This window comes from Microchirus variegatus (genome assembly GCF_963457635.1).
Source record: "Microchirus variegatus genome assembly, chromosome: 15".
Classification (NCBI taxonomy): Eukaryota; Metazoa; Chordata; class Actinopteri; order Pleuronectiformes; family Soleidae; genus Microchirus; species Microchirus variegatus.
Genome location: NC_139816.1, coordinates 5,714,186 through 5,782,149, shown reverse-complemented (window position 1 = coordinate 5,782,149; position 67,964 = coordinate 5,714,186). Strand labels below are relative to the sequence as shown.

The 67,964-nt window shown below is 41.2% G+C and overlaps 6 protein-coding genes across 6 annotated transcripts; 2 read left to right on the top strand and 4 right to left on the bottom strand.

Moving 5' to 3' along the window:
- Positions 1–8,069: 8,069 nt before the first annotated feature.
- chrnd (cholinergic receptor, nicotinic, delta (muscle)) lies at positions 8,070–14,532 on the bottom strand. The gene is made up of 13 exons (XM_083901996.1): positions 14,413–14,532; positions 13,868–14,025; positions 12,593–12,738; positions 12,131–12,175; positions 11,934–12,043; positions 11,606–11,761; positions 11,418–11,527; positions 10,441–10,641; positions 9,828–9,939; positions 9,600–9,714; positions 9,285–9,495; positions 9,078–9,196; positions 8,070–8,418 (listed from the first exon to the last, which is right to left on the bottom strand). Exons 2-13 carry the CDS (start codon positions 13,926–13,928, stop codon positions 8,236–8,238), a joined length of 1,569 nt encoding a protein of 522 aa, XP_083758122.1. The 5' UTR covers positions 13,929–14,025; positions 14,413–14,532; the 3' UTR covers positions 8,070–8,235.
- Positions 14,533–15,067: 535 nt separating this feature from the next.
- On the bottom strand, positions 15,068–22,429 carry cip2a (cellular inhibitor of PP2A; the record flags this gene model as incomplete). Its single annotated transcript, XM_083901566.1, has 21 exons — positions 15,068–15,214; positions 15,290–15,429; positions 16,095–16,177; positions 16,299–16,412; positions 16,643–16,839; positions 16,931–17,041; positions 17,458–17,532; positions 17,666–17,849; positions 17,970–18,088; positions 18,228–18,327; positions 18,660–18,819; positions 18,908–19,058; positions 19,220–19,465; positions 19,828–19,903; positions 19,998–20,143; positions 20,389–20,511; positions 20,627–20,723; positions 20,813–20,907; positions 21,066–21,178; positions 21,596–21,743; positions 22,328–22,429. 21 exons carry the CDS (start codon positions 22,427–22,429, stop codon positions 15,068–15,070), a joined length of 2,727 nt encoding a protein of 908 aa, XP_083757692.1.
- A 1,722-nt stretch (positions 22,430–24,151) lies between these two features.
- Positions 24,152–26,665, bottom strand: LOC310937253 (SH2 domain-containing protein 1B2; the record flags this gene model as incomplete). Its single annotated transcript, XM_083901483.1, has 4 exons — positions 24,152–24,192; positions 24,356–24,548; positions 26,047–26,110; positions 26,514–26,665. 4 exons carry the CDS (start codon positions 26,663–26,665, stop codon positions 24,152–24,154), a joined length of 450 nt encoding a protein of 149 aa, XP_083757609.1.
- A 1,352-nt stretch (positions 26,666–28,017) lies between these two features.
- On the top strand, positions 28,018–42,016 carry avl9 (AVL9 homolog (S. cerevisiase)). Its single transcript, XM_083901323.1, has 16 exons — positions 28,018–28,189; positions 30,839–30,959; positions 32,921–33,006; positions 33,261–33,332; positions 33,800–33,889; positions 34,483–34,549; positions 34,731–34,771; positions 34,856–34,894; positions 34,977–35,046; positions 35,555–36,036; positions 36,715–36,849; positions 36,940–37,159; positions 37,640–37,757; positions 38,217–38,270; positions 39,689–39,777; positions 40,067–42,016. Exons 1-16 carry the CDS (start codon positions 28,106–28,108, stop codon positions 40,195–40,197), a joined length of 1,899 nt encoding a protein of 632 aa, XP_083757449.1. The 5' UTR covers positions 28,018–28,105; the 3' UTR covers positions 40,198–42,016.
- A 4,138-nt stretch (positions 42,017–46,154) lies between these two features.
- On the bottom strand, positions 46,155–54,682 carry kbtbd2 (kelch repeat and BTB (POZ) domain containing 2). Its single transcript, XM_083901738.1, has 4 exons — positions 54,547–54,682; positions 51,953–52,546; positions 48,416–48,581; positions 46,155–47,949 (listed from the first exon to the last, which is right to left on the bottom strand). Exons 2-4 carry the CDS (start codon positions 52,123–52,125, stop codon positions 46,390–46,392), a joined length of 1,899 nt encoding a protein of 632 aa, XP_083757864.1. The 5' UTR covers positions 52,126–52,546; positions 54,547–54,682; the 3' UTR covers positions 46,155–46,389.
- Positions 54,683–55,519: 837 nt separating this feature from the next.
- buc (bucky ball) lies at positions 55,520–59,105 on the top strand (the record flags this gene model as incomplete). Its single annotated transcript, XM_083901481.1, has 5 exons — positions 55,520–55,526; positions 55,617–55,769; positions 56,747–58,201; positions 58,471–58,572; positions 58,996–59,105. 5 exons carry the CDS (start codon positions 55,520–55,522, stop codon positions 59,103–59,105), a joined length of 1,827 nt encoding a protein of 608 aa, XP_083757607.1.
- Between the last annotated feature and the right edge of the window lie 8,859 nt (positions 59,106–67,964).

The window sequence follows — 67,964 nt, the reverse complement described above, 5'->3', positions numbered from 1 at the left end:
CACATAGTCAGTGTTGCGAATTCAAGAAAAGGTCTTCTCTTCGCATAGAACTTCACCTGAAACCATAACGCGATAACATAGTTATCATTGGCTCTTTACTTTTTTTGTAGGTCCGGTGGGAGAGGTAGACATCGGGTTCAGCGGCGACGTGGTCACCTGTGCAGCTAAAGGCATCTACCCACCTCCTACACTCACCTGGTCTACAGATCCTCCAACTGACGCTCAACTCCTCAAGAGCAAAACAAACACGCAAAAAAACAAACTGGGATTCTACAGTATTCAGAGTTCCCTGAAGCTAAAGAGAAACATCAGAGGTCATACTTATATCTGTAGTGTAGCCAATGACATCAACATCAAAACAGCTTTTCTAAAACATGAAGGTAATTCAGGTCATAATCTTTGGTGTGAAGTTTTCTTTTTGGTAAGAATTAAAAAAACTTACTCTGTGTTTGCAGACTCAATTGTTGCACCTGGATATGGCAGTGTGACGATTTTCTGCAGTTTGCCTTACACCACTCTTCAGAGATATAATCTCACATGGACGTTCGGACGTTCAGAGGCAATTGCATCCATGAGAGTCGTGGATCAGAATTGGCAGGTGGACATCTGGGACCAGTGGAGGCCATATATCGCCGGCAACTTCTCGTTTTCGAAGGGCCTGCAGCTGCAGAGCCTGATGTCAGAGCACCAGGGAAACTACACCTGTGTGGTCAGCACAACCAAGGAGATGTACATCACCTGGACCGACGTCATGATCTTTGAAGGTAACTATGCCAAAGATACTGCAAACATGTAACAGTTTCTGTTCTGGTTCACAGAGCTGATTTTGAAATGTTCCAAAAAGTCGTTCAAGCTATTTGTTCACAGCTGACATCAGTAAAACCATGTTTTCATAAAGTTCAGTTGCACTTGGGCGATTCTTCCAGTGACAACGCTCTCTGACCAATCAGTGGCCGACGTCACATTTCAGTTTCAGCTCAGCTCTCTTGGAACCTTGCCAAAGCAGGTACCAAAAAGAGAAACAGGTACTATCCCTAATGGACAAGCACAAAAATGAGTCGAGTCGCGCTAGAACTGTACAACGGAAAAATAAAGCCTGCTTTGATTTTACTGTTGTTTATAGTCATGCATGCAAATTTTCATAACATTAACATTTGGTGTCAAATGTGTGCTTTTATTTCACATTTCAGAGTTCGACCATAACAAGTACATCTACATCTACATCATCGCTGGACTGGCATGCCTGTTATGTGTGTCGTATGGAGCGATGGCAATTCTCCTCTGTAAACGTGAGTTTTTTTCCAACCAGTCACAATACAAAAAATAATATATGAATAAATACTAACCTACAACTTGTATACTCACTGTAGCTGAGAATATATCTCCATCAAGTAAATCAAGTCTTGTTATAACATGTAACTCTCTATTATTACATGACACGGATTAATTTCTTTGTTTTTCCTGGTCTGGGAGAATAAGATTTTGACTCATAATATACTTTTTGTTTTAATCTTTTTAAAGTCAGAAAATCAAACGCAAGACAACAAGGGGAAAGCACAGACACAATCATGGTGGAAGAAATTTCGACCTCCGATACCAATGATACCGCTGATACCGCCGATGCCAACAACGACAAAGATGAAGGATATGAGTGCAAATAAACAGAAATCCTTTTCTTGATATAAAAAAAATTAAATAAAAAATAGTATCAGAAATTAGTCATTTATTAGGGATGAGTATTTGAGTCATACTCCAGCATGAGAGCTAGAGAAAGAAATGCTGGGTTCACAGCACATTGAGCTACCAAGATGCATTCAAGAAACCTCGTAAATGCCACCACTTCTGCAAACACACATGAAGTCCGCAAATGAAATGCTTGCTGCCACCTTGTAGTAATAGATGCACCACAAATAAAGGTTGTCACTGTAGTAAAAATATTTGTTTTGTATCACAGTAACAGATGGGCGTTTTATGATCAAATACCCATGCTTATTACCAGTTATTTTACTTAATATCATGTTTAAGCTACTGTATTTCCTGATGATAATGAAGGTGAATGTGTCATAATTATCATTATTCATACTGTGACTGTGTGTATCTGTTCTTATATGCCGGGAATTGCCTTTTTTTGTTTGTTTGTTTGTATTTTTGGTGTTTGTTAAAAAGCCAAATCATGAGTAACATTGGATTCAGTTTTACACCTGATTTGAAAATGACAAAGACAAAAAAATGTCTACATATATTGTGTATAGAGGGAATTTTAAACAAGCCTGGGGGGGGGGTTGGGTTTGATTTGTAGATAAATTATTTTTTAGATGAAATGCAAATATATATATTTTCTTACACACTTTAATAATCCTGTCATTTTGTATTAAATAATAATAATAAAAGTTTAACTGTTAAATGCTATGTTTTGTTGATTTTATATTTTGCCTTTGTGGTTTGTGTGTGCCTGCAATAAAAAAAAAATCTCCTGATTTATCAACTAAATACACAAACTTAAATGCATTCATCTTGTTTTCTCAATGTAAACTTTGTTTAACCAGTGAGTAGAAGTGAGTCAACTGAAACCTCATGTATTGTTTTAAAGTTAACACTCATGGAATTTATGTCACATTCATGCTGTAACAATCTGCTCCGACCAGTCGGGCGACTCGTGATGCCAACATGCCAACACTGTAAACACTTTCATTTCATTTTACTACGGACTTAAGTGTTTATGATGACTGCAGCTTTAAGACAACAACAAAGGTTCAAAACCGTCACTAATAACAATAACAATGTATTTGAAATGTGATTCTAGGAATAAATAAATAATACATCTTTAGGTTACTGACAGATATGCTTTTTTCCAACAGGAAACTGGAGTTTGTAAACCACTCACTCTCCCACACCAAACCCCATAGAGAAAATCAGTGAATTAATGCATAGTTTGCATGTCTGTTCAAAAATAAGGACATTTCTAAGTGACCCCAAACTTTTGAACAGTAGTGTATTTGTTTTTTAAATTTGTTTTTACTGAGTAGATGTCACAGCATGTCTTTAGAAAAAACCTCTGAAACAGAGAGGCGTGTCTTTATAAGGGAGCTGGAGATTTCGGGGAAATTAAAAAACTGCTCGAACCTGTTGTACCAGGCTGTCGTCACGCTGAGCTTGACCATGGCAGCACATACCAGTCTTCTCCTCTGTTCCGTCCTGCTGATCGCCTCTGCAAAAGAAAAAAACGGTAGGACATCCAGCATATTCCGAATATGTGGACAGAGTCTGTGTTAAATTAAGATTATTAACCATGAATGGCATTTATACATGACAAGCGCAGTGTTTAGGTGTTTGTAGTGTAAACTAGTGACGGGAATTCCGGCTCCTTGTCCAGAGCCGGTTCTTTTGGCTCGGCTCACTAAAAAAAGAGCCGGCTCTTTCCGCTCCCAAGTGGCTCCTCAGGTTTTTTGTTGCTTAAATTAATTTATTACCAAATTAATTGTAAAATTAATAACTAATTTTTAAAAAAACAACAACAACAATATAGCATGTATATGATTTTATTAATAAGGGTTAGGGTTTTTGACGTGGAGGCTCATCATCACATCATATGCATAACTGCATTGTTATTAAAGAAATACTTTGTTGCATAAGAGTTAGCATTTGTTGTTCTTTTGACAGCATATACATAAATCATTTTATAATAAAGACCCATTTTAATTACACAAAAAGATCCAATCATTAACAGCAGGTTCATTGCTTGTCTTTTCTCCACTAATTGCACTGTTGGAGGAACAGTTCTTGTGTGCCTGTGCAGGTTGTTTGTGGAGCCTGCTCGATAAGAAATCTTTACTTTGCAAAGTGTACACTCTGCCTTTGACGAGTCTGACATGTTAAAATGTGTCCAAACTTTACTCTTAACTTTCCTGTCACTCATCTTCATAGGAAGTCTCAGAAGAAAAATCGCAAGAGGATTTTAATCAGTGTAGCGGCCATTCAAGAAAAGGTCGTCTCATCGCATAGAACTTCACCTCCAACTATAACACGTTCAAAACTTAACGTTATCATTGGCTCTTGACTTTTTTTTGTAGGTCCGGTGGGAGAGGTAGACATCGGGTTCAGCGGCGACGTGGTCACCTGTGCAGCTAAAGGCATCTACCCACCTCCTACACTCACCTGGTCTACAGATCCCCCAACTGACGCTCAACTCCTCAAGAGCAAAACGAACACGCAAAAAAACAAACTGGGATTCTACAGTATTCAGAGTTCCCTGAAGTTAAATAGAAACATCAGAGGTCGTACTTATATCTGCAGTGTAGCCAATGACGTCAACATCAAAACAGCTTTTCTGAAACATGGAGGTAATTCAGGTCATAATATTTGGTGTGAAGTTTTCTTTTTGGTAAGAATTAAAAAAACTTACTCCGTGTTTGCAGACTCAGTCGGTGCACGTGGATATGGCAGTGTGACGATTTTCTGCAGTTTGCCTTACACCACTCTTCAGAGATATAATCTCACATGGACGTTCGGATGTTCAGAGGCAATTGCAACCATGAGATTCGTGGATCGGAATTGGCAGGTGGAGATCTGGGACCAGTGGAGGCCATATATCGCCGGCAACTTCTCGTTTTCGAAGGGCCTGCAGCTGCAGAGCCTGCCATCAGAGCACCAGGGAAACTACACCTGTGTGGTCAGCACAACCAAGGAGATGTACATCACCTGGACCGACGTCATGATCTTTGAAGGTTACTATGCCAAAGATACTGCAAACATGTAACAGGTTCTGTTCTGGTTCACAGAGCTGATTTTGAAATGTTCCAAAAAGGTGTTCAAAACGTTTGTTCACAGCTGACATCAGTAAAACCATGTTTTCATAAAGTTCAGTTGCACTTGGGCGATTCTTCCAGTGACAACGCTCTCTGACCAATCAGTGGCCGACGTCACATTCCAGTTTCAGTTTCAGCTTTTTGGTACCTTGCCAAAGCAGGTACCAAAAAGAGCAACAGGTACTATCTCTAATGGACAAGCACAAAAATGAGTCCAGTCGCGCTAGAACTGTACAACGGAAAAAGTCTGCTTTGATTTTACTGTTGTTTAAAGTCATGCATGCAAATTTTCATAATATTAACATTTGGTGTCAAATGTGTGCTTTTATTTCACATTTCAGAGTTCGACGATTACAAGTACATCTACATCATCATCATCGTTGTAATGGCATGCATGTTATGTGTGTCGTATGTAGCAGTGGCAATTCTCATTTATGAATGTGAGTTTTTTCCAACCAGGTTTGCCTCGAATTAAGTGTCACAATATTGAAAAAAAAGAATATATAAATACTTACCTACAACTTGCATACTCACTGTAGCTGTAGAGATTATGTCACAATCAAGTGAAAATGTCTTGTTATAACATGAAACCTTGCATTATTACGTGACATGGATTCATTTCTTTGTTTTTCCTGGTCTGGGAGAATAAGATTTTGACTCATAATATTATACTTTCTGTTTTAATCTTTTCAGGTAGAAAATCAAGTAAAGAGAGAAAACAAAATGAAAGCACAGAAGGAATCACGGCGAATTTAAACAATGGGGAAGAGAACATTTCAGCCACCCATACCACCGATGCCGCCCATACCACCGAAGTCGCCCATACCACCGATGCCGCCCATACCACCGAAGTCGCCCATACCACCGATGCCGCCCATACCACCGATACCGCCAATACCAGCGTTACCACCAAAGCCGCCGTTGCTGATGATGTCGCCAATATCGCAGATGCCACTGAACCCACAGAAACGAGTAAATTATTAGAGATGAGTGTCATACTCCAGTGTGGGCATGATAGCTAGAGAAAGAAATGCTGGGTTTGGGGCGCTGCTGAGCTTTAATGGAGTAGAATGTGAATTTGGAAGCTCCTGTCGATTTCGATTAAAATTGTAATTCATATGTGCTTTTTGGTCACATATTCAGCCTCGTCTTACTCCGCAGTTCTTTTTGTTGAGAAGTTTTATATTGGACTGATTTGGAGAGATGGAAAACGATGACATTGACGAATTTAAAACTACTATCCAGTCCCTCACAGCTAATGTAGCCAAGGTGGAAAATAAATGTGAAGACTTGGAGTCCAGATCAGGCGCCAACTTCGTGGCATTGACGTGCTCGGTATGGTCCGTTTCGTCCTGCGCGACTTCCCATCACATACAACGGTGTTGAGAAGGACTTTGTTTCAGCGTCTATGTCAAAACCTTCATTTTCGGGTGAGCTCCAATAGTTTTTCAGATCTGTGCTATAATACTGCTTAGAGTTTGTGGACACACTAGCTTTAATTTGTTACCTGTGCAGTGTTAGGTGGTTTTTTGATTTGTTGTACTAACTGGGTTTGTATCATATACCGTAATAGGGCTGGATCACACTCAGATCAGATCAGCACTACCTCATTTCCTGCTCTCTGCATTCATTTGTACAGGACTTGATGCCTGCTGTTATTTGTTTATTTGTATTATCTCATGCTTTACTGTATCCATAGGATCTGTCAGTCAGGCGGTCATCTTTATTGTTTTGTTGGAACGTTCACCTTTTTAGATGAAACAATATTTCGTGAGTTGTTTTTTTTCAATATTTCGTGTTTATTAATGCATGCATACTGTTAAAAAGTGTTGACGTCGGCGCAAGTTTTTTTTCTCTCTCTTACTTTAGTTTGTTTTGCGTCGTCTCCGGGTTGTTCCAATATTATTGTGGACAATTTTAATTTAAATGTATATGCCCCGAACTTTGAAGACGTTAACTTCGCTAACAGATTTCTTGAACACTCACCTGCTGATCCTTGGAGGGGATCTAAATTGTGTTTTGATCCAATATTGGATCAGTCAAATCCTCGTAAATCTGACCCCCTCTATTAAAAATGTTTTTAAATTTTTTCTCCCAAGTACACCATTCATATTCTAGGATTGATAATTTTTTATCGACAGTCCTCTTAATCCATGTGTAAATTAATGGGTGGATTATTACGCTATTGTGTCCACTGTTCTTGGGGTAAATCTCCAACCTTGTCCTTTGATTGCTATATTTGGGATTCCTAACCCCTCATTTGCACTTAACTCTACACAAAAGGACATTATAGCATTCACATCCTTACTATGAAGACATTCCTTATTGTTGCATTGGAAGTCTGCTAAATATCCTTCTATCTGTAAATATACGATGAGAGGATGTACAGTCAAATTTTTCTACAAGTTGCAACCTTTTATTTCTTATTTTGCTAATTTAGAGGCATTAGCCGATTAAATGTGTGCCTGTTATTGTTTGTACCAGTAATATTTGCGCTGGTCATGTTGGGGGAGGGGGGGGGTTATTCATTGTTTGTTACTCTGTATTCTGTCATTTCATTTCATTATTTTCTCCTACATTCTTTTCACAGTGTTTTTGTTTTGTGTTATTTTTATTTTGTATGTGTATATGTGAGAGTGTACATATACATATGTTTATTAAAAAAAAGTTTAACTGTTAAATATGCTATGTTTTGTTGATATTATATTTTGTGATCGATGTGTGCTTGCAATAAAAAAATATATATATTTCTCTCCTGATTTATCAACTAAAGACACACATTTAAATGCATAAATCTAGTTTTCTCACTGTAAACTTTGTTGAGTGAGTCGAAGTGAGTCAACTGAAACCTCTATTGTTTTAAAGTAAACACTGGAGGAATTTATGTCGCATTCTTGTTTGTAATAATCTGCTCAGAACAGTTTACAAACTTCAGTCTCCTCCTGATAAAAGTCTGTCTAACAGTAAGATAAAGACGTGAACTTACAACATATGTGTTTTCCCTGGTGTCTAATCTAGATATGATACTTTTGATGTCCTGTTTTATCTGACTAACAGATTAAAACCTAGACATATTCCTGTTTACAATGAATAAACAATTATATATATATAAAAAAAACTAAAACTGATGCTAATTATATTTATATTTATATTTATATATATATATATATATATATATATATATATATATATATATATACCCATACACACACACACACATATATATATATATACACGTTTGATAAATAAAAATTTTACAATATCTACTGATTGTATGTTTATTTAAATCGCACTAATAAAATTAAAATAGTGTTAAACGTCACACAGCTATACAGCAAAAAAAAGAGGTTAATCTAATGTAATAAAGAAGCAACAAGTCACATGTCCAGTGATGTGTTAGTGTGTTAGTGTGTTAGTGTGCGATTCCCTGTTAGAGCAGACGGGGGTTCTCCTCTCTGTAGTCGTGTTTGTCTCCTTGGAAAGGCAGATGCGGTGGGTGGTTACAGATTCCCATCAGGAAAATGATGATGGTGCCGAGCGTCATGACTGGAGTGACCAGGAAGAGACAGAGGCGATCCACGGTGCGAGCGATGCCGCTCCAGTTATCCTTCTCCTGATGATTCAGAAAGGATGTATTTGTAATTCATATACACTGGGAAAAGTCTGAGGAAACTGTGTGAATGATTGGATATCACTTATTTAATGTCCGATATCACAACGTCGACAATCTACTGCTACAGATATCACACCCTTGAAGAATTACAGCTACCAATATCATAACTGAAAGTATCTATATGGGCTGATATCAGAACTTTGATTATCTGTCGTTACTGATATCACAAACTCAGGTCGCTACCGACACCAATATTACAACCTTGAGTATCTACCGATATCACAGCCTTGAGTATCTATTGAGACCGATATTACAACCTTGAGTATTGACTGAGGCCAATATCAAAACCTCGAGTATCTATCAATACCAATATCACAACCCTTTGTCTAGTTAAAGGCACTCCCTCCATTGACAGATTATTTTTTCTTAACAGAAGAAAAAATTTCTAAATTTAAGAATATTTGTCTTATTTCTAGTCGGGCTGTTTTTGCAGTGTTGCTCTGTGTTCGTGTTTGCAGAGAAACTGTGAGAGAAGCTGTGAAATATGTCCCTTTTCTATATCTACTATTGTTAAATAAGTACAGAGAAGATCGCAGACTTTGGTCCTCACATCAGTGTGTAAGGGAGTGTGTGTGTGTGTGTGTGAGTGTGTGTGTGACCTCGTTGTAGTCGTTCTTGTTTCGCATGTGTTTGATGATGTAATTCGCTCCGTCCACCGCAGGTTTGATCTCTCCGTACAGCTGGTCTGTCAAATCTCCATCTGTCTGTGGATTCACCACTACACACACACACACACACACACACACACGTTTTAGTATCTACCTTTAGAACCTCATGTGTGTGTCCTCAGATACGACTGCTCGTACCTGCAGCAGGTGTGGTCCGTGTCCTCAGTCCGTGCCTCAGCGACTGTTTCTCGAACATCAGCTCGCTGCGGGACTTGACCGTGTAGTATTCCTCTGCCTTTGCGATGTAACCCACAGAGCTGGATCGCCGCGGCAACGCCCCATCCCAGTGCGGCTCCGCGTCCTCAGGGTGGGACATGCGCAGGATCCGAGGCAAGCGCTCCAGGAAGATCTGAAGTGACAAAAATGTAGATAAAGCGTATTTACTTTATCGGAAAATATTTGGAACCACACAGAAAACACGCGTAATGTATTTACAGCAGTTAATCATTTTACCCTCTTGGTCCACTCCGACATGACGTGTGTGCTCGGCGTCCTGAAGTGCAGGTTGAGAACGACCACACAGTTCAGCACGACCACCGTGACCAACACCATGATGAACATCAAATACCTGTAAACACATCAAATAAATAAAACCTAATGAAGTACTTTCCTGTATCGCTTTCAACGACAAAGTGTTAGGAGAAAAAGCTCAGTATCAGTATCAGACTTGGTGTTACTTACTTAACAATAAGTGGCACAGACATGGACGTTTCTGGAAGTCTTTGAGAAATCAGCAGCAGGAAGACAGACTGAGCCAAGAGAACTGAGATGGACAAGGTCATCTTCTCACCGCCTTTAGATAAATATATTTACATCGTCATGTGGCTGCCAGCAAAACAAACAATATCTGAACTTGCTTAAGTCTAGGTCATCTTAAAAATAACTTAGGGATAGGGTTTGACTTGTGAACCACTCACTCTCCCACACCAAACTCCATTGAGAAAGTCAGGACCTGCTGGTCTACTGCTGCCTCTTGTGGTCAGTTTGTGTCACCGAGTTAAATCTGAACAAAGGAATTCAAATATGGAATTCACAAAATAACAAATTTGAACTGACTGATGAAGGCAGCAGTGGATCAAAAACTCCTGTGGGCTGTGATGTAAAATCACTGATTTTCTCTATGGAGTTTGGTGTGGGAGTGTGAGTGGTTTATAAACCTTAGTTTAATGTTGGTATAATGGCACAAAAGATTTCTTCCACTTAAAATGGCATAGATTCATTAAGTGACTTAAATCAGTCATTCCTGGCAAACCCAAACTTTCCCTTAAATACTGTATGAAGACACTATACTGACTGTCAGCAGGCAGGTAGTAGACGAGCGAGGCCAGAAAGGAGATGAGGACACAGGGGATGATGATGTTGACGATGTAGAAGAGAGGTTTGCGTTTGATGACCAGGTAAAAGGTGATGTCCTGGTGCTTGTTGCTCTCCATGGGGATGTGTTTGTACGTGTTCCTCTTGGCCGGTCGGTGGTTGATCTCCCACTCGCCGTTTTCTGTGTGGAGCAACGTCAGAGACACCAAAACACGGCGTGAGTGAGAATGAGAGAATGAGTCCAACGTGAGCGCTGAGAGTGATGAGCTATTTCCCAGATTAATTGATTCCAAAATAAATAAACTCACCGTCATTAAGCTGACATTGGGCAGCATTTGCTGCACAATAAGTGCATTATAATAGAACGTTTATTTTTAGTTATATTTATTGGCATAAAACTCTTAATAAGCAAATATTTCTTGACCTGTTCATGTTAACTTTATCTTAAAAATGTATTTATTTTCTTTCATTTCTATTTTATGATGACCCGTTTCATCTATTTAGTGTTTAGTTTTTTTATATATATTATTTGTTATCATAAAAAACTTATATTTCATTAGATGGAAGAAGGAAAATCATCTAAATTTATGGGCCAAAAACTGCTGATTTCTCTCTGATTTCGAAAAATCAGCATCAGCCAAAAACAAAATGGGATAAAAACCACTTGGTCGATCTCTCGATACAACAAAAACTCATGGCTGCATGTCATTTTATTCACTTATTCATTAATTTTTCATATAAAAAGCAGACTGTTGACTCAGAGTAGCAGTGTTAGAACTGTACGATGAAAAAACGCCATTCGTCATTCAACCACGCTTGATAAATGATAGATATTAAGACATTAAGCAACAAGTGTGTGTAGTAAAAGACGTGGTTTTCTCGATGAATATTACACACTGAACCTTTAAGTTCAGGGTTAATGTGGATGTCAAATCCCCTTAAAGATAAGTGTGTCACCTGTAAAACTGGCAGGGTCAATGATGATCCACTCCACCGTCCATTTACTGGTCTCGTCCGCCTCTTCCTTCAGCAACATTCTGATCTCCTTTGCGTTGTAGGTCAAAGAGCTGCAAAGCAACATGGGACATGAAGCTTCTCTATCGTCTCATTTGCCACCAATCCTGTGCGATCGTGCGTTTGTTTACGTGAATTTGAGCGTGCAGTTCTGCCAGTCGAAGGGGAAGTAGTTGACGTTGATGGAGCAGGAGGAGCGGAAGATGGCGGGAGGAAGCCAATAACAGAGACCAGAGGGGTCCACCAGCACGTTGGAGTAATATGCCACCTGGAACTGAGCGTCGTTACTGACACGAGACACGGGGAAGAGAAAATAAAAAAATAAAAAAAACTACCCTCTCAGCACCTTAAGGACAAAACTGTCACATCTGTAAAAACTATTAAATAAATTAAAAATCAAACTAAAATAATATAAATAATAATAATAATAATAATAATAATAATAAAAGAGAATCTCACTTGTTTTCCAGAACTATCTCCGGCAGCCAAACCATACTGGGCGGCAGACGCAGCATTTCAATCCCATCAAACTCTGACGAGTTCCACGACAGTCGGTAATCAGTCCACGTCTAAAACACACACACAGTTATTCTCATTTGAACACCGATGGGGTCGATTCAATACGGAGGAAACATCATGTCAATATTTTCACGTACATGATCGATCCATACGTTCGTCAGCAGCGTCTCGTCCACTTCTTTCTGCACGTGAACGACAACAAACGGAAAGATTTTATCGATTTCATTTACAAGAAAATACACAAAAATACAAAAGAAAAATAAATCTGTACTTAAAGAGAGAGAGAGACAGGGAGGAAAAAAGAGAGAATCAAATAGAATGGAACAAGCCAACAGTGACAATTTATTTTGGTGTGAATCTTAACACACACAGTCCAGGAACGTTTACCAGTTAGCTCCTTTAGCGCCGTTAGAGCGCCTACAGTCGAACTGGAGCGGTCTGTTTATTAAAGGAAAAGAGCAGCGCCACAAATAACCAGCGTACCTGTGTACTGCGTATGCGTGCCTCTGTTTTTAAAGTTTAGCGTTACTTTAGAGACTAATTTTAACAATCCGGAGTCATGTGCCCAGCACTATTTTTCTGTATGTAGATGTATGTACCAGAGAGATGAGGTTGGAGAGCGTGAGGGCGAGGTAAACGTCGACAGCTTCCTGCTGTGTCTCCACTGGACGCAGCTCCTTGTTGTATCCCCGCTCTTTGAACAGGTGGTGGATGAGACGCTCCTCCTCGTTCCTGCACCAGCACTCTGACACACACACACACACACACATGGGTTAGCTACACTCAGGACTTCAACCAGTTCCTTTAAAAACACTCAAAGTCACTTTGCATCTTAAATAAGAAGTTAAATCAAACAAAAAAGTTAATATTATAAAATTAAATGGACATATTCAACATTTGATTTGTTTGGGGACCCAGAAAAACCCACACACAGTTTGTTTCCATGACTTCAGAGGACATTACATTGACCTACATTCATTTTCTGGAGATTTAAGCTAACCTAACTACCACTAACTTAACCATAACACGGGAGCGTGTGTGTGTGTGTGTGAATACTTTCTTGCTGCTCATATTTCAGACGCTCATAGCAGCTGCTCAGCTTCAGACTGGCAGTGACAGACATTTCCCTTCTATGTGCAGCCATGTTTGTTTCTTTATGTACATTATATTCTCATCAGATCACCTAATTCTGTCACAACGGCCCCGTTTCTCATCCTCGTCATTTTAATTCTGACAACGAAAGCATTGGAAATGAACGAATGCATCATGTGCATAAACTGAACTGACAATTGTTTCTGTCACGGGTTGCACCAAATTGTCTCAAAGAATAATAATAAAGAAAGATAAGTTAAATTGAGTGCTTTTTAAACAAAATTGTTCACAAAAAGGTCAAGTTTCTGCAATTTATTAAGGTTGTTTGGTTCATAAAATGTCAGAAAACTGTCGATCAGGGTTTCCTTAACCTTGAAAGTATTCACATTTAACAAGCTGAAAAATCAGGAAAACATGTATTTATGTACAGTAATTACTTTAAGTGCTTAATTGTCGACTTTCATGTCAGAAAAATGGCTTTCACACATGTAAACAACAACAAAAATCTGATCAGATTAAATACTAATTTTTGTTATTTTACCTACAACAGGCATACAGTATATCTCACAGAATGTAAATAATGCAGAATAAATGTGTTCAAAGGCAAATGCTGTAAGAACAATGTATTGCAACTTAAATGAATTTTAAAAAAGTGGCTTTATTATACACATTAAAAACTAAAGTGATACAAGTGTTAATTTTTAATTAAAAACGGTATAAAATAACAATGTTTTCTCAGCGATGTGATCACTTTTGATAAAAAAAAAACAATTCAAACTCACCAGATGAGAAGAGAGTGAGGAGGAGGGCAGTAGAGGACAGAAGTGCTCGCTGGAGCGCCATGGCCTAACGACAATGACGACTGTGGCTGCTGCTGCTGCCAAGGAGCGAAGAGCGTCAACGTCCAGAGACCTCAGAGAGAGTGAGTGACAGTAGGCAGCTGCAGAAACACAGAGGAGAAAATAGAAAAGAGGCAGAGCAGGCGGCTACTGTCACCTCCACTCTGTGGACACGAACACACACACACACCAGCTGTGAGCTGAGAAAACAAGGATTTGGTTTCACGCTTTATTACTAATGCACCAAAAACTAACAATTTACTACTTTGCTATCAATAAATAAATAACTTTGTTTGTAGAAGTTGACTGATATAGGTTTTTCCCTATGGCAACAAAAGATTTAGTAGTTTTTCACCTCGACTCTGGGAGTCAGGAATTGAACCCACAACCTTCTACCACTGAGCTGCAGCAGTAAATTACAGCCTACTGTAAATTGCACTTATTGTTATTCAATATTATTATTATTAGAAGAAAAAGAAGTTACTCACCCAGAGAAAGTGAACCTTCAGATGACGAACACAACTTCTAAATCAAATGAATGAACGTTTCAGTCCACTAGATGGCACCAAATGTGAGTACATGCCAGTACATGATGTCACAAATTGTATTCAAATTCTGTCAATTTTTTTAACTGAGGTTACAAATATACAAACTGTTTGTGGATGTCGTCATGTAGAAAAATTGGGAAACAGAGGTTTAAAGAGGAACAAAAGTCTAATTCTCTCTCAAATCACTGATTAACATTTTCATTATTTACCCATTCTGGAATATTTGGACAATAATAAATAATAAATATGCATTTTTTTGCTAAATTAAATATTTTGTACCTGTCCTAAAATATCCACAAAGAGTTTTTTTGTTAGTGGAAATATGAATCCAAAATCATTTATTAAACAAAAAAATAAAAACACACAAACACAGTAGTTTTTAATCTGACTTTTTTTTTTAAAAATACCATTATTTATTGAACAGTGGGGTCCAGAAGTCTCCGCACACAAACGTGTGTCTCAGACGTATGGACTTGACTGTAGTTATTTACATGTTTTATTTGGTATAAAGGGCTTAAAATAATTAAGATAACAGTTCATAAAAAGTGTTTATTTTTGTTCCCCTCCCCCACTCATCTGCTGCAGCCGCGGCTCCTCACAGCGACAGGTTGACGTCGCTCTTCATTTTGCCGCTGCTGAGGCTGTGGATCATCGCGATCATGGACGAGTGTTTGCTCAGCTCGTCCTCTTTCTGCTTCAGCTTGGTCTCCAGCTGACTCTTCTGCAGCTCCAGAGACGACGCCTGAGGAACAGTGATAAGGTTTAATGAACGTTTATTACACGTTTGTTTTTAGGTTTTAACGCAGTGTTACGTTACCTTGATGCTGGCGTCCTTCCTGGCCTGCTCCGTCTTGTTCAGCTCCTTCCTCAGGACGTCCACCGTCTCCTCCAGCTCGCTCCTCTCTCGATCCTTCTCCTTCCCCTTCTCCTCCTCAGCGCGCAGCTCACCTCGCAGACCTGACAGAAAGGCCAATCGATGCGTTATCCTCAATGTGACCACCAGGTGGTGACACAGATGTTCGTCATCATATTCAAATGTAAGTGCAGCCAATCGGATTGAAAGTGCTTTACACCCACTTTTGGCAGAGTTGGATTATTTTACATCATAGATTCATGTGGACTAATCACCAAGTAGCCCTAATTTATATTCACAGGGAGGAGGAGTTAAAAATTCAAGGAGGTTTGACTATTGGACACAGAATTAGAACACGACCCCGAGTGAGGAGAAGTCAAATAATGAATTAATTTTAACTTCAGGATTAAACCCTGGAACATTTTAAATCGAGAAATGAAGCATGGAACATGGATTTTTAATTCGGGATTAAAATATAGAAAACATATCGTTTAACATCAGGTTCAAACAATGGAACATGGATTTTTACTACAAGCTTAAAACATGGACCATGGATTTTAACTTCAGGATTAAATCCTGGAACATGGATTTTAATTTGAGGAAAAAACCCTAGAAAATAGATTTTTAATATCAGAATTAAACCCTGGAACATAGATTTCTAATTCAAATACGTTAAGAAACATAGAAAACATCTTTTACTCCAGGATTAAACCCTGAACCATGGATTTTTCACTTCAGGAATGAATGAGTGGGTTTAAGAGTGACTGACCTGTGATGTCGCTGTTTTTCTGTTGTAGATCTGACTGTAGAGCTCTGATCTCCTCCTCCCTCTCCTCCAACACCGATGCCATCCTGAGACACAGAAGAAGCAGAAGAGACGACGGCTGCATGAATCTTATACTTCAAATGTTTCAGTATATGTCGTGTTTGTATAAAAACAAAGACGACAGGGAGGAGTAAAGGTGTGGTTTACTTCTCGTGCTGCAGCTGAAGAGCTTCGTGGTTCTTCCTAAGAGCGTCGTTCTGTTTGGTGGCGGTGATGTGAGAGATCTGCAGATCCTTCAGCTGACGCTCGCTCTCACTGAACCTGCAAAGCACAAACAAAACCCTGTTACACATCTGAACACAGAGATTTGATTTTATTGAATGTGAATATTTTCTGGTTTCTTAGCGCCATGTAGCAAAGAAATCAAATGATAACACCAATGTGAAACCATCATGAAAGATCAGGCAAAACACACAATTTTATTAACTGTTTTCCTAATGTTTAAATTTGGTGAACAGCTCCATAAACCCTGCTGACTCTCTGCCTCTGACCTGTTGAGCAGAGCGTTGTAGCTTCCCTTGAGGGACTGGTGCTCCTCGGAGTCCCGCTGCAGCCTGGCGTTGTGCTGCAGCAGCTCCTCCATGTCGACCTTGGAGCGCTCCACCTCCAGAGCCTGACCACTGAGCTCCACCTGCAGGTCCTCGCGTCGGCGCTCGGCCTCCTTCAGCAGAGAGCCGAGCTTATGAGCCTGGAGAAAAATAAAAACAAACATGTTTCACAGAGAATCAAAACAAAGTAACATCAACAAAATGTCACGTTAAATGTGTGTAAAACATCACCTCGGCCTCAGCTTGAGCTCGCTGGACGCGAAACTGAGCGATGAGACGGTCGGACTGAGAGAGAGCCGCAGCCTTTGCCTCCAATAAGTCCTGCAGGCGGCGCTCCTGAGCCTGAATTTGAGACACAGTGTGTGAGAAACAGAGAAACCCCATGTGAAATCTAAAACATCACTTGTGTTATCTGTGTTGTCTATAATTGTTAGATTTGACAAATTCATGCTCATAATCCTCTGATTTACAATAATCACGATTATAAGCATTTAAAACAAGTCTAAGAAACAAAAATGGGTCTAAAAACAAACATTTTAGAGTTTTGAGCATAGAAAACTGGAAAAACAAGAGAAATTTGAATGGAAAAGGGGAAAAAAAAGTAGAAAAAAACAGACTTTAAAACCCATTTAATAACTTTTATTCAATTAAAATCATTGTCCTCTGATCACAGCACCTTACAGGCTTAGAAATAAACATTTTTCAAAGGTAAAAATCATTAATATAAACAGTGTATAGCATCACGATAACAAACTCACCGCAAACGCAGAGAGCTTCTGCGCATAAACGTCGATTATCTCAGAGACGTGCGAGTCCTTCACCTGCTCCTGAAGCTACAAAAAAACAACTGATTCTTCTTTTATCGGAATATTTTACGTGATTCAGTTATTCACTGGGAAAAAATATACATAATAACAAAAGCAAGTTCTTTCTGGATGTAAATCTTCAGTTTGAGAATCCATGTACCTCCAGTCCGTTCTGTATCTTCTCCACCAGACTGTTGACTCCCCTGCTGGAGGAAGTGGAAGAGTCCAGCTGGCTGGTGTTTGTCCTGGGAGGCGGGACTTCCTGCACCATGGCAACACGTTTGACCGACAGCTCCGCCTCCCTCAGGCGGTAGGAGTTGTTGGCGGCGATGCTTTCACCCAGACTTCAACAAGAAAGTGTGACAGATGAGATAAAGCAACAGTAAAGGATGTTATTATTATTATTATTATTACTATTATTATTATTATTAGAGTAAAGGTGTAGCTTTGAGGCGGTGACTCACACTGATGAGGGGAAGTCTGGTAGAGGAGTAGCTTCAAAGAGCAGAGAGATTCCAGTCTGCACTCGCTCTCTGTGGTGAGACGTCAGAGCCACAGACAAAGGAGTCACAATCCTCTGATCCTGAGAGACACAAACATACAGGAGGAGACATCTTTAAGACATTTTCTATTATAAACACCAGTAGTCCTCTTGTGGCTCGGTTTGGTATTGTTTTCCATGACTTCATAGTTCCTGCACAACGTGAGTAAATGTGTGTTACCTGTAATATCCTGTAGAAGCTGGTCTCCATGTTTTTCACCTGCTGCCTCAGTTTGCTCATCAACTCCAGAGTTTTCAGCAGAGCATCTGCACACACCTGACTAAACACACACAAATAAAACATTTAATTATAAAACATTTAAAATTATTTAAATATTTTACATTAGTCAAAAAAAATTACAGCAGAAAGCGGTTTAGTAAATAAGCAGGATAAACGTGAGTCCTAATAATGGAAATTAACAGTTTGAGAGTTTTTTATTATTATTTGAACAGGTTTTCAGATTTTTCAGCAGCTACTTAAATGTGAATATTTACTGGTTTCTTTGCTCCACATGACAAATATTCAGTTTATTATCACAAAGGAGCAAAGACACCAGATAATATTAAATTAAGAGTCTGAAATCTGAGAAGTAATTTAATTTAAAACGCTCACCTGAGATCGTCGTCAGATCCAGGCGGGACACAGGAGAGCGGACTGTTGCTACAGCAACAGCAGAGCAGGGACTCGGCCTGTGAGAGGCAGAGCTGAGCGCTGACCTGACGGGACACGATGGATCTGGTGGAGTCGTCGGTGCAGAGTAGTGGAGAGAGGAGTTAAGGCTCCACCGACGAGCAGAAAGAGTCACAGGACGAGCAGAAACACACAGAAGAAGCCACGTTGAAGGATATTGAGCAGCAAACCCGTGACGTGCGTGATGCGGTGGCAGTGTTTTCTCAGGTGAGCGTCTCCTTTTGAGGGATTGAGGCCCTTCAGCAGCTCCATCAGGACAGGGAGCAGCATCTCCACGAAGCTCACCACGCGATCGGGAACATTGTCTGCTCCCAAAGTCTCCTGAGCAGAGAAGAGAAAACACGATGGAAACAAAACACGCACAGAGATATAAGTAGAACATGCTGAAAACTACAGCATGTTTTGAAAACTGTTGCTTACAATGAGAGGGTCATCCATCTCTTTTTCCCATTTTAAAGCAAATCTGTATAAAAACCTTGTACCTTCAGCAGCTCATGCAGCAGACTCAGGGCCTGGAGAGAGCAGGACTCGGCGCCCTCCACAGGCGAACTCAGCCACTGCACCAGAGCGAGTCCAGGGTCTTCTTTGCCTCGAGCTGCTGCGTCCACCCCTGCTCCAAGCCTTCTTCCTGTCACTCTGAGTTTGGCTGCAGCCGGTTTGAAAACCACGTCGCACAGGAGCGAGCGCAGACCTGAGACACTGCACATGGCCAGCAGGAGCTCCAGAACCTGCAACACACACAGAGGATTTCTATAATTTGACTTTTCTTTAAAGCTACATGAATAATTTACCCTGTGTTTTGTCTTAGATTTGGAGATTTTGAAGAATTTTCCACATAACAACCGTAAAAATTGTGAATGAAGCATTTCCAACTTGGGATAATTGTTTTTATTTGGATAGAAAATCAAACAAAAAAAATATATAGATATAGATATATCTATATATTTTAACTTGGGGATTTAAATGTAATTTGTGAACAGTGTTTAAATTATTATTTAACCAGGAATTTACCTGAATGCTTGTACTGACTCATGGAAAAAGTAGTGTAAATTCAAAATCTGACCTAATGTGGTCGCTGGTCTGCTCTCACCTTGGATGCAGAGTCTGGGTCTTTTGACTGCAACAGTCCCAACACCTGAGACACACAGGCTGAGAAGTGCTGATACCTTTAAAAAAAATGAATAAATATAAACCCACAGTGAGCAAAACACTGACAAAATAGAAATCACAGAGGGACTGTACGTGATACAGATCACAAACCTGGTGAGGAAGTCAGCTATTTTAGGATTCTTCAACAAATCGACCAAAAGGTCAACGGAGTATTTTCTGGTCAGAGTGCCGTCGCCGTTCACAATGATGTTGAACACGAGCTGGAAAGTTTGGTGGATGTTCTTTGCGTCGAACAGCTGTGGGAGAAAAATTTTAACACACCGGTTAACAAAAAGAAGAACAGAAACTGGCCTGGGCTGCAGAGATAATCACACCTTGGACTCCAGCATCTACGCGATTAACAGCCACACGTTAATTCGTTCTTTGAATGAATACAGTTGTATTACGCTTACTTTAATTCTTATTTTCTCAAAGGAACATATGAATGAAAAGGTATGATAAAACAATAATACACATATATATATATTTCCCCCTCTCCTACCTTCTCTCCGACCTTCTCGTTCAGCGTGAGGCTGGACAGTATGGATAACGTGAAGACCACCACGGTCAGACTGTTGTGAGCCAGGAAGTTGATCAGTGTGCGGTAAAAGGGCTTCACATTGTCCTAAAAACAAACACACACACACAAGAAAAAAGTTGTGATATCGATGAAGCCATGAGCTGATAATTCCTGTTAAAGTTAAGGTTAACGATAATCTGATGAATTAACACAGACTCACCTGGGACTTGATGTGTATCTGCACCCAGTGGTTGCCACGACAAAGGTTGGCCATGAGACCGAGGCAGGGCATGATGATGTCATCGTTGTGAGACTGGCTGTGGCGATAGCGTAAAAAAACAAACATTAAGAAAGCTTACCAGGGAGAGAGGAGTTTTTATCATCTCATAGTGAAGTGTGTTTTTACATGTTAGTCATGAGGAAAGCCACAAGCTCATGGACATAGTTTGTCGACTGGAAGATGCAGGTGTTGTACGTCAGTTTCTGTAGCACCTGCAAACACTGGAAAACAAATAAAACATTAATATATTAATACATATATATTTAAAAATATGGGTCACCATGTAGAAAGTTTGGGAAACACTTGTTGCTGTCGTATATGGATAATTCTGCTACGAAATAGTGACACCCTCAATTTAAAGAGAGGTGCTGGACTTTACCTGCAGTACCACTGGCTCTCCCGGGGTGGCGCTGTGGCAGTGGATGACAGAGGCCAGAGTGCTGGTGAGGTTGTAGCTGCTGTGAAGCATCTCACGACTGTCATCATCACTGGCTGAAGGAGAGTGACGACAAGTAAAGGGATTGTGTTTCACAAAGTGCTGCGTTTTCAGTCACGTCTGGTATTAAAGGGATAGTTCAGGTTTTATGGAGTGGGGTTTGTATGAGGCAATGACACAGGGTCAGAGCTGGTAAAACCAGATTTTGAACAGGGACACTTGCTCCCACTGAAAGCGTGGCTACCAGTTACCGGCTTAAATGCACAATATCTTAATTATATGTTGGAAGCAGATGGACTTTTCCAACAGGAAACTCACGTTTGTAAACCACTCACTCTCCTGCACCACAGAGAAAATCTGTTTTGTCACTGAGGTTCATCCGAACAAAGGATTTTGAAACTCTGAAGTCACAAAAAAAAGCCTGAACTATCTCTTTAAGATTATGGCACTGATGTGGCATCAGTGTACATTACCTAGCTGTGCCAGCAGGGAAATGATGGAGCTCTTCAGAGTGGGGTTAGTGTTTGGGCTTCCAGCCAGCTCCACCAGTCCACTCACACACTCACTGGGTAAAACCTGCCCTGATGACAGCAGCTGGTCACACTTCAGGCCTGAAACCTCCTGCAAACAAAAACACAGTCAGTGGCGTAATCAAAATGACCGTTAATACACATAATGTAACAGAACTCAACCCACAACATTAGCATTTCATATATCTCCTTCTGTAATCTGTTGAAAAAAGAGTGGGTACTGTGTATTACAGTCTGTTATTTAATGTGTATTTGTGTAGTATGTTATTTGTTTACTGTCCTATGCTGTAAAGTAAAGCTGGATATTAATTCATTTTGGTGGAGTTCTGTTGAAGGGGTGGGACAACCTAAGTTGTTTTTCTTCAGCCCATGTGATCCAAGGTCTGCAGCCACTTTCTTTCTTTACTTAGCTATTGCACATGTTCGAAAATAAAATGTTTATTTATTAATTCACATTTAACCACGATAACCTGGATAAGCGGTATAAGATGGATGGATGGATTTAACCAGAGCATACACATTGTTTACATTTAACCACTTTATCTGGGAGATTTACAGGATTTACCTGGATTTTTACAGGCTGTAAAACCACACATGACAACCCTAAATGATTATGAATCACATCAGCCTTTAAATTGATTAATAGTGTGAAGCTGACAGGCAGCAGCGACAAACCTCCACTTGTTTTTGTAGCTGTGCTGCGTTTTCTGTCGTCCTGTTGCCTCTGTACTGCTGTATGGCCAACAGCAGAGACTTCAAACACGTCGCCAGGTCCATCCTGCACAACAGAATCACTAATTAGACGCGTTAACGACACAATTAACTAGCAAAAAAAGCGACCTCCATTTTGAAGTTCTAAGCTAACACTAGCTTACAGCGTAATTTACTACTATTTAACGACGACGACAACAACATAGTTTTAACGTGTAATACAACTGTTAAACCTAACTATGTGTGTCTATAACAACATGACACAAGTTCGTGTGTTTTTTTTGTTACAGAATACCTGCGATATTTGTACTTTTATCCAGAAACGTCAACAACAAGCGGCGTCAGAGCAGCGGCCACTTCCTCCCGCTTCGAGCTTCAAAACCGACGTGGAGCGTACCATGTGTTAGAAAGGGGGAGACGTACATCTGGATCAATATTAATCTAATTCAGAAATACAATTTATTATATAAATAAACAGATTGAAACACTTGTCTAATTATTTGTATGGATAAAATGTATTCAAAACGTTTAAGTGCGAGTCTTTGGTTCATAAGACTACAGACCACAAAAGAACCCCCACCCCCCAGTTACATATGATGGGAAAGACGCGAGTCACGTCACCCGAGAGGCGGAGCAACAACCAGACGTAACTTTAAAAAATAAAATAAAACAAATGGTGTTTCATATTTGTTATGTAAAATAGAATATAGTTACTTTATAATGTATATAAAATCAAAATAATTACATTGAACTCTATCAAAAAATACTATTGTATCATTTCATGATTCCGCGTTCTGCATTTATTTCATCAGTTTGATCCCCATGTTCTCAATTATATGTCAGAGTCATGTTTTATCACCACGAACAAAAAAGAAAAGGGCACAAAAAACACAAATATTAATCATAATTTTAATAGTCAGCAAACTACAAAAACAACATTATCATATTGTAAATTTCACATTACTTTCAGTGCTTGTTTCATTTTATATTTCACTTTGGTGGCACATACGGCAACTGATAATTAATAATAAGGCAACCAAATATCTGTAATAAAGAAAATAACAAATCTTATACGACAAGGTTCATTTAAGATGACATGTACAATTTATTGCTGTTATACATTTGCTGTGTGTCTGCAGACGCTCTTCTTGCTTAGACCCCTTTTGCTTTGGTTGTGGGTGAGAAAACAGGAAGTCTGATGACCACACAAACAAAAGTACAAAAAGGTGGCTTTGCATAAAACAATATAACATTAAAACAATACAAAAAAAAGAAGCTCTTGTCCACTCAGGTGACATGTTAAGTGCGTGTGCAAGTCACAGGAAATGAAATGATTGAATAGCAAAATGAAGAACCTTACGAGCAAATGTATTTCATGGAGTAAATAACATTTTCACAACTATAAATACAGATATTGTGAGTAAAACATCATCTCTGTATCATCTCATTTAACAACAAAACCTAATGTAAGAGTCCACTCTTACATTAAGACTAAAGACTATTTTTCAAAGCCACAATTTATTTCCTGGGTGCAGCGTCGCCTCTCCGCTTTGACACTTAGGTTAACGACAACATGTTAACAGGAAACAAGTGTCAATGAGAATCTTTCTGTGTGCAGTTCAAATGCTCTCCCACGTGTCTACGTTGGGTCCAAAAACATGCAGAACGAACGTGTGTCATTCTGTTAGCTGAGATTTCAAAAGTTCCCTTTGAAAAACTCAGCTGATGGTTGAGCACAGCTGATGGTTGGGTGAACGGATGGAAGGATGAAAGGAAATGTGTTCAAAGTTACTCAGGCAGAACTTCAACGTAATCAGAATCTGGAATATCTAGAAGAAGGAAAAAAAACACATGAATCCATCTGAAACGCTGTGAGTATATATATATATATATATATATAAAATATCATTTTCAACCAGTGGTTCCCAAAGACTGGTTAAGAAAGTCAAGAAATATGTTCAATTACATGTACTTTAATAAAATGTGTCATACTTTCATAATCGTTCTCTTGTGACACTTCTCTGGGTGAATGTTCAGGTGGTATAGTGGGACTGCGGATCAACAAGGCCGTCTTCCTTTTCACAGAATGGCGCAGGTGCATGGCCAAACCCTGGTTCCTCCTCTTAAAGTGAAGAATCAGATCGTCCAGAGTCTTGAAGAACGTCTCTGCCAGACTACCTGCTGTCTGAGAGCGGAGGGAAAGTCACAACTCTGTAGTTTCAACTTCAGTGCAAAAAAAAGAAATATAAAAAAGACCGTTGTTTCAATTTCACTGCAGTAAACTCACTGTAGTTTCAACTTCACTGTTAAAAAAAATCACTGTACCTTTAGCTTCACTACAAAAAACCTACCGTAGCTTTAGCTTAACTGCAAAAACCCTAGTGTAGCTTTAGTTTCATTGCAATAAACTCACTGTAGCTTTAGCTTCACTGCAAAAAACCTACTGTAGCTTTAGCTTCACTGCAATAAACTCACTGTGGTTTCATTTTCACTGTAAAAAAAATTGCTGTAGCTTTAGTTTCACTGCAATAAACTCACTATAGCTTTAGCTTCATTGCAATAAACGGGGTCGTACCTATGTTCCCCGGGTCCTATGTTCCCCGTTTTTCCAAAAAAGGTCCTATGTTCCCCACTTTGTATGTGACAGGGGAACATAGGACCCTTTTTTGAAAATGGGTAGGGTTAGGGTTAGGTTTAGAGAAAGGGTCCTATGTTCCCCGGTCACATACAAATCGGGGAACATAGGACCCGGGGAACATAGGTACGGTCCCGCAATAAACTCACTATAGCTTTAGCTTCAATGCAATAAACTCACTGTAGCTTTAGCTTCAATGCAATAAACTCACTGTAGCTTTAGCTTCAATGCAATAAACTCACTATAGCTTTAGCTTCACTGCCTTAAACTCACTGTGGTTTCATTTTCACTGTAAAAAAAATTGCTGTAGTTTTAGCTTCACTGCAATAAACTCACTATAGCTTTAGCTTCAATGCAATAAACTCACTATAGCTTTAGCTTCAATGCAATAAACTCACTATAGCTTTAGCTTCAATGCAATAAACTCACTGTAGCTTTAGCTTCACTGCAATAAACTCACTGTAGCTTTAGCTTCAATGTAATAAACTCACTATAGCTTTAGCTTTAATGCAATAAACTCACTGTAGCTTTAGCTTCATTGCAATAAACTCACTGTAGCTTTAGCTTCACTGCAATAAACTCACTGTAGCTTTAGCTTCAATGCAATAAACTCACTATAGCTTTAGCTTCAATGCAATAAACTCACTGTAGCTTTAGCTTCATTGCAATAAACTCACTGTAGCTTTAGCTTCACTGCAATAAACTCACTGTGGCTTTAGCTTCACTGCAATAAACTCACTGTGGCTTTAGCTTCACTGCAATAAACTCACTGTAGCTTTAGCTTCATTGCAATAAACTCACTGTAGCTTTAGCTTCATTGCAATAAACTCACTGTAGCTTTAGCGTCACTGCAATAAACTCACTGTAATTTTAGTTTCGCTGCAATTCACTTCACTTATACATGCGTACTAATAGGTGGTATATTCAATTTCAGTCATAAATTGATATTTTAATGACTTCTATACACACAATAAACAGTATTAAATGTGCAATGTGATCATAAAGTATCATAAGTAAATGGAAGTTTGTCAAGTGTGTGTTTATTTACCATGAGAGTGTATTGTCCAGTGTGTGTCGGAAGCACTCTGTACGTGTACACCACTTTCTTTTTACTGCAGAGAAAGGAAAATAAAAATAAAAATGATACAAATAATTTGTAATAAAATTAAATACTTAGAACTTTCTCCCTGATTGATGTAAAACCTTTTGTGTTTCCTCTTTCTAGGTTTGTGTCTAAAATTATAACTTTGCTTTGTCTCAAATGTAAACACAATGAGGAACTGGGAAAATGAGGAGGTAGAAAAACAACCACAATAAAAATGAAAATAACCAGACTTTTTTTTTCTTTTCAATGACAAATGAAAGAAAATACTTTGTTAAATATTACATGGCATCATATTATGTCATACAACATATCTTATTCCCTGAATAACAGATTTTGTACAGGGACAATTTAGTTTTAATCCCTGTGTGAGATTAAAATGACCTTGAATTAAGTGAAAGTGAATGACTCACTAGACACAGAGACACTTGGCTCCCTGGATGGTCTCACTGTCTCGGATCAGGTAAGCCCCGTCCTTGTTCTTCTTCCCCAGGATTTCCTCGCACTCCTTCTTGCTGATGGCACCGTGGTAACACACCGGCACAGCTGCTGCTGCTGCTGCCATGGTGAGGAGACACATCCACCTTCTGCTGCCTCACAGCAGGGGATCCTCGTCATGGAGACGGACGTCCAGTCTTGGTGGTGAAGAGAGTGGAAGGCTGATGCTAACAAACAGAGACAGACAGAGAACGAAGAAGAAAACCACTGAAGTGGTCTTCGCGTCATCATCACAGGAAGTGTGTGGTGGTGGAACAAGCTTCTGAGCATCAGAACACTCAAGTATACTCAAAAATACTGGAAAAAAAAGAGGTATAAACTATTTTAAATGATCTGGATTTAAGAGATTTAAAAGACTGTACAGTCTCAAATAGATGGTGATTCTTGATTTTGCAACTGTACACAGTGTGTGGAAAAAAGTGAAATTACTCCCCTGATCATAAACTAATATTATATATTATTTCAATAAATAAAACATACAAAAAATATTTTTGTCCTTATTAAAATAATTAAAAAACTGGACTTGTCACACATTTTGCCAACTTATATATAAATATACTATATATATATATATATGTACAAACACACACAAATATATATATTTGACTCGGAACGTACAGCAAAAAACGGGCAAAAAAGCACGGACTGTACCTTTAAAATCATTGGAGAAAAATATGCAGTGTTTTTTCCCCCTGATTAATATAGGTTTTAAAATCCCAATGTCATCAAAATCAACATGTTATGTTTATGTTGCATTAAAATGTCATTATCGGGGAGGTTGTTTTTTTGGAAGTAGACATTTTTGTCCTAAATGCCTTAATAGTGTAATAATTAAACTGAAGCCTGACTTTGATTTGAATTGATTTAACTGTCTTAATCAGAATTAACACATTTTAACCATCTCGCAATAACTTCCAGGTCGAATCTATCACTAAACTTGAATGAAGGAAATATTCAGAAGCGGATTTTTAATTAAATTTTTTAAGTAAGTTATTCTTTGTATTTTATTGTGTGTTTTTGTCGCTCAGAACCAAACGAGTCAAGAAGACAACAATTCCCATGATTCATGTCGCCTCCCGATGTCATCAAACTAGGCCGTATTTTTAAAATAAATAAATAAATAGGTGTTTTGATTTAGAGACATCTAGCGGCAGGAGTTAGTTACGCACTGTGTGTATTTATGTTAAGAAAGTTTGGTAATTCCTTGATTTGTAAACACACGCTACGTTAAAAATACATCAAAGTACATTGACGTTACGGTCAGTTCTTAGCCAAGTCGAAAGCGGAAGTGCGCTGGAGTGAACTACCCCACTCTGCTCGTCAATACTGCGGTTCTTTGTGTGACGAAGCGGAACAGAGTGATCGCCGCTGCCGCTGCCGCCGCTGCGTTGTTGTTGCTGCTGCGGAGTAGCTCCGCTCTGTTCATCGCTCCCGGAGCGAAAATCGCCTCCTTTGGCCGTTCTCTCGTCTGACCCCGGAGCTCAGAGCCGTGCAGGGGGTGGTGAACATGGAGCTTCACGGCAGAGACGACGCCAAAGGGCCGGTGCTGCACATCGTGGTGGTGGGATTCCACCATAAAAAGGGCTGTCAGGTACGGGAACTCTACTCCGAGCTAATGTGGCTAACTGACAACAAATAAAGGCGCATTTCCTGCTGTTTTTTGCCGTAATCCTGCTGGATTATGATGACTGTATGAGTGTTATTTTAATAACACATCATATAAATAATCCTGTGGTGGTGATCGGTGTAGTTTACTGTATGACATACAGTGAAGTTGAAATCAGCTGTTTCCCTGGGTTAGCTAACATCTCATCCAGCGCTTGTGGACACGATATTATGACGATATTTGTCATGATACAATATTGAAGTGCTTTTACCACACCGTAATATTATCACGGCAAACGATGTACGATAAAATACGATATTATCATGATATTTATGCCACAATTTGATATTATCACGACACCTTATACCACAGTATTATCATGATAGTTATGCTACAGTACGATATTGTCACGATACTTATGCCATGATATGATATCACAATACTTATGCCACAATACGATATTATCATGATACTTATGCCACAATATGATGTTATCATGATACCTAATACCACAGTATATTATCATGATAGTTATGCTACAGTATGATATTGTCATGATACTTATGCCATGATACGATATTATCATGATACTTATGCCACAATATGATATTATCACGATACCTAATACCACAGTATATTATCATGATAGTTATGCTACAGTACGATATTGTCACGATACTTATGCTATGATACGATATCGCGATACTTATGCCACGATATAATATTATCACAATGTTATACCACAATGCAATATTATCATGATACTTATATCACAAAATGATGTTATTGCGATATTCATACCACAATGCAATATTGTCATGATACTTTTACCACAATATTATCGCAATAATTATTCCATGACGATACAATTTTGTCACAATACTTGTACGACAAAACTATATTATTGTGATACTCATGCCACAATAAGCTATTATTAGGATACTTGTGCCCTGATACAGTATTATCACGATACTTATGCCATATTTTCTCATGAAATGATGTTTATATGTTAATATGTTGTCGTCCCATATATTAACATGGTTTAAATACTCAGTGTCTGAGTACATGCAGACTGTGTGATACTTACATATTGCCACCACAGAATATTGCTAGATAGATGGTACAAGCTGCAAGCTGCAAGCTGATGCTGTGATGATTAATCCTTTATCAGTTCACGGCATCAAGAACAACAGTATGATTTTAGCTTTTAGCTCATTTTACCCGCGGATGTCACTCATGATTGTTACCATGGTGATCTGGTCAGTGATGAAATTTGCTTGTGTTTACGTCATGGTAAAGGGTTGTGTGTGTGTGTGTGTGTGGACTGCGTGTTCATTGAGTTTCATTCTAGCGGGGAAGTTACAGATTACAACTTATCAATTACGAATTTAGTGCTTTGACAGCGGGCGATGCTCAGATATCAGATACAGAACATTATTAAAGGTCAATTACAAGAGTTAGAATAATATGATCATTATTATAACAACCATCCATTTTCTACTACTTTAGTTTTATGAAAAAAGTCAAAATTATGAAGAAAGAAAAGTCATTTAATGGAACATTTATAATAAAAAGGTAATTTGAGACAAAAAAAAAAGTTACATTGAAAGTCAATATTCAAAATTCTGACAATTAAAGGTGCCATATGTAAGAATGTGGCCAAAAACAGTTACTACATTCAAATTCAAAACACCGAGGTCTTTTAAGTTTCGTTTTCTGACGTAACTGGCAACCCGTGGTTGCTCGGCAGGTGAGACTCTACTGACTGCAATGATTGATAGACGGCGGTAGGTGGCGCCACATGCCAAAATGATTTCAAAACATAAACATGATTTGCAGTCTGCAAAATATTTCTTTTAATGCAAATATTTTGTCTGTACTGTTGTTGTTGGTGAGTTCAGTTTGTTATATGAACATTATTCCTGAGTCTCTGTGACATATTAGGAGGATTTTATGGCCAGTTGATTTAGATTTATTACATAATGCACCTTTAAGTCAGAATCAAAGAAATTGTGGGGCATTTGTCTGGATATATGATCGTTTTGACTTTGTAATGAAATCATTTTTTAGTTTTTAAATCGCACAAATGTGTGACATTAGCGTGACGTTGTTTTGACTTTGTACAGTTTATTGTGTAAAATGAGATTATTTTTGGGGCTGAAGCTGCAGCAGAGCTGACCGACGTGAGGAGTCTCTCTCTGTTTCTGTCGCGTCTGGTTGTTGGAGGTTATCTGATCAGGGGTCAGTGACCTCCTGCTGAGCGTCAGATGATCTGTCTGTGTCTCTGTCATCCATCTGTCGCAGCAGCAGCAGCAGGTGCTGGTGTCTTTTGTTCAGATACAGTCGACTCGACTCTCGACCCTGAGGGAGCTGCGGCTGCTGCTGCTGCTGCTGCAGCTCTGAGCTGATCCAGTGTCTGGGTGTGTGGTGCGTTCAGGAGCAGCAGGTTTCAGGTTAATCCTGTAGGACGAGGCTGCCAACAATGGGCTTCTCTCACACGTGAGAGAAAGAGAAAACAAAACCTAGCGTTGCAGCTCAGCTCACCACTGAATAATCTGTGGATTATTTTCTTCGTGATTAGTTCATAAAATAGAAACAATAATCTAACCTCGTCTGCTCTACTCACTTCCTCAGGTGGAGTTCTCGTATCCTCCGCTGATGCCGGACGAAGGTCACGACAGTAACCTGCTGCCTGAGGAGTGGAAGTACCTGCCATTCCTCGCTCTGCCAGACGGGGCGCACAACTACCAGGAAGGTAATGACTCGTGGTAAAATTAGTTTTTTACGGCTACGACGAGACATTTTTTCATTATAGATTTAAAGTAGATTATTTTTAAATGACGAGGTAACACTTTTTATGTACGTGATATCGACATCGCAGCCTCAAGTATCCACAGATCTGATCTAACGTTTGTTTCACTCTAACTTGACACCTTAAAGTGTTTTAAAGGGTTTTTTATTCCCTCTGTGAGAGTGAGAAACAGGATCCAGCTGAGTGTGTTGTTGTTTTTGCCGTCATGTGACGTTCATGTGACAGTCATGTGGTTCAAACTCTGCCCCGCCAAAGCAAACCCAGGGAATTTAAAAGGTCAAAGTTCAGGTGTCGATACACTGGCAGCGACATGGAATGTTTTTACTGCTGAGATTTTGAGTTTTTAATCTGCAGTTTTTGGGACACAAAGCTTCGTCTATTTCTAACTCTATTTTATTATTCATTGGACTGAGGTTTTTCTTTGAATTCAAGTGTGTTTACATTATTATTGGATGAATAACAAAGTAAAAGCATCGTTGGTGCAGACGTGGATACATTTGTCAGTCGGTGTCACTGCAGCACGGATAAATAAACAATCAGACTTAAAATGATGTAGAAATGAAGCGCTCCTTTCTTATCTCCTGTGAAACATGGTTTCAGTGAAATAAAATATCACGACCATCAAAGAATCCTGGAGCAGAAACTGCTGCTCGTGTTCACACACGTTTGTTTGGCTCCACAGCAGCAGCAGCAACATTAGCAGCAGCACCAACATAAGCAGCAGCAACATAAGCAGCAGCAACATAAGCAGCAGCAACATTAGCAGCAGCAGCATTAGCACCAGCAACAACATAAGCAGCAGCACCAACATAAGCAGCAGCAACATAAGCAGCAGCAACAACAGTAGCAGCAGCAGCAGAAGTAGCAACATTAGCAGCAGCAACAACATTAGCAGCAGCAAAATAAGCAGCAGCAGCAACATAAGCAGCAGCAACAGAGGTTTGATCAACGCTCTGCAGCTGTTTGCTGTGGCCTGGCTCCAGACCTCGCTCTGTCGTTGTAAGGCCTGGAACAACCTCATCCTCCTCTTCCTCCTCTTCCTCCTCTAACTCTTCTTCTTCCTCTGGTTAATCTGATTCCAGCCTCCTGGACTCTGCTCTGAGCCACGTTCACAACATTAACACCGACTGTTGTTAGACTTTTGTTAAAGATGAGAACGAAATTAGATTTAAGATGGTTTAAGATAAAGTGGGATTCGAGGAGATAATCTAAGATAAATTGAGATTAGAGGAGATTGTATTAAAAAAGTGGGATTAGGTGAGATAATATACAATAAATTGAGATTAGAGGAGATGGTGTAAAATAAAGTGAAAATGAGATTAGAAGATGGTATAATATTACATAAGAAGTGATAGCATGAAGTGAGGTTAGAAATTACATCAAATAAAGTGAGATTAGATGAAATATTATGAAAAGTAACGTGAGGAGATAGTTTAAGATACAAATTAGATTAGGTGAGATAGTACAAGATTAACTGAGATTAGAGGAGATGGTATGAAATAAAATGAAATTAGATGGCATAAAGTGAAATTAGAAATGGTGGCATAACATAAAGTGAGATTAGATGACACAGTATAAAATAAAGTGAGGTGAGATTAGAGATTAGAAGTAACCATAATAATAATATCTCCATCTTATATAAGCAGCAGAGTTTGTGTTTACAGTGTGAACAGTGTGTGTGTGTGTGTGTGTGTGTGTGTGTGTGTGTGTGTGTGTGTGTGTGTGTGTGTGTGTGTGTGTGTGAAATGTAAAGAGTCCATTGAAAGTGAATGGAGAGAAACAGTGTGTGAATTTTACCCCCGGGTTGATTCAGTTTGTCTGCAGTTTGAAAAGGCTTTGTCACTAGTGTGTGTGTGTGTGTGTGATGATCACCTGACTACGTGTGTTCCTGTCGTTTCCTGCAGACACAGTCTTCTTTCACCTGCCTCCTCTCACTGGAGACATGAAGTGTGTGTACGGAGTTTCCTGTTATCGACAAATAGAAGCAAAGGTCAGTTTACAGAAATCCCGTCATAAAAAACCTTCATTTTGTCCACATTTATGTACCAAACGCTTGTTTTGATGCATGTTAAGTAAAAGGCTGAATGACTCGTATGTGGGTCGTGATGAGCCATGTCTTTGAGCAGCAAACTAATGCTGTGGTTGTGACTCGACCACATCGTCCTCATGATGTTCTGCTCCTGATTTTACACATAATACTTTTTTTTGTTTGTTTAAATCTGAAATCCTTTCCTCCGCCTTCAGGCCCTGAAGGTGCGACAGGCCGACGTCACCAGAGAAACGGTTCAGAAGAGCGTCTGCGTCCTCAGTCGAGTGGTGAGTCGTGCTCGTAAATCTCCCACAATTCAACAGTGACGGCAAATATTTAGTGAGCAGACAGAAGCCCAGGAGGAAGACAAACAGAAAGACTTAACAAAAGGCTCACCTAATTAAAATCTACACATTTATAAGTATATCTTTTCACTGCTGTTGATGTCTCCACCACCAAAGCCCATTAAAAAAAATCAGCTGTTTTATTTCTTAGGAAACTGCAGTTGTTGATCCACTGCTGCCTCAATTCCTAAATTCAAATGTGTTATTTTGTGACTTCGGAGTTTGAAATCCTTCCGTAGGGTTTACGCGAGTGACGTAAATGAAGAAAACGTAGCAGCGATAGAGCAGCAGCTCCTGTGTTTATACGAGCTAAAAAAAAATCTGATTTTCTCTATGGACTTTGGTGTGGGAGAGTGAGCGGTTTAACAAAACGATTCTCTTCATTAACCTGTTTGTTTTTGAACCGGCAGCCTCTCTACGGCCTCCTTCAAGCCAAACTGCAGCTCATCACACACGCGTACTTTGAGGAGAAAGACTTCTCACAGATCTCCATTCTGCAGGTGAGCACTGACAGTTAAAGCTCCAGTGTGTGAGACTTAGCGACATCTAGTGGCGAGACTGCAGACTAAAGACGGAAAACTGTGAAAAAACATGTTCTTTGTTTGTTTGTCTGAGCTTCTGCTACACAAAACACACACACTTGGGCTGGTTTGTCCATCCAGGCTGCCGTTGGCACAAGATGGCCGCCTCCATAAAACAAGACCCCGACTGAAGTACAAATAAAAGTCTTATTTTTAATGCTACATTCCGTTTACAGAGTGATGTCACTTCCTGGTTCATAAAGTTAAAAAAAACAAAAAAACATGGATGCCGAGCTAGCTACTGTTAGCAATGTTAGCAATATTAGTCAATAACAACCAAAATGATTCTTATTTTACTTAATGGTAGTTTCTGCCTAAAAAAACCTCCTAATATTACACACTGGACCTTTAATTGTGCCTTTAATTGAATTTAATGTCAATGTAAGTGTCTGTTGCTAGTTTTTTTTGTTAAGCTGTGGAAAATTGGCGGGAAAATTAAACGTTTTTACGGTGTTTTAGCTTGTTTTTTTTACGGATGTTTTGTTTCTCATTTTCTTTCCTTTACGTCGCAGGAACTTTACGACCACATGAACGGCTCGCTGAAGGGTTCGTCTCTGGAGGGATCGCAGGTTTATTTAGGTAAATAAATCGCAGAATCAGTGACATATGTCAGAATATAGAGCTACTTAAACACTGTAGACCTTAAATTCAAAAATGTAACCCTCCACATTTCTCATCAGAGTTAAAAGACGACAACCCTGTTGTTTTTTTTTAGTTATGAGGCCTTTAAACTTTCATTTTCTGTAAACTCGTCTTTCAGGATTATCGCCAAGAGATTTAATTCTGCACTTTCGTCACAAGGTAAGAGGAAAAAAAACTGTATAATTCAACATTATATGAAGGTATTTTTATAGATTAGTAAACATCTTTACTTTTTAATTGCAGGTTCTTATTCTCTTCAAACTTATCCTGCTGGAAAAGAAGGTACAAACAACCAAACATGGTTTTTTATATGAATTCAGTGTTCTTATAATTTAAACCTGAACTTAATGTGTTTGTTTTTCAGGTGCTGTTCTATGTGTCTCCTGTCAACAGACTCGTCGGAGCGTTGATGACGGTTTTATCGCTGTTTCCAGGTCAGTGAACGTTTGAGCCAATGAATAAAACATTCACTTAAGTCTGATATCTTAAGAGTGTTTTTGCCACTTTATCTCATCATTAAACATTACTTTTTTTGACTGGAAACTCAAGTTTATAAACCGCTCACTCTCCCACACCAAACCCCATAGAGAAAATCATCGATTTAACATCACAGCACACAGGAGTGGTTGATCCACTGCTGCCTCCATCACTAAGTTTAAATGTGTTATTTTGTGTACTTTGGTGTTTGAAATCCTTTGTTCGGGTTTACTTCAGTGACACAAAGTGACCACACGAGGCAACAGTGGACCAGCAGCTCCTGTGTTCACATGAGCTAAAACTGCTGATTTTCTCTATGGGGTTTGGTGTGGGAGAGTGAGTGGTTTATAAACTTGAGTTTACAGTGAGAAAAAAGGTTTAACATGATGTTTAACAGTTATTCAGGATAATTCAGGGAGTTTAGAGTTTAATTATTTAAAAATGTGTTTTTTTTGGTTGTCTCAGGATTGATCGAGCACGGCCTGGTGGACTCGTCTCACTACAGACCAAAGAGCAGCGTGTCGGAGGAGCCCAGTCTGTTGGACAGTTTCTCTGCAGCCGACGAGTTCGTCTCGGTGTCGGTCACTGACGCGCTGGAGCTGGAGGAGGAGGCGGCGGCGGCGGAGTCGGCCCCGCCCACCGCCGAGGAAGGCGAGAACGGCCACCTCCTCAAACCGCCGTCGCGGACGTCGCCGGACTCGTCTGAGAGCGACTGGGAGACGCTGGACCCCAGCGTGTTGGAGGAAACTGGACCCAAGGAGACGATGACGACGCCGGCGATGGCAGCAGCGACAGAGGCGGCGACAACAGACTCCTCCCTCAACAAACCAACCACGCCCATCACCGTGCAGCCGCAGCCGGGCAACGGTCAGGGGGGCGTGATCCAGGGTCTGGTGTCCGGTCTGGAGGAGGATCAGTACGGCCTGCCGCTCGCCATCTTCACCAAGGTACGAACGTTTACGGTCGGCGACTTAAAACGCTACTACAGCGCCACATACAGGCCAGATGTATGTACTACAGCATTTAGAGTCATTTTGTGTTTTTGTGTGTGTTTCAAGACCAACTGCGGTTAATGGCATCAGCGGTAACACACGTTAACGCATGACGCCGTTTCCATGACGACTGACCGGAAAAGGACGCGCGCGACGTCATGTTTACGTGATCCCTATTGTTAAAATTAGTCTCTAAAGTAAAGCTAAACTTTAAAAACAGACGCACACATACGCAGTACACAGGTACTCTGGTTATTTGTAGCGCTGCTCTTTTCCTTTAATAAACAGACCGTTCCAGTTCCACTGTAGGCACGCTAACCGGCGCTAAAGGAGCTAACACAGCTAATGGAACTAACACAGCTAAAGGAGCTAACACGGCTAAATGAGCTAACGCAGCTAAAGGAGCTAACACAGCTAATGGAGCTAACTGCTTAAGAGTGCCTGACATGATGTCACGCGCGTCTTTTTCCGGTCAGTCGTCATGGAAACGGCGTCATGCGTTAACCTAGTGCCCACCTCTATTCATTTGTGAATTCAGCTCCATTTTAAACGACGGCCCCTTCAAAATAAAATCCTGAAACGAGTCTCCGCTTGACAGTAACCACCTGACCTGTGACCTGTTGTCGTTGCCAGGGTTACCTGTGTCTGCCCTACATGGCCCTGCAGCAGCATCACCTCCTGTCGGACGTGACGGTGCGGGGCTTCGTCGCCGGGGCGACCAACATCCTCTTCCACCAGCAGAGGCACCTGAGCGACGCCGTCGTGGAGGCCAGTCCTCAAACTGTTTTTTTTTTTTTTATTTGACTTTTTAACGAAAGCGAGAACTGAGAGTTAAGACGTGTTGTTTTGTCAGCGCAGGTGGAAGAAGGTCGGATTCTCATCCAAGACCCGGAGCTGAGGAAGATCCTGAGCTTGACGACGGCGGACCTGCGCTTCGCCGACTACCTCGTCAAACACGTGACGGAAAACCGCGACGACGTCTTCCTGGACGGGACGGGCTGGGAGGGCGGAGACGAGTGGATCAGAGCTCAGTTTACGCTTTACCTGCACTCGTTACTGTCGTCTGCTCTGCAGGAAGGTCAGTGTCCAACCTGCTGAGGATTCTTCTTATTCTTGTTCTCCTCACACCAAACCCCAGAGAGAAAATCAGCGATTTAAGCTCACGGGGACACAGGAGCTGCTGGTCCCCTGCTGCCTCGTGTGGTCACTTTGTGTCACAGGTCAATCTGAACGAAGGATTTTAAATGCCGAATTGACAAAAATGACACATTTGAATTTACTGATGGAGGCAGCAGTGGATCAACATCTCCTGTCAATGGGGTTTGGTGTGAGAGAGTGAGTGGTTTACAAAGTGACACAAAATTCACTTTTCTGTTGTAAAGTCTACCTCAGAGTGAGATATTTTAGTGTTTTAGGTCATTTATGCAGTCAGTCATGTAGGTAGTATAGATTTTGTGCTCCCCGTCATTACACGTGGAGCTTTAATGACATAATGACACATAATGAGGTTATTATTAAGAGGGGAAATGAGCGTAAATGTCTCTTCTGTCGTCTCCAGATAACGAGAGGCTGCTGGCTGATTACGGCGCCGCGTTCACCGCAGCGTGGAAAATCACACACAACCACCGGGTGTGGCTCAGCAACAAGCACCCGGCCATGACCTCCATCACCCCGGGGTGAGTGGTCAGCCGTGACGTCAGCGCGATGAATTATTGAACGTTTAAGAGGAAAAAATAAATCACTTTTTGTGTAACTGGAGTTTGAGACCTCTGCATTACACTGTGATCAGGTTTTATTTTGTCTTAAGTCGATAACACAGTGAATATTAAACTTAATCTTGGCCTAAAGTTTAAATTATATCACAAAATCATAATAATTCGAATATAAACCTACTTTACTTTGGAAATCCGTGTTTAAAACCTTAAATATAAAAATTCAGACTAAAGAATTGGTACTTTAATGAGTTTTATTCACTCCAACATTAAAAAAAAAGATGAATATTACAGTATAAAATGAGTAAAAAAAGACTTAACCTGATCTTTAAATGTCATTATACTTTCATTAAAACACCTTTAAGTGTGTATTTGTGTAAATATGACATAATAATGTGGTTGTTATTGTTTGTGTTGTTGCAGTCATCCGTTCCAGGGTCAGTACAGCGTCGCTGACGTGAAGCTGCGTCTCTCACAGTGAGTCGTCCTTTATTTATTACACTCTTTTTCTCTCGTTTCCTTGACTTTACATTTGTGTGTGTGTGTGTGTTGCTGCTGCCCCCTGCTGGTGACGACTGACACGACCTCATTAAAGGAGTGAAATATTTCAGTGTCATGTCCCTTTTCATGACTAGAAGATTCTGAACGGTTATATATGATAATAAAGGACTATTTACACACTTTTGGTAACTTGCACTAATTAAGTGCTTTTATTTTGAAAGCCACCGCAATAAGACGTCGGGTTTTAATGTTGTTTTCTGTGAAAACTAAATATGTTCACAGGACACTGTTTTTGACTCTATATGTTTTGTCACTTTATTGTGTTAATGTTAAACAGATAAACTTGAGTGTATTTCCACACGTGAGTGAATCTCAGTTCAGTGTCTGACACACACACACACACACACACACACACACACACACACACACACACACACACACACACACACACACACACACACACACACACACACACACACACACACACACACACACACACAGTTTGTCACGTTTGTTTGTGTTTGTTTACTAAAGAAATGATGACAAAGTTAACAGCAGATGAGTCACCAAACACCTGAGGCTTAAATGACAGCAGTGACAGACACACTGTGTGTGTGTGTGTGTGTGTGTGTGTGTGTGTGTGTGTGTGTGTGTGTGTGTGTGTGTGTGTGTGTGTGTGTGTGTGTGTGTGTGGACAGTGTCCACTTACATCCTCACTTCCTGGAATGAAACCGTAGCTGGAGTTCAGTGAGCGTCAGCTCTGTTTTTCGGAATGAAACTGGCTCGTATGACACACACACACACACACACACACACACACTAATCTCATATATTGTCATCAAACACATCAGTTTCAATCCAACTTCTGTAGTTTTCCCCAATGTTCCCGAAATGTCCTCAAAGAAACACAACAAATGATTATAAAAGGACACAAAATGACTACAAAGAGACACAAAATGACTATATAGAGACACAAATGTGTCCTCAAAGAGACACAGAATGATTCTCAAGACACAAAATGTCCTCAAGAGAGACAATTATTCTAAAGACACAAATGTTAGTAGTAAGTGGTCGTGGTCGCTCGTATTTTTAAACGGGTCCAGTTGAGGTTTCTGCGTTCAACAGTCCAGTCCTGTGATCCCATCCACGTTTTCCGTGCGGCGTGAATCATTTGGCCGTATTAAAAGGTAACGGTGTTTATTTTCAGAATTAAAAGAAAATAATTGGCTCATTAGAGCAGCTGCTGTCATTAATCCACGTGACCTTTGATTATTTAAAAAACAAAACATTTAAATCAGGTGACACAGGAGAGAGAGAGAGAGAAGGTCGTGAGGTCAGAGAGGATTCAGTGTCAAAGGTCAAGGTTTTCTCATGACTCCGTTTATTCTCCACAGCTCGGTGCAGAACAGCGAGCGAGGGAAGAAAATCGGAAACGCCATGATGACGACCAGCCGCAGTGTCGTCCAGACGGGCAAAGCAGTGGGTAAGAAAGCACAGTTACCACGGTAACGCACAGGAAGCTAAAGATTAGCTTGACAAAATGTCGCAAAAGCATGTCGAAGGGAGTCAGAGGGCGGGGCTTAAAGTGCTAACATCTGAAAATGTGCGTGAGTCTTTTAATTCAACCCCATTGAACCGTCCCACCGTCGTGGGATATCGGCTAGCGCAAGGATTAGCCCGAGGCTAACAGACGCGGGTTTTGTTGCCGTAAATGGCTTTGTGTTTTTTTAAACCCAGATTGACCTGAAATCTCACCTGCTTCTCCACCTCAGGTCAGTCAGTGGGCGGAGCCTTGACCAGCGCCAAGTCGGCCATGTCCACCTGGTTCTCCACGCTAGCTCAGCCCGCCGCCGCCGTCGCTCCGCCGGAGTCTCCTGACCCTGCCGCTGAGGTCAAACCCTGACCTCCACGTTCGCGTTTCCTCTTCACTGACTCTGTCCCTCGCTGTCCTCTGCTCGTCCAGCTACGGTGAAGCCTGACGGTCAGTAAGCTGCATTTTAATGAAGGATTGGAGAGGGGAGTCTGGTGCCCCCGTGTGGACGAGAATGGTACGGTCCAAACATCCACTGTGAGGCCCGGGAGGTCGTGACCCGAGGTCGTGACCCGAGCTGCTTCTTCTTCTTCCTGTGAGACACTAAACGTGTTGTCGTTTTCACTCTTTGCTGCACGTCGTCCAATATTTTGATAAATAAATAAAAAACGAGGGTGACACCTTAAAAACTACTGTAAAAAAATATTATTTTCAAACAAGAAGAAAAATTCAAAATGTTCCACTTCTTTTTTTTTATTTTTTTATTTTTTGGAATTTTCCCAAATCCTCATAACTGACAAAGTGTAGTAAAAACTAAAATTTGTCCAAATGTTTAAAAATAAATACATCAGAAAAAAACATTGTTAGCTAATGAATTCAAATTTCACGGTCAATGGTAAAGTAATATATTTTCATTTTAGTTACAAAGGTTTCCAAATTTGTTAGTTTTTAAAAAATTATTTAACTTTGTCAATATTCCCAGCATTATGCTAACATTACCCGCATGCTAACTAGCCTAGCAGCTAGCTGTATCCTCACAAATGTTAACGTCATGGACAAAAAGGGAATAAAAACAGTAAAATTAAGAGTGAATTTAATTTTTAAACTTGTATTGCACTCAGTTAATTAGAAATATTGTCTACAGATGGATATTTTTGACTATTCTGACTTATCTCCACAAAACGTACAGTATTTATTAGCAAAAATATTAAAGTTTTCAGATTAAAACACATTTCTTATATTATTTAAAAAGGCAGTTATCACAGATTGTTGCTTTTGATAATGAAGAAATTAACTTGAAAAGTTTCTGTCAATATAAATTCATTTAAACTGTCATTTTACAAAAAATAAAATAAAAAAAATACAAATTATAAACGCTGTTTATCCTGATGAACCAAAAGACTTAACTTTTAACTTTCACCCAGGCCTTTTCTACCAAACTGTCAGTATATATTTTCTGATTTATCTTCAGAATCCGCACGAATTTACTGCAAAATCTGACATTTTTAAAATTAAAAACACATTTCTGAGATTATTTAAAATCATTTAAACTCATTTTTTTTAATGAATTAAAGCTGTTTGTGAAATAACCGCTGTGTTATTCCGTGAATCCTTGTGAACCTAAACAATAATAATCCCGGTATACGTTAATAAAACTTCCCGTAAGTATGAAGGGAAGTCGTTAATCTTCACCCACGCCTTTTATACCATATATAGTATATAAATAAAATATATAAATAAATATATTGTGAAAACTATATTGAGTAAAAGCTGAAGATCGTTTCAAAAGTCTCATAACGTATTTATTTGTCGTGTTTGAATTTTAAAATAATCCACGTTTTGTCATGACAACACTGGAGCGAAGAGTCCTAATCTGTTAATCTGTGGACCATCGTGTGTTTATTTGATTAGTTTCTTCTTCTTCTCACAAATCAGCCATGAATTCACGTCGATTTCTCTGATATTATTGTCATTTTTTTTTTAAAAAGTGCTTCCAGCCTCGTTTTTGCTTGAAATATTCAAATAAGTGTTGGATTAAAAAAGTTCTGTTCACTTTTACATCCTGACCTGCTGTGTTTAAAAATGATTTCAATACTTTTGGGGTCTTTGTTTATTTGTTTTCTGGTTTGTTAAAGGTATGAGTTTCAGTTTTTTTTGGTTTTTTTTACCCTCTTTTTTTCTATTTAAGAGATTTGAATGTATCGTGAAGTCAAATTTGCAGAATATTTTCCTGACAGATGCTTTTAATGTATTTGAGGAGAATGTGATGATATTATATTGCTGGATTAAAAGAAAATAATTATATTAAAGTATCGCAGACTCTTTTTCTTTATGGTTTTGTGCCTCTGGAAACAATCGATTAGTTGAATAAATAAATCAGTTAACAGAAATAAAGTGCTGTATGTGTGATTTAACGTTCATATTCCACATTTAATCATAGATATATGGGCTTATTTAGTGTTTTAATTAAATATATCAATATATTATTGACTTAATTTTGATTCATTTACCGTCATAATTATGTTAATTACGTGAACTGTACGTCGTTCTAAATCAAAACAAACACTTTTACTTTAAAACTTCTGTGAAATATCATCATAGCAATATAAAAATATACTCACCATTTTAATCTTGTTTTCTCAAACTAAACTCCAGAGAGAAAAGTCACTTGTGACCTCAGTCTCTCTCTCTCTCTCTCTCTCTCTCCACAGGTGTGTGTGATTGATTGATTGATTGATTGATTGAGTGTGTGTGTGTGTGTGTAAAGGTAGCTGGAAGCTGATTGGTTGATCCTGCACAGGTGGTTCCAATATAAGAGGTTTAATCAAATCAGCAGCTGTGGACTCTTTCTTTAAAAAAACTCAAGTATCTGTCACGTAATATCGTGCTGCCACGTCACTGAGCATAGTGCTGTCGAGTCACGTAATATAGTGCTGTGTCATCATGTAATGTGTTGTCGTGTCACGTAATATAGTGCTGCGTCATGTCATGTCGGGCTGCCGTGTCGTTAGCATAGTGCTGTGTCGTGTAACCTGCTGTCATGTTGTGTCGTGTTGTCCTGCCACGAAATAAAATGAGCGCTGTGTCATGTAGTAAAGTGCTGTGTCATGTAATATAGTGCTGCGTCATGTCATGTAGGGCTGCCGTGTCATTAGCATAGCGATGTGTCGTGTAACCTGCCGTCATGCTGTGTAGTGTTGTCGTGCCGCGAAATACGAGTGCTGTGTCATGTCAAGTAACGTGCTCAGGCAATATAGTGGTGCTGTGTCATGTTGTATAGTGTTGTGTCATGTAATGTGCTGTTGTGTAGTGTCGTCGTGTCACGTAATATAGTGCGGCGTCATGTCATGTAGTGCTGCCGTGTCTAGTAAAGCGCAGCGTCATGTAATGTGCTGTCATGAGTTGTGTCACGTAATATAGCGCTGTGTCGCGTCATGTAGCATAGAGCTGTGTCGCGTCACGTAATGTGCCGTCATGTCACGTGGTACAGTGCTACGTCATGTCGTACAGTGCTACGTCATGTCGTACAGTGCCGTGTCATGTCTACGTTGAGGACAGTTAGCATGGAAACATGAATAATAGCAAAAATGAAACATCGACTCTGCGTCAGGAATGTTTTTGGTACGTTTTTTTTAATAAATTAACGTTCATTCAAAATACAGTGCCAAAGGAATATGATGCAGCCAGACATGCTAGTTAAGGGTTTTTGTCATGAAGCACCTGTGCTCATGTTTTTAAGGTCAGAGCGAGGGTGGGAGGAGCCCCTTCCCCCTCCCCCCCTCCACTACTATAACTACTACTACTGCTAGTGGTTGCCGGGACGATTCCCGTAGCAACAGCCCCTGGGCCAGCCCTCTCCTCTCACAACCAATCAGCAGCAAGAATCCTCAATATTCACTCAGAGAAATGAAAAGAAAAAATGGAAAAATTCTACCCACAATCACACTACAGTAATGTCTGATATTAAATAATAATAAAAAAAGACACTAATACAAAATAGACCTGGTTATTTTCCCCCACACTAGAACAGTTGTCTTTTTTATAACATATGAAAAATATATATTTTATTATATATATAATTCAGCAGCTTGGGAATAATAATAATAATAACAATAATAATAATAAAAAATACATGAGCCTGAAACCAACGTTTGAACCGAGTGTGTGTGTGTGTGGGTGATGATCACATGACGATCACATGACGATGGATGAACAGTGAGGTGGCGTAAATGCTGGCTGTGTGGAAGACCTGTGTGACGGACAGGCTGAGGAGGCGGAGTCAGGGGGCAAAGGAGGGCGGAGCCGCGAGGGAGGAGAGGCGACGACCGGACCTGCAGTCGCCCTCTTCTGGATGCTGCTCCTCCGCTAGCACCGCGAAAAAAAAGATCGCAATTTTTTTTTGTCTACGTGGATTTAAAGACGGCTCTGAAAAGCTTTTTGATCGACTTTTTGGTGGAAGGACACAAACATTTACCAGATTTAAGTGTCAATAAAGTACGATATTTTGTCAAATCTAGCTCTCGTAAAGGTCTCAGGGTTTATAGTAGAATATGTAATAAACGGCTCATAAGTATGTTTAAGTGCTTTAAAATGAAAAAAAAAACATTTGGTTTTCGTAGCCTTCAAAATAAATTTTTTTTTACGTGCTTTTAAAGTGGGCGGGGTCTTGCTTTAAGGTGGCGGCCATTTTATGCTATCAAAATTAGGAAACTACAGTGGCCTTCACAGCCCACAGAGGATGTCTGCAGTCTGCACTCTAACCACTAGATGTCACCACACTGGACCTTTTGAAATGCAAAGCTTGAAACAGAAGACGACGAAAAGAAAGCGAATATAACGATTTATAAAGACACGCAGATAATCTGCAGAACAGGAAATTATTAAAGTTTTTATTTTTTAGTCATTATTTATCGATGAATCATGTAATCCGACAGAACGAGCAACGGGAAAATCTGGAACTATATTTTATCCAAATCGTACGTTTGAAGCTTTGAATTTTAAAGGTTTTTGTCCGTGTTAATCAATTGGGATACTAAAAAAATAACGTCACTTTTGAGTTACAAAATATTTTTGAGTTTCTAGTCTACAACCAGGAAAACGACATTTCCTGGTGGATTTGATTGGTTTGATTGTTTTCTTTGTAAAAATAAGCTTCTTAAATGTGAATGTTTTCCGTTTCTTTTGCTCCATAAAAGTCATTCAAAGACATTTTTTTTAAAAAAATTTTTTGGACCAAACAAATGGATTTATCTAGAACATGACAAAGCGTTTAATCGTTGATGAAAACAATCGTTAGTTTCAGCTCTGTTAAGGTTTAAATCTTGGTTTTTGAGAACTTTACACTCTTTTTTTCACACTGATTGTTGCTCAAAGTAAGAGTTACTACCACGACTCAATCCAGTATTTGAAAGATTCTTAACCAACAGACGTAATATTTAGTTCTCTGCAACCGTTTTCCCCGTCAGTGAAGCTTTTCTCGTCCACAAAGTCGTGAGAACTTTTCAGAGCCAAACTTTAACGGTGCGCAGTGTTTGACGCTCTAAACGGTAGGATTTTCTACGGCGTATCCCTTTATCAGTGGTGAGAGGAGGAGAAGAGGAGGAGCCTACATGTGGAGAGGGGGGGGGGGTTTTGGTACAGTTGCCATTGTCATTCAGAGAAGGTTTAGCAGTTAAGTGCATCATCATCATCATCAAAAATCAGTTGACATTTAGATTATCACATTGTAGAAACAGTATGATGTAATAATATCTAACAAATGTCACAAATGACAGAAGGAAAACAAAAAAAACAGAAACAAAAAAACAGACATTTTCAGATTACTAGTATTTTTTTAAAGGCATAATACAGGTTTTTCTTGAAGTGCGGTCGTACGAGGAAACGCCTCGTCTAATATGTCTATTACATGATTCCAATAGGTTTTAATACTTTATATATTTACTTTTAAGTTTTCCCTCACCGTCCTGCACCAAACTCCATAGAGAAAATCAACGATTTTAACGTCACAGCACACAGGAGTGTTGACTCGCTGCTGCCTCCATCAGTCAGATCAAATGTGTCATTATGAGACTTCAGTTAATCCGGAAAAATTATTTTAAACACCAGAGACACAAACTGACCACACGAGGCAGCAGTGGACCAGCAGCTCCTGTGTCTCCATGAGCTAAAATCACTGATTTTCTCTATAGATTTTGGTGTAGGAGAGTGAGCTGTTTACCAACTCTTACCGTTATTGAAATATTGTTGGACTTAACCTGGTGAAGTCATTGACCCCCCCCCCTCCTCCCCATACACCACACTTCAAAAAAACAACAAACAAAAACCTGGACTATCCCTTTAAGGGCCATCTTTTTTTTTTGCTCCAATCTTGTTTTGGAGCTCCTCCATCACTCGACAGCAGCAGCAGCTGCGTCTGATGAACGCCGCCATCGTCCGTCAGGAAAATCCCGCTGCGACGCAGAAAAACGTCAAACCCTTTTGTCTGAGAATTCGTCGTCCGCTCCCCCCGCGTCACGCTCGTCCCTCTGCGTTCAGTCAGCGAGGCTACGGAGGGGAGGTTAAGAGCTATACGTGGGGGAACGTCACCAGCTCGCCGTCCACTTCGAACTCCTCCGCCCCGTCGGGGGAGAAGAGGTACGTGGGAGGTTTCCACGGAGACTCCTCCAGACAGGACGGGTACAGCTTACCCACCGCGCAGCGGAAGTCCTTCCCCAGGTCCCAGAGCACGCGCTCGGACACGGGCTGCCGCAGGTACCAGCGGTCCAGCTCCACGTCGTACTGATAGATGGCGTACTTGGCGCGCTCGTTCATGTGCGTCTCGCGCATGAAAATGCACAGAGAGTTGAGCAGCACCACCGCCCGCACGCACGGGTCCGAGTAGCGCTTGGCGGGGATGTTGGCGGCCAGGCGCCACTCGTTCTTGTTGACGTCGTAGATCTCCACGGTGACGGACGAGCCGTCGATGGTGCTCGTCGGCAGGCGGATGCCGGAGTTGCTGACCACGTGGAGGCCGCCGATGTAGAAGATGAGGTCGCCGAAGGCGGCGGCGGAGGCGAAGCAGCGGCTGGTCTTGCGCATGGCCATCTCCACCCAGGTGTCGGCGCGGGGGAAGTAGCAGTACATCAGGTCGTGCGTCATCACGTAGATGCAGTCGTGCGCCACCACGGACGTGCTCCAGTTCCAGGCGAAGGGCAGCGGGCTCATCATGCTCCACTCGTCCTTCTCGCAGTCGTAGCGCTCCACCGTGCGCTTGTTCAGCTCGCCGCCGACGTTATCGCCGCCGATTGCATAGATGTAGCCGTCGCAGTAGACCAGCGAGGGCTTGATTCGCGCGCACAGCATGGGCGTCTTGGGCACCCACGTGTTCTGCTGCGCGTCGAACCAGAAGAAGCTGTCGACCGAGCGGAACATGGCCTGTAACTTCCCGCTCTTCCCGTGATTGGTGATGGAGTTCTTGAGCGGGATCTGCCCGCCGGCGATGAACACGTCGTTGTCGGGCGTGACGAGCGTCCCCACCTTCTGCAGGTCGCCCGGCGGGTTGCGGAGCTTGTACACCTTCTCCGCCTGCGGGCTGTAACAAACGACCGCCGTGGGCACAGACTCGCACATGACGTAGCCTTCGACCTGCGTCTCGGACAGCGCCTCCATGAAGATCAGCATCTCCTCCTTGGTCATGCCTAACCGCGGCTTGAAAAACTTGGGCATGGACTTGTAGAGGCCCTGCACCACCACCGACTTGTCATTGGGCGGCAGACCCTGGAACCAGGCACGCTGCGTCACCTCCGACAGCGCGTCGATGCGGATCTGGCTCAGCACGGAGGACAGGTGCTGCGAGCGCGACTCCATGTTGTACTCCAGCCACAGCATGGCCGCCTCGCGCACGGTCTCCTCCTTCTCCACGTTGAGGTTGTCGCTGCTCAGGACGTCGACGAGCAGCTCGTGGGAGAGCTGCAGGAAGGCCTCCTGTCGGTAAACCATGGGGAACTTGTGCTCCACCATGCGCTTGGAGCTCTGCTTCAACTCGCTGCAGCTGAACAGGTCGCCGATGCTCAGCATGCGGACGCAGTTCTCAGCATTTATCTTTTTCACCAGATAGTCTCTGCATTGCAGCAAGACGTCCTCCACCTGAGAGCGAGAGAGAGAGAGCGAAGACAAAAGAGAGGGACTCGTTCAGTACGTTCTGTTCTCTCTGAATCAACAGACACAGAAAAGGTTTCATTTCAATAATTCAGACACAAAGAAAGACATTTGAGACCATATATCAAGTACAAAAGACACTGAAAGGAATAGGGTATTAAGTGCAGTAGTGACACATCATTAAATCTGAATTTTCAATCTGGAAGTTTTGCATCTCTCTCCCACACCAAACCCCATAGAGAAAACCATTCAAATGTGTCATCTTGTCACTTCAGTGTTTGAAATCCTTCAGATTAACACCAGTGACACAAACTGACCACACGAGGCAGCAGTAGACCAGCAGCTCCCGTGTTCCTGCGAGTTAAAATCACTGATCATCTCTCTGGACTTTGGTGTAGGAGAGTGAGCGCTTTACAAACGGAATAAAAAGTGAGTTGACGGTGAGTTCAGTGACCTGTAGGAAGCAGGCCGTCTCGTAAAGCGGCTCCACCGTGCTGTCGCTGATGGCCAGGTTGCCCGTGTAGGCGTAGGTGATGATGATCTGCAGCGTGGCCGCGTCCACGTTCCTCAGGTGGACGTGGGTCTGCTTGCTCTCGCTGAGGCCGCTCATGAACATCGCTCTGCAGGAACAAAAACAACAACAATAACAACAGTTAATTGACGCAAAGCTGGTCACATAATGAGTACTTCCTTGAAAAAAAAACCCTGTTAAATCAAGTGATAATTATAATAACACAAATAATTAAGCTTAAAATAAAAGAAGTTAGTTTTTGCATGTATATTTACAGCCTTTAAAATCTGGAAAAATAAAAATCTAAGATTATATCTCTAAAATATCAATAATTGCCTGAATTAGTGATACAAAAGTGTTAATAATAATATTCATTTATTTGGGTTATTTGGAGCAGATGTGATGACTAAACATCACAGGATCATCACTGTCAATCAACCAAACACGCGTTCACACCCGGCTGCAGGACGACTGTGAGACAGGTGAGCTCTAACTGGAGGCTCTGACTCAGCACTGACTCTCAGTGTGTGTGTGTGTGTGTGTGTGTGTGTACGCTGCCTACACTTCCACGTGGACCGTTCTACTTCAGTTCTCAGAGTGACTCACAGCTTCTTCAAACATCCTTTTCACTCCATCAATTACTCATATTTTAAAAACACGTAGTGGATTAGCATTCGTCTCCGGAGCCAAACACACACACACACGTGTCAACAATAGTCTACGACATCTTAAGAAACATGTTCACATCTTTATCTCACTGTTAGACAAACGCTTCCAGCAGGAGACTGGAGATGGTAAACCACTCACTCACCCACACCAAAGTCCATAGAGAAAATCAGTGATTTTATCTCACAGGGGACACAGGAGCTGCTGGTCTACTGCTGCCTCGTGTGGTCACTTTGTGGCACTGTGGCAGATCCGAATTAAGTATTTCAAAACAGCAGAGTGACAAAATAACATACTTGAACTGACTGACGATGCAGCAGTGGATTAACAACTCCTGTGTGCTGATTTTCTCTATGGGGTTTGGAGTGGAAAAGTGAGTGGTTTTACAAAGCAACACAAACTTTGGTTTCTAGTTGTTGTCCATGTCTCAGGCTGGTTCTCTGAGTCTTTATAAACAACCAGTTGTACTAGAAAAAAAAGTTTACTGAGGATTAAATGGGTTAATATGGTCTAGAAAACTCAGCCTTTCACTCTAATTGTAAACCGTATGTCCAAGTTCAAACGAAGACAGTAGATTTGAAACTACATTTTTTATGTATTTGTAGGGCTGCAACAATTACTAGATTAGCACTAATTAATCGTCAACCATTCTCTGGTTTCAGGTTTCTTTGCTCCATATAAAAAACACTTTTTTTTTTAACATTTATGACCCAAACAACTTAATTGGGGGAAATAATGGACAAATTATTAGATTATAGAAATAATTGTTAGTCGCAGCCCTGCCAGTTTGTGAATAAAACGGTTAATTGAGTAAGAAACTAGCAGATTCATTGAGGAAAAATGTCGCCGTTGGCTAAAATTTTGACTTTGTGCAGTTAATTTTAATTAATATAATGGGAACTGGAAGATAATGAAAGATACATTGTTTAAATTACAGCTCTCTGCTGCTGAACAGGGGCTTTGGGGAGTGTGTGTGTGTGTGTGTTGATCACAGTGGGACTAAACCTGCCAGCCTGGATTACGCAACTCTGCAGGCATACATACCCCTGCCCTGCATTCCCCCCCTCCTCCCTTTTCCTCTCTGTCTTTCTTCCCCCCTTTTCCTCTCCATCTCTCACCAGGACCTACGTGACCAGACTTCCTCCCTCCAGAGTCCCAACGTCTCCCCCACTTTCTCTGAAGCAACGCGTGTGAGTGGGGAAGGAAGGAAGGAGGAGGAGGAGGAGGAGGGAGGATACGCAGCAGAGCGGCAGGAAAAGAGGGATGGTGTAGTTTAGAGGAAACACAACAACACCTCTGAACCCTCCAGGGGAAATGCTTTGCATGTTCGCACCAGATAGCGAGCGCGTGGGAAACGGTGGGGACGTCGAGTCGTCCGGCCCTTTTCTTGGAATGCATGTGTGTGTGTGCAGCGAGGGAGGAGGGGCTGAGACAGGCAGAGAGGTAGATAACGTGTCCGAAATGCGGCATGAGCCCCCGTCATGTACAGATGGACTCTTCCCAGAGCTGAGGCTGCTGTTGCTGCTCTTTATACATTTACTGCAGGACACACACACACACACACACACACACACACACACACTCTTTATTATGCGATGTTGCGAGTACAAATGAGGCCTCCCAGGGGCCTCGAGGGATAAACGTCTGTGGTGCTACAGGTTAGCGACGACTTCGTCTGTTCCATGTGGAACCACATCAAAGATGGCAAATTGAGCCTCCTGTTATAAAGGGAGAGCTCTTGTGTGTGTGTGTGTGGTTGTATAATGTTAAGACACAGTCGGAAAAACACATTGGGCAGACAAAAGCGTGCAACCAACATCGGCTTTTCTATTAAAATATGAGAAAAATCACTAAATAACAACTAAGTGAATGTTTTTCTTTCATAAAGGCCTGTTAACTTCAGCAGTAGAGGAATATCAACGGCCCTAATTTACAACTATACGATAATCAAGTCGCCAGCTGAATGTCAGAGAGCCATTTCGCTGACGGTTCACACTTGTGAAAAAGCCTTCTTTAACCACTTCATAAAAAGGTTCACCTCCTAAAATATACACCGACTACGTCTACAACGTTTTGAAAACGTGCAAAACTCGATCTTGTCGTTGGACAGCTTTTTTCAACAGGAAAGTCAAGTTTGTGTCACCCGCTTACCGCCTGCACCAAAGTCCATTGAGAAAAATCAGCATTTTTACATCACAGCACATAGGAGTTGTTGATCCACTGCTTCCTCCATCACGAACTTCTAATGTCTTTTTTTTTTGTCATTTCTGCCTTTAAATTCATTTGTTCAGATTGACCACAGTGGCACAAAGTGACCACACAGGGCAGCAGTAAACCAGCAGCTGCTGTGTCGGCGTGGCCTAAAATCGCTGATTTTCTTTATGGAGTTTGGTGTGGGAGAGTAAAAAGTAAAAACGCTGTCCAACTTAAAGATTAAAAGTCGGTATTAGGTTGACTGTGATGTGTCGTTACATCATAATCCTGAACAATCACTCTAAAGGAAACATCACCTCCTTATTTTCCGTCCTCGACGTATAGTGTGGGTGACACTTGCTCTACAGTGCCGTGCATTATTCATTGTAACAGTAGGAGGGAGAGCGCTTCCATACATAATAACTGCGTCGCACGATGACAATGTACCTACACCTCAACAAACACCCACACTGTGACAGGGAATAACTGTCGTCTTTAAGCACAAAAAACCTGCAAACGCTGCATTATTTATTGAAACTGAAGGAGACGGCGTGGTCACAATCAGCTCGTTAAAAAAGATAAAACAACAATTGGGGGGTGATAATGCTGTGGCGCACTTACCTGAAATAGGAGCTACATGTGGCCAGGACCATCTTGTGACACGGGAACTCGGTTTCTTCCACCAGCAGCACAACATCAGTCAGTAATTTCTGTTCGTAAAAGAACTTGAGCTGCTCCAGCAGGGAGACAGCGTAGTCCGTGTTGACCGGCCTGCGCTCACTGAGATCCGACATGGTTGCATCCCATGAATCGCGCCCCAGTTTTGAACAGTCACACGGGCCGGCAGAACCGGACACAAGCCAACCAGGAGAAAAAAAGAAGATATCTATCTATATCTATACTTTTACAGATACGGGAGGGTAAACCTGAGGCAGCAGCTCCTCAACACCTCCACTGGCTCAAGTGGAGGTGTTTAACTCCTGTGTGTGTGGGGGGGGGGAAACACTCTCCGCAGCTCCTTGTTCTGGAGATGAGCTGAAAGATGAGATGAGAAGGTTTCTGGGGACCGTGGAAACCGAGTGTGACCGTCAGGAGTTGAGAAGAAGGGGAGGTTTTCACCCTCGTAGGTACATGTGTTGTCTGAGGTCATGCAGTGAGGCACTGGGGACCGGAGGTAGAGAGGAACTGTCACAACACCGCTACATCAGTGCTCGTCTGAAACACAGCATAAAAAACAAAGAAATTAGCAGGACAGAAAGAATAGAATAGACAGGAGCAAAAGAAAAGGGTTCACCTTTAGTGTTACACCCCCATTCAAACAGCATTAAAATTAGGGCTGCATCACTTTTTGTTTCCACAACACTAAATAATGTTGTCAAATGTCAGTTTTAATGTGTTTTTTTGTTATTTGGAGCAAAGAAACCAGAAAAGATTCACATTTAAAAAGCTGAAAAAGTTTGAGTAATTGTTCAAGTTAATAAACAGAACACTCAAACTGATCTAATTTAATATTTTACCTAATTCTTTGCTAAATTGTTTGTAGATCCACAAAAAAATCCCCCATGACTCATCTGTGAGTGTTGAGAACCACCATTTTAAACTATTACACTGTTTATTCCTCTTTGGTCATAATCAGCCATTTTAAAAGCATGACTGTGTCACAAATAATCTACTTCCATAAAGACGAGAGAAACCACAACATGACTCAGTGAAAATTTTTTCTCTGCTTGTATTTACATTTTTAGTCTGTACATTGTGAAACAATATTTCAGCCTTTTTTGGATGGTTTCCTCCAACTTTGCTCTAAACTGGACTGATCTGTATTGTATTGGTTTAGCTTTACTATTAATAAAAATGCAATATTTACCGATTGCATGCATTATGAATTAGTCCAACTTTACAGTGCTGTTATAACGTAGACAAAATACTTGAGAACAGAATTATTTTGAAATTTGGGGAAACACTGGTCAACATTTTAGGGCTGCAGCTAATGATTATTTCAGTTATAAAACAGAAAATATTCACATTTAAGAGCTGAAAAATCCTAAACTTGGCTTCTTAATGGTCAAATAATCGATTAATCATTACAGCCCTACAACAAGTACGCGATTAATTGAGAAAATAGCTGGCAAACAAAGGTGTTTTAGCTGTAAGAATCGAGCGCCTCTGCTCACACCCCAAACATCTTTGTGCTTCTTGGCAGGAAACCATGACACAGTGAGCTTTCACCGGCTTTAAGCAGCAGCAGAACACAGAGTACAGACCTGATGCAGAACAATACTGAAGCACTGCAGCTACCACATGTGGCATCAGGTCACAAAAAAATCCCAATACATACTAAATTAAATAACATTAAGTGTTAAATCAACCTCTCACGTTAACATTTAAATTACAGGTGGTTTGCAGGGATGCATTTTTCAACCATCACCACACAGCGATGAATCAGATTTGCTGGTAACACACCCAGACTCTCACTCATACCTACCAACGACATTAGTCACCCATTATCATGTTTAAAATACATAAGGGGACACTGTATGAGTCATTGTTTTGTTTAAGAATAGTAATGGGTGCGATGTTAACATAATGTACAGACTGTGGAGAAATGTTAAAACCAATGTTGGACCATTATAACGCGTTAACTTCATGCTACATACACACGAATAACATTAAAAACGTTTTACACACACACGAATATGTTAAATATGAGGTTATAATGGAGATAAACGCATACAATTCTCAGAACTAGTCTGACGCTAGCTAGCTACAGTTAGCACGTCACCGTTAGCCACCATGTCCAAAACAAACCCAGACTAAAAAAACAGGCACGCTTGGGTTTACTTAAACAGACGTTTACCGTTCTCTGTAGCTTTAAATCAAATAATTCCATCACATATGTGACTTCTAATGTTGTTTTTTGATCAATATGTGTGATCAGTTTGCGTCGGTGTCATGTTATGTCGCTGCAGCGAGTTAGCAGTCTTTAGCTTCCCTCCACTGCACAGTGACGGTGTCGGCTAACGCGCTAGCATCTCCGCCAGCAAGTCGTCACACACTCGAGCATCGGACACCATCAATTTATGTGTTAAATTTATCTAAAACGGGGCAAAATAAGAGACACAAAAACAGCACAGGTACCAACATTACAGAGCGGTCATGCTGCTAACTAGCACCACTTTAGCTTAAAAAGAGCTACATAAACGGAAGCTGGCTACCTGCGAACATCCAGACTCCACCGCGGTCACTGTTCACACGCTCAACCGTCGACGAGGCTTTTCCTGTCCGCACAAAAGTTGCCAAGTAAGCGCCCGAAGCCGAAATTAGACATTAAACGGTTGAGGAGAAGCGCCGAGCAGCGGACAACCTTTCAGCGCATCATAAGCGCCTGAAAGACCAGAGGCCAAATTAGGAAAACACGCATGCGCACACACTAAGAAGCCCGACAGCGACCTCTGTCGGACAGACGCGCGCACAACAGGACTGCAACCGGAAAACATGACGTAGTTCTGCCAGTCAGAAATACGTCATTTTACGACCTTTTTTTTCCCCTCAGAATTTTGGCTTTTATTTGATTATTAGATTTTTTTGTATCACTTTCAGGTATTTATTTGAAATATAAAATGTAAAAACATTTATTTAGCAAAAACGTGCTCAGTATAAACCCCAATAAAGTTTTTGTTATTGTAGTTGATTGATTATTTATTATGGAATAAAAAAATAAATAAAGAAATTGCACATGAAATAAATCAGAAAATTATTTAAATAAAAAATAAACAAAATTCCTCCAAAATAGTAAAATTTCTACCTTAAGAAAAAAGAATGCTATTACTATATATGATATTATAACTCCATATTTAATTTGTTGTTGTTTTATTTAAACCCTTGGAGCAGTTTGTGCTGCAGAAGCTTCATCTGGTCCAGGCTCAGTGTGAGCAGCAGGTGTTTCCTGTTGGACTAATTAGAGGAGAATCTGTGTCTTTGTCAGTCTGGAGTCATGTGGAGCTGAGAGAGAGGAGCTTTCCTTCACTTCACTTTGTTTGAGAGGAAAACTCACTGAGTTAAACACAAGAGCAAGAAAAGCTTGACTTTATTATTTTTCCAGGAGCTGGGGAATGTTTATCATTGCTGTTGTTTTTGTCAGAGTCCTCCACGACGTTTTATTCTGACAGGTTGAGCAAGAACGTGAACATGGACGGTAAAGTACAATTCAAGTTTATTCATTTAAGTGTGAAATTAACTTTTACAGAATTACACTTTGATATATTTTGTGTTGTCATTTATCCAGATGGAAGCCAGCAGCCTCACGCGTACGGGAGTGGACAACAGAGAAGTCAACATCCAAGACCTTTCTTCTACGTCCAGCCTCCGTCTCAACCTTATTACCTGTACCAGCAATGGCAGATGAACAACCCGTACAATCAATATGGTTTACCCGGAGGTATCTAAGTGTTTTAAAGGGACAGTTCAGGCTTGTTGAAATGTGGCTCTATGAGCAGGGGCTGTTCTAGAGTCTGTGGGGGCCCTAAGCAAAAATTCCCAGGGGGCCCTTCCTTCCAACCAGTGCTCATCACCATTATGTTATAAATAATCTGACACCAAAGAAAAATGCATGAGTTCAAAATATATATATTTTTTCAAAATGAATGAAATAACATGGGAAAACCTTGTAATTAAAAAGTATGTGAAAATATAAATGTAAAGAACAATAAAATACTGTAAATAGCTTTAAAAAACTATATAAACTTAGTAAAAAAATACATTACACTGTAAAGAACCCACATTATAAAGCAATATAAATATATAGAACAATAAAATACCGTAAATAACTGAAAAAAACATATAGCAACCGAGTAAAAAAGATACTTGCGGAACGATAACTTCACACAGGTTAAAGTGAGGTGGGGCCCCTTTAGGGAGGTTTCCTACTGAGATGTCATTGCAAATAGCCCATTGTTGTTTAAGGGGGACGGGGAGGCTGCTGGTCACTGCACATTTCAGTAAAAACAGCACTCAGGCTCCGAGTGTCAGGGGCCCCCTATCGGCTCAGGCCCCAAGCAGTTGCCTGCCCTGCCTGCTCACAAGCTGCGCCTCTGTCTATGAGGTACAGAGACATGGAAACATGGCGGCTAGTGGGGACAACGAGGAAAAACTGATTTAGTCTTCTTTAAAATCTATGCCAGATTAAGTCTACGATATCTTGAGAAGATGTTTGACATGTTTTTCTGAGTAGAAACTGAAGTTTGAAGCTTCCAAACCAAAGCCCATAGAGAAAGGAAATTCAAAGAAAACACAAAGTCACAAAGTTTGTCAGAACCTCATGGAACCAGCAATACAAAAACCGTACTACGAACCATCTCTTTAAAGTACTCATTCAGTATTGATTACCTAACTTCTTGCACGTCTTTGTTTCTCCAGGTTTTAACTTCAGTCGTCCCTGCATGTACCCGTACCAGTACATGCAGTATCCCGGCTATGTTTTCCCACCTGCTCCCATATATCCGTCCGATTACAGGCGGATGTTTGAGCCCCGGTTTCACGCTCCGGCCTGGAACCAGCACCACCAGCAGCAGCAGCAGCAGCAACAACAACAACAACAGCATCTCCCGCAGCAAGGGCGTCGAGAAATGGCCTCTTCGGAGGCTCAGACCGACCCCAGCGACGCCATCACCAAGCTCATCGAGTGTCTGGACAAAATCCGAACCGGCGATCTCAGGCAGGGCCCGGAGAGAGAGCTGGACTCTGGAGTGGCCTCTCAATCTTCAGGCATGTTCTCTCCAGGAGAGGAGAAGAAAAGTGAGGAGCAAGGTCACGTCTTGCCGTCGGTGCCGGACGATCTGGAGTGTCCGGCTGTGACGCTGAGCGACTCCACCACCGCGGTGTACGACGGCGAGTCCAGCCGCAGGAGCTTGGACACCCTGAGTCCTTATGGATGCTGGTCCGGAGCTTTGGAAGAGGAGTTGCCTCTCGATAGCTCCTCTGTTCACGAGGAGCATCACAGGCTTCAGCAGATCGCACGCGACGAACACTTCGACGAGGTCACACGTGTCCAGACAGACATCGTAGTGACCGGCGCAAGTGCTCGCAAATGTGACGCCGAGGAGCTCCTGAAGTCTTCTTCTGTCATCAAAGAAGCTAAAAGCTCCGACAGTGCCTCGAAGGTGGAACATCAGGCGTCTTCCTTGGACGGCGCCAAACCTGATCCGAGCTTCCAGATCCTAAAGCTGCCTTTCGAGAGCGTTTTGACGCCCGGAGCTGCAGGAGGTGGTCACTTCTCCTCGCCTGCAGCCCCTTACCTCTACAACTGCCTCTCCATGCAGACCTCGCACGAGCGGATGAGCGTCCTCAGTCCGTCTCTCGACGAGCTCTCCTCCAGGGACGAGATGATCTCCACAGATCTGGACGACGTAGAACTCTTCCCGAAGTCGGTGTATGCAGGTCGCAGGCTCTCCGAGGTCATCGGAGCGTCCCCTCCGGCTGCAGAGGAAGTGGGGGACGCGTGGCTGCCGGGTTCTAAGAGGTTCGTGTGCGTCTGCTGCGGGAAAAACGTGGCAAAGGGCGCCGGGCGGAGCAAAGCCCACAGCCCCACGATGTATCGAGATGAAGCCGGAGACTCCGACGAAGAGAGCAGGTACGGGAGAGGGTGCGGCGAGCAGCCGGTTCGGGTGGTCGTGAGGAAGCACAATGCAGCCAGGAAGCCTCACTCTGTCCCATCGAGACATGCGGGAAAACCTTGGTACAAACGAGGCCAGTACAAAGACCCTGCAGACCCGTTCCACCAGGAGGGAGGTCTCGATCGCTGTAAGCAGGAATCGGCCGACGGAGGCATCGCGGAGGTGTTGGCCAGTGAGCTGCAGTGCAGAACATGCCAAGGTAAGATTCAGACAGATTGCAAGCATGTCGGGGAACTACGGTGGCCTTCGCGTACCAGAAAGAGTATTGACTGGTTTGTCCATTTTGGGCTGCTGTAGACACAAAATGGTGGCCTCCATAAAGCAAGACCCTTATTTAAAGAACTTAAAGATACTTTTTTAGTAGTTTAGTCAATTTCTGCTGGTTAAAAACGTCTAAATGTTGCACCCTGGACCTCTTTTTTAGTGAATAATGTTTTACGTTAAAAACGATGTGGACTCTTTTTATAGACGGACACTGCAGAGACGATGTGACCGCTGCTGACCAGGCCAGGTGGACAGAGGGCGATGTGATTTCCAGGAGGAGACAGGCAGCTCCTCTGCATCGACCAGGTTGGGAAAAAAAGATCCCGAAATTAAAATTTCCAACAGGAAACTGAAGCTCACCCTCCCACACCAAACCCCATCGAGAAAATCAGCGATTTTAACATCACAGCACACAGGAGTTGTTGATCCACTGCTGCCTCCATCACTAAGTTCAAATGTCTCTTTTAGTGACTTCGGCTTTGAAATCCTTCGTTCAGATTCACCGCAGTGACACAGACTGACCACACGAGGCAGCAGTAGACGCAGCAGCTCCTGTGTCCTCGTGATAAATTAAATCTCTGATTTTCTCTATGGACTTTGGTGTGGGAGAGTGAACGGTTTGCAAAGCAGCACACGTCACGTCTCAAGATATCGCTTCTAAAAAAAAAAAGTCAGCTCTTCTTAAATTATAGTGACATTTTTGATTTGGCTTGTTTTTATGTTATTTAGAGACGAGCACTCAGAGAAAAGTGATGTATCACCGGCCGAGAGATGAGGACAATGATGACGATGAGCCTCCACCGTTACACTGGGAGAGAGGTACGGTGATGTTCCTCTAATGTACAAACATTTAAATCAGTATTACTTTAAAACTTTAAAGTTTCCATGACGACTGACCGGAAAAAGAAATGCGTGACGTCATGTTTACGTGACTCCTGATCAGAGGCGCAGCTTGTGAACAGGCAAATGCAGGCAAGTGCTTGGAGCCCCGAGCTGATAGGGGGCCCCCCGACACTTGGAGCCTGAGGGCTGTTTTTACTGAAATGTGCAGTGAGCAGCCACCTCCCCGTCCCCCTTAAACAACAATGGGCGATTTGCAATGACATCTCAGTAGGAAACCTCCCTAAAGGGGCCCCACCTCACTTTAACCTGTGTGAAGTTATCGTTCTGAAAGTTGGAAAATGAAGAGGATTATTTACAGTGTTATGCATATGTTTTTTACTCAGTTTATATATGTTTTTTTTTCAGTTATTTACAGTGTTTTATTGTGCTATATATTTATATTGTTTTAAAATGTGGGTTCTTTACAGTGTAATGTATTTTTTTTACTAAGTTTATATAGTTTTTTAAAAGCTATTTACAGTATTTTATTGTTCTTTACATTTATATTTTCACATACTTTTTAATTACAAGGTTTTTCCATGTTATTTCATTCATTTTGAAAAAAAACAATATTTTGAACTCATACATTTTTCTTTGGTGTCAGATTATTCATAACATAATGGTGATGAACACTGGTTGGAAGGAAGGGCCCCCTGGGAATTTTTGCCTAGGGCCCCTACAGACTCTAGAATCACCTCTGCTCCTGATTGTTAAAATGAGTCTCTAAAGTAACGTTAAACTTTAAAAACAGAGGCACGGATGTTTTAGTCTGTGACTGAAGGAGCTGCCCAACACCATCGCAGCACTGGGCAGCTCCTTCAGTCACAGACTAAAACATCCAAAATGTCTGAAGGAGCGTTATCGCAGGTCGTTCCTCCCTGCAGCTGTTAGACTGTACAACAAGTACTGCTCTAAGTAGACCCCACACACACACACACACACACACACACACACACACACACACACACACACACACACACACACACACACACACACACACACACACACACACTCCTCTCTCCATGTGCAATATACTGTTAATTCTCATTGGTGTAATATACTGTATATATTTTTTCATAATGTAAACTTTTTTTTGAAGTGCAATATATTGTCATTTTTCATACTGTCAAATTTTTTATACTGTAGTTTTCTCATCAGTGCAATATCCTTATCCTTATTTATTATCCTTATTTAATAGCTCAGCCTTGTTTCCGTACACTATAAATACCATGTGCATACTGTGTATATTCTGCAGACCGGTTGTAATGTACATTCTATTTTTAAACCTATTTTTATAGTCAGTGTTAATATCTTTATATATTGTACTTTATAGATTCTATTTCTTTTTGGTAATGCATGTTTATTATTTATTATCCTTATCCTTACTGTCTTGCTGCTGTAACACTGTAAATTTCCCCACTGCGGGACGAATAAAGGACTTCTTATCTTATCTTACATACGCAGTGCACAGGTACGCTGGTTGTTTGTAGCGCTGCTCTTTTCCTTTAATAAACAGACCGCTACAGTTCCACTGTAGGCACGCTAACCGGCGCTAAAAGGAGCTAATGCAGCTAACGGAGCTAACTGGTAAACGGTGCCTGGACTCCAGTGTCACGGCACGTAAACATGACGTCATTTGCGTCTTTTTCCAGTCAGTCGTCATGGAAACGTGTCATGCGTTAACCTTTTGCACAGCACTGATGCTTAACTTTTCCTCGTGCAGGCTCTACCATGAGAGAATCGAGATGTTAACAACGTCCCTGGACTTTTGAAGAAAGTGTGTTGAGCTGTAAGTGAAACTCCTCACATACTCTGACACTTTAACATTTAAGGTTTTTGAAAATATTCTGTGTTAATTATTGTTTTCCTCTCTCTCCTCAGGTCCCCAAAAGGTGTAAATGTTCCAGGGTAATGTGTTAAGAGCACCAGGTGAAATGCACGGCACAGGAAGCCTCCTTTTTTTTTTTTGTTAGATTTAAATGTATAAAAGCCCAAAAAAAAACATGTAATATATATTTCTGCAGTGAAGCTGCCTTGCACTTTTCATGATTAATGGATTTCACAGTTGGGCTGAAAGGTTGTGTTGCAGGCGATGATGGTGTGCCACTGTTTGGGGTCAGTCCAATAAAATAATGTCATTATTTAATTTATTGTGTGTTTATTTTATTATTTGACGGAATAAAAGCACAAAGGTTCCATCTCTGTTGAAAACCTCATATGAAGAAGCACACTTTTTTTTTTTTTTTAGGTTTGAGGTGTTACTTACTTTAGATTTCTCTCTAATTATTACATATTATACTATTTTACACAGTATAATATTTTTAATTTGCTCAACATGCTGTATAAAATCGAAATTATAATGAATTATATTCTTTTGTCATTGTAAACACAATAAATAAAGGCAATTTAATGTTTGTTTGAAGACTGCGTGAGAATCATTTGATATATTTTACTATAATAGTAATAAAAATAATATTAAAATGCATAATAAACGAAGCCTGCACTTTATCTACTGACCTTTAGGTGGCAGTAGGAGCTCTTGTGAAAAGTTTCCAGATTTGTCCATTAAAATAATCATAATATATATATTGAGCTTTTTTTTCTTAAATAAAATAAAATTACAATTAATTACAATAAATTAAAATACGTTTTAATTGAATTGTATGATTATTAAAAGGTAAATACATAAAGGGGTATAGTTTTTAGATTTATCAGGTGAAATGAAAGGATATAACAGTTTAAGATGCAATGAACTTTACAACATTTACAACATTTTCATGCAACGACCTCAGTAAAAAAAGAGCAGCTGAAAAAAGATGCTACAAAAGAACAGGAGTCACCACTCTGCACCAACACCTAACGTCCCACTACGATAGTGAACCCAAGGTTTCAGATCACAGTGAGTCATCTTTCTTTTTTGCTCCTATCTCTGATCGATTACAGTCCTTCCTCAGGTGAGCTGATGTGCCACAGTGGGCGGGAACCAGAGGAGCATCAGCATTGGATGAAGCTCTAATTGGACAAAATGTAGCCAATCATAGCAGAGTTTGACAGAACAGGCCTGCATCTTCAGTCCACACCTTTGATTTCTAATTTAAATCACGCTTGGAAAGCAGTGTTGGTTTGTTAGGGATCATCTTGTTGCGTGAAGGCGAATGTTTCCATGACTATTTGGTGTCAACCAACCAAACAAACTTATCTTGTCCACGTTGGTCAGAGATGGCGGCGGCAGCTACGTCGATTTTTCAAAACTCTTACGCTGGTCTGGGCCACCGGGGTCCAAACCCGGCACACGGAGCTCCACATGTTCAAGGAGCTCGTCAACCAGTTCCAGGAGCTTCAGGAGCTTCGCGCTCTGAGGAGCAGCACCACAAACCGTTCTTCTACGTCCAGCCCTCGCAGCCGTACGTGCCCATGCAGAGTCTGCAGTGGCCTGTGCCTGTGCCCATACCCATGTCCTACAACCCGTACTATGGCTACCATGGTTTAGGTAACGTACCTAAAACTACAATATCCTCTGATATCTGCACCAGTGTCAAAGAACACCAGGTGTGGTCTTCAGCTACAGCTTCAACATGCAGTTTTGAACCGGTGTACCTAATAAAGAGGCCACTAAGGATGACATCTTTAACATTTTTTCATCCTATGCACAAGGCGTAATAGTGTCTTACTCTAGCGCCACCATGAGGTTCACATGAATGGTTTTAAATGATTTAAATAGCATAACGATGACTCGGCATGAAAACCAGCATGTTTTTGTTCAGGATGACTGGCTAACAGCTTTAGCGACTTTATTGGGTCGTATTTGTCGTATACAAAATAGATTAGCTCCAGTTGTAGTTTGTGTTTGTTGGTAATGCTGCTATGCTAATGTTTGCTCAAAGAAACTGGTTTTCAGCATAAACCTCACCTCATGCCCCCTTTTTCCATTGTATGCTGCACATGTTAGCATTCTTCTGTTAGCATATAGTTCCATGCAGTCTTGCTAAGGTGCTAGCTTAGCTTAGTTTTTTTTAACGGTCATTTATTTTGCTAATGTTTTAGCCTGGGTAATAAATGGTTTAAACTTTAAATTACCTAATGATACCTTTTTATTATTAACCAAAATTGTTTTGAATAATTTAATGCATAACATTATGAATGTAAGGGTGTTTATCAATATCTACAGGGAGCTAATGCTAACATTTTTGAGTGTGAAAAACTCAACCGTTTGAAGTGTTTATGTTCAATCCAGCTTGTACTGTGTGGTCATATTTATTTTGTTGGACATGTTGTGTTTAAATCATATTAACATTGATGGTGAAACTAAATAAATATAAAAACTGAGAATCAAACAAATTTACCAGGATAAAATTGAGACCTGAAGCTGTGTTTTATCTGTTGAATTTAGCATAATCCTCATCCCAATTTAGTGACGGATAAAGATGTTTTGGCTAAATTTATTTGGCTTTAAATATCCTTTTTTGTGGTTGTTCCAGGTTATGGAATGCCAATGATGCCCCACTATCAGCCAAATCCATACATGGAGCCGCCTGGCTTTGTTGTCCCCCACACCCACCTCCACCTGATGGACTACAGGCGCATGCTCAACCCCCAGTATTACCAGACCATGGCCTACCACTCGCGCAGGTTCCGCTATCAGCACAACAGCGCGACCAGAGAAATGACCAGCTCTCAGGTTCAGACTGAGCCATTGGCTGCGACCCAGAGGACCAGCACGCCAGCTTCCACTGACGCTGAAACCACCAGTGGTATCTCCGTCTGCAGCAGTGACGCCCCCTGTGGCCCAACCAGCCAGATGTGCTCGCCGCCCTTGGCCGTGCAGAAAGGGAACCGTTCTCTGGAGCGCGACGATCTGGTGGCGCCCTCTTCTCCGACCAGGACGTCGTCGAACGGCGGCTTCGTGATTCAGACTGAGGAAGTGAGGATCGAGTGCTGCACCACACCGGTGGGACTGCAGCTTCTTCACTCCCACGAGACTGCGGAAGTGTCCCACAGGTTCTCGCAAGATGTAGTCCAGTGCAGCTCTGTCCTCCAGGGCAGTATGCTGCAGGATGACGGACCGCACCTTCCCATAGAGCAGTCGGATCAGATGCTTCAAGCTTGTCCAGACATTCTTTTGGTTGGTGGACACGGCAGCCGTGAAGAGATTCCTACTCCTGAGGACACCAGGACTCAGATGGACTCTGACACTGAGGTTTCTGATTTTGGATCTCAAGTAGCTACTCTCAGTGATGGTGAGGATGACCAGAGTAAATGCTCAGAGAATGCCCATTTGAAAGTTGTCCACTTGCCCTTCAACCCCAAGTATCTGGAAGAGCTGCAGAAGATGGAGTCCACCGTGTGGTCAACGGAGGAAACCTCGATCCCTTCCCCTGAATCGCTGATCCAAAATGGCTGCACAGACTCTCGCTATGCCACAGCGTCCTCGGAAGATGTCCTCGCTGTGAAAGAGGAAACTCGGATACAAGAGATCGTCTCCATGTTGGAGATGCCTCCTCTGGTGGAGAACGAGCTGGAGGATATGGTCCCCACACAGATGGACGAGGTGGCGTCAGAATCCAATATCTGCTCTGCGATGGATGTTGCAGAGGAAATTCCTATGACCAAACTGTTGCACACAGCAGAGGTGGATCTTGCGCGGGATTTGTTGGGTAATTCCCCTCTCAAAGGAACTAGGAACCAACAGAGAGAAAAAGACTTCCAGGATCACCAGGACACTTCATTTGAGTCATTGCCCGCCTACCTCCCCTCATGTAGCTGGCTAGCTGACTTTGATAACGTCTACTACTGTAGCAAGATGCCACCGACTCCCAAAAAGCTCAGCAAACCTGCGAGCAACCGGGGTTTAGACTTTCCTTCTCGAAGAAGAAAACTAGAGCTTGAATACAAAGAACAGCTTAGTGTTCGCAAACCAAAAGAGAGGTACAAACCCAAAGGGAAGGTGGATCGACGAAGCCTCTCGGACCACGAATGCTGCCTCAGAAGAAACTTCAACGAGAACTCGCTCTCCTCGTACGCATCCAAGACGGAGCGTCTCTGCTCCAGGTGTTTGACAAAACGACGGATCTGCACATCTGCCGGTCCGGGGGTCGACGGCGGGAGCTTGAAGCGAAAAGCTGTCCCGCTTCAACAGTGGAACGACGCACTCGTACCGACGTGTGAGGCGTGCAAGTTTCACGCTAAGAAACTGACTAGAAAAGGCTCCAATCCTGATGTTCGAAGTCTTCCTCGTGGACATGACACCGAGGGAGAATCTTCTGAGAACAGTTTGTGCCGCAGGGCGCCAAAATGGAGGCCGGGCAATGACCCCAGGAAGCCTGCGGACTTTAAAAGGCCACTGGCCTCCAAGCAGAACCTGGAGAAGTGTCCTGCAGCGACGCACCCCAAACTGAGGGAGAAGAACTGTGTGTGTAACGACCCACAACATCAGGCTGTCTCATGGGAGCGACTGCGCTTCTGTCCCCACGGCAACGACATGCGAGAAATGGACGAAAACTGTTCCCTTCAGGAGAAATGGAGGAACATGGATCAGATTTACCCGACGCACAGATGGCAAAATGGTAAGAAAGTTTCAAATTGACAGATTTTTTTTGTTCAGGTGCTTCTCAAATGTGACTATTTCGTAGTTTTCTACAGAATTAAAGGTCTTGGCTCGTAACGTTTTTGTATAATCGTAGGTCCTCGTTCAACAGAGATGTTGTGGAAAGCAGCGAAGCCTAACCTCGATGTTGACGTCTCCAAGAACGAAGCCCGATCACAGCACTTCAACAAACACAAGAAATCACAATCACAAGGTTTGTTTGTCCAACTCTGACAAGTGTCATCCAACTGATTTATATACACGTACAAAATGATAACTTTTTGAAATTGTTGTTGTCTTTCTTACAGGAACACGTAGAAAAGACACACGATGCTGATTTTTGCACAAGAGCACAATGTGGGGAAAAAAGCACTATTTTAAAATGTTGTATGCACTTTAATTTATAATTTATTTCACTAAATATTTGTACAAAGAAACATCACTGTTCACTATTTATTAACCTTTAAATAAACACAAGATTTATTATAACATTTGTTTCTTGAAGTTTAATTTGTATAATGAATGCTGTAGTAACTGCTTTTGTCCACTAGATGGAACTATATCTATATGTACAGTCATGGCAACTGTTTAATGAAAATTAAATGTTATGCACCTCTTGAATACAAGTCTGCAAATATTAGCATAAGACCCATAACTGACTGTCTAATGTCGAAATGACCGGTCAGTCCACGTTTACACTGAGTCACCGATTGCTCAGCGGCTGCCACAGAATCAAACCTGTGACCTTTTGATAACAGTGTGACCTTTTCTTGACTAATGCTATCACATATTTTGGAAAAAACAAGGAAAAGGAAGGTTGCTTTGTTTGAAACCAGGGTGTAAATGCATATTGTATTTTTTTTAGTGTTCTTTAAATGGGATAAAGTGGTAAATGATAATTTTATTTTAATATTTTTTGTTTTTTGCAATAAAGAGGTTATATTATTTCTTTAAAGCTTACAGAGTGGTCCTGTTGCACATATGTTAGTTATGGAGGTCTACTTGCATACAATAACTTGTTTTTATGGTCAAAACCTCCGAGTTGCTGTAAACGAGCTGATAGAAATCTCTCCTCACTGAAGCTCTCCTCAGCCGCTTCAGACTGAAATCTCACCCCCAGAAGACAGACTGTGTTGTGATTGGCCAGCCAGCGTAGAGCCTTCCCAACTGTCTTGTGATTGGCCAATACCAGGAAGTGACATAATTAGCACACCAGCTCTCAGAAGCGCAGCTCCCCCCTCTGGAACGGTGGATGCACTGCTGCTCATTATCAAAACATTGTTTTAAACGGTGTTTTAAAATAGCTTCTTCACGACTCCCCGCCGCAGTCCCTTTTATGACTTTGACCCAGAGTCAGAAGACACTGTCGCTCGTGAAACACCTCCACAACGGACGTTCTTCTTCTGCTGCGGATCAATGTACGCAACCAGATGTGCCCGGACTAGTGCCCGGAGCAGGAGGATCTGCTGTTCCGGAGAACCGCTGTTTACGTAACCGGACCAGGTTTTTTCAGAGATCTCGCTGAGCCTGAGATTACAATAAAACACAGCGTTCTCAGCAGTGGCTGAACTGTTTGTTTTGAACCTTCAGGGCTTCTTAAACAAGGTAATGATGCAGATACACACTAAAAAACAGCGTTAATTTGAACTTCCGGTCTAGGTCCGCTTTAATAAATAAAACCTACTGATGTCGGATCAAAGTTGTTACTGATATAAATCTCTTAAAACCCCAAAAAGTCGCAATTTCACTATGTGACAAACGCATCATGATATGATTTCATGAGGAAAAAATAAATAAAAATCCAAATTGTTTCCAGGTTTGTTTTTGCTTCCAGAAACAACGTAATCCCACGCGATCGGACACGTTAATCCATACGTTTCCTCTCGTCTGTACCTGACGTGTAAAAAGCACATAGGTCTGTTTGTGACAATGTCAGCGAAAACCAGCGAAACGCTGTGTTCCGACACTGCAGAGAATTAATAGACGCGTCGAACTCGTGTCGAGCAGCGAAGGCGACTCTGGACCTCGTTATTGACCCGCGATACGTAAGGTAATACGCCCGAGGCGGGCAACGATACACAAATGTATTGAATAAATAATGACTGGTGTTGGAACAGACCATTACAGAGTTTATGCAGTGTTCAGCAGACTCTGGAAAAGCAGGTAATGAATCCGCTTTTTCCCCCCGACTTTGTTTCTCAATGAAAGGTTTAATGACGACCGTAATGGTTTT

Bases quoted from the DNA above. Each gene is read 5' to 3' on its own strand.
- kbtbd2 (XM_083901738.1), bottom strand. From the start codon at position 52,125: ATGTCGGATCTCAGTGAGCGCAGGCCGGTCAACACGGACTACGCTGTC. The intron at 48,582-51,952 runs GTAAGTGCGCCA...TTGTTCCTGCAG, and splicing joins ACATGTAGCTCCTATTTCAG to AGCGATGTTCATGAGCGGCC. The intron at 47,950-48,415 runs GTCACTGAACTC...TCTCGCTCTCAG, and splicing joins AGACGGCCTGCTTCCTACAG to GTGGAGGACGTCTTGCTGCA.
- chrnd (XM_083901996.1), bottom strand. From the start codon at position 13,928: ATGGCGCTCCAGCGAGCACTTCTGTCCTCTACTGCCCTCCTCCTCACT. The intron at 12,739-13,867 runs GTGAGTTTGAAT...TGTGTGTGTCAG, and splicing joins CCTCACTCTCTTCTCATCTG to AGTGCTGGTGCAGGAACGAG. The intron at 12,044-12,130 runs GTACGTGAAAAT...TGTGTGTTTTAG, and splicing joins CGAACGTATGGATCGATCAT to ACGTGGACTGATTACCGACT.
- avl9 (XM_083901323.1), top strand. From the start codon at position 28,106: ATGGAGCTTCACGGCAGAGACGACGCCAAAGGGCCGGTGCTGCACATC. The intron at 35,047-35,554 runs GTCAGTGAACGT...TGGTTGTCTCAG, and splicing joins GGTTTTATCGCTGTTTCCAG to GATTGATCGAGCACGGCCTG. The intron at 39,778-40,066 runs GTAAGAAAGCAC...TCTCCACCTCAG, and splicing joins CCAGACGGGCAAAGCAGTGG to GTCAGTCAGTGGGCGGAGCC.